Source organism: Haliotis asinina, chromosome 13, assembly GCF_037392515.1.
Source record: "Haliotis asinina isolate JCU_RB_2024 chromosome 13, JCU_Hal_asi_v2, whole genome shotgun sequence".
NCBI lineage: Eukaryota > Metazoa > Mollusca > Gastropoda > Lepetellida > Haliotidae > Haliotis > Haliotis asinina.
The window spans coordinates 20,433,012-20,505,100 of record NC_090292.1 but is presented as its reverse complement, the minus strand read 5'-3'; the positions used below and the strand labels follow the sequence as shown (position 1 = coordinate 20,505,100).

At 39.8% G+C, this 72,089-nt stretch overlaps 3 protein-coding genes across 3 annotated transcripts; 1 reads left to right on the top strand and 2 right to left on the bottom strand.

The window, feature by feature from the left end:
* Window positions 1-10,045: 10,045 nt before the first annotated feature.
* On the top strand, window positions 10,046-15,623 carry LOC137259403 (A disintegrin and metalloproteinase with thrombospondin motifs 9-like). Its single transcript, XM_067797068.1, has 4 exons — window positions 10,046-10,352; window positions 11,883-12,166; window positions 14,876-15,040; window positions 15,465-15,623. The coding sequence occupies exons 1-4, from the start codon at window positions 10,046-10,048 to the stop codon at window positions 15,621-15,623; spliced, it is 915 nt and encodes a 304-aa protein (XP_067653169.1).
* A 32,126-nt stretch (window positions 15,624-47,749) lies between these two features.
* On the bottom strand, window positions 47,750-48,313 carry LOC137259402 (serine/threonine-protein phosphatase 6 regulatory ankyrin repeat subunit C-like). The gene has a single exon (XM_067797067.1). It carries the CDS (start codon window positions 48,311-48,313, stop codon window positions 47,750-47,752), a length of 564 nt encoding a protein of 187 aa, XP_067653168.1.
* An 8,436-nt stretch (window positions 48,314-56,749) lies between these two features.
* Window positions 56,750-58,081, bottom strand: LOC137259400 (putative ankyrin repeat protein RF_0381). The gene has a single exon (XM_067797066.1). It carries the CDS (start codon window positions 58,079-58,081, stop codon window positions 56,750-56,752), a length of 1,332 nt encoding a protein of 443 aa, XP_067653167.1.
* Window positions 58,082-72,089: the final 14,008 nt, after the last annotated feature.

The following is a 72,089-nucleotide window of genomic DNA, read 5'->3' as shown; positions in this document are numbered from 1 at the left end:
AAATCGTAGCATTTCAAGACAGAATGGGTCAACTTGAGAGGATGGGCACTGTGCTTGTCATAGATATTGATAGCAGATTTGATTTAAACTAGATGTGTTAATGTCTATATTGCTACACTATGCAAATAAATCACGAATTTATTGGAATTTGAATGAAAGGAAGCAAATATACTGAGAATGACTTTACAACCGTCGAAGAGCAAAATCGTAGCATTTCAAGACAGAATGGGTCAACTAGAGAGGATGGGCACTGTGCTTGTCATATATATTGATAGCAGATTTGATTTAAACTAGATGTGTTAATGTCTATATTGCTACACTATGCAAATAAATCACGAATTTATTGGAATTTGAATGAAAGGAAGCAAATATACTGAGAATGACTTTACAACCGTCGAAGACCAAAATCGTAGCATTTCAAGACAGAATGGGTCAACTTGAGAGGATGGGCACTGTGCTTGTCATAGATATTGATAGCAGATTTGATTTAAACTAGATGTGTTAATGTCTATATTGCTACACTATGCAAATAAATCACGAATTTATTGGAATTTGAATGAAAGGAAGCAAATATACTGAGAATGACTTTACAACCGTCGAAGAGCAAAATCGTAGCATTTCAAGACAGAATGGGTCAACTAGAGAGGATGGGCACTGTGCTTGTCATAGATATTCATAGCAGAATTCGTTGAATTTAGATGGTTTAATGTCTCTATTGCTACACTATGTAGATAAATTCCAAATTTATTGCAATTTGAATCAAAGGAAGCAAATATACTGGGAATACTTTTTCAACAATTGAAGACAAAAGTCGTTGCATTTCAACACATAATTCGTGAACTTGCGAGGCCGGGCACTGTCCCTGTCATAGATCTTCATATGAGAATTCGTTGAATTTAGATGATTTACTCTCTATATTGCTACACTATGCAAACAAATTCCAAATTTATTTTATTTTGAATGAAAGGAAGCAAATATACTGAGAGTGACTTTTCAACCGTCGAAGACCAAAATCGTAGCATTTCAAGACAGAATGGGTCAACTTGCGAGGCTGGGCACTGTGCTTGTCATAGATATTCATAGCAGATTTGATTCAAATTAGATGTGTTAATGTCTATATTCTTACACTATGCAAATAAAGCACGAATTTATTGGAATTTGAATGAAAGGAATCAAATATACTGAGAATGACTTTACAACCGTCGAAGAGCAAAATCGTAGCAGTTCAAGACAGAATGGGTCAACTTGAGAGGATGGGCACTGTGCTTGTCATAGATATTCATAGCAGAATTCACTGAATTTAGATGGATTACTCTCTATATTGCTACACTATGCAAATAAATCACGAATTTATTGGAATTTGAATTAAAGGAATCAAATATACTGAGAGTGACTTTACAAACGTCGAAGAGCAAAATCGTAGCATTTCAAGACAGAATAGGTCAACAAGAGAGGATGGGCACTGTGCTTGTCATAGATATTGATAGCAGATTTGATTTAAATTAGATGTGTTAATGTCTATATTGCTACACTATGCAAATAAATCACGAATTTATTGGAATTTGAGTGAAAGGAAGCAAATATACTGAGAGTGACTTTTCAACCGTCGAAGAGCAAAATCGTAGCATTTTTAAACAAGAATGGGTCAACTTGAGAGACTGGTCACTGTGCTTGTCATAGATATTGATAGGAGATTTGATTCAAATTAGATGTGTTAATGTCTATATTGCTACACTATGCAAATAAAGTATAAAAGAATTGGAATTTAAGTGAAAGGAAGCAAATCTACTGAGAGTGTCTTTTCAACTGGCAAACACCAACATCGTAGCATTTCAAGACAGAATAGGTCAACTTGCGAGGCCGGGCACTGTGCTTGTCATAGATGTTCATAGCAGAATTCACTGAATTTAGATGGTTTACTGTCTATTCTGCTACACTATGCAAATGAAAAATGATTTTTTAAAAATTTGAATTAAAGGAAGGAAATATACTGAGAGTGACTTTTCAACCGTCGAAGACCAAAATCGTAGCCTTTCAAGACAGAATAGGTCAACTTGCGAGGATGGGCACTTTGCTTGTCATAGATATTCATAGCAGAATCCACTGAATTTAGATGGTTTACTGTCTATATTGCTACACTATGCAAATAAATCATGAATTTATTGGCATTTGAATGAAAGGAAGCAAATATACTGAGAGTGACTTTACAACCGTCGAAGACCAAAATCGTAGCATTTTTAAACAAGAATGGGTCAACTTGAGACGATGGGCACTGTGCTTGTCATAGATATTCATAGCAGATTTGTTTTAAATTAGATGTGTTAATGTCTATATTGCTACACTATGCAAATAAATCACGAATTTATTGGAATTTGAATGAAAGGAAGCAAATATACTGAGAATGACTTTACAACCGTCGAAGACCAAAATCGTAGCATTTCAAGACAGAATGGGTCAACTTGAGAGGATGGGCACTGTGCTTGTCATAGATATTGATAGCAGATTTGATTTAAATTAGATGTGTTAATGTCTATATTGCTACACTATGCAAATAAATCACGAATTTATTGGAATTTGAATGAAAGGAAGCAAATATACTGAGAATGACTTTACAACCGTCGAAGAGCAAAATCGTAGCATTTCAAGACAGAATGGGTCAACTTGAGAGGATGGGCACTGTGCTTGTCATAGATATTCATAGCAGAATTCACTGAATTTAGATGGATTACTGTCTATATTGCTACACTATGCAAATAAATCACGAATTTATTGGAATTTGAATTAAAGGAAGGAAATATACTGAGACTGACTTTTCAACCGTCGAAGACCAAAATCGTAGCATTTCAAGACAGAATAGGTCAACAAGAGAGGATGGGCACTGTGCTTGTCATAGATATTGATAGCAGATTTCATTTAAATTAGATGTGTTAATGTCTATATTGCTACACTATGCAAATAAATCACGAATTTATTGGAATTTGAGTGAAAGGAAGCAAATATACTGAGAGTGACTTTTCAACCGTCGAAGAGCAAAATCGTAGCATTTTTAAACAAGAATGGGTCAACTTGAGAGACTGGTCACTGTGCTTGTCATAGATATTGATAGGAGATTTGATTCAAATTAGATGTGTTAATGTCTATATTCTTACACTATGCAAATAAAGTATAAAAGAATTGGAATTTAAGTGAAAGGAAGCAAATCTACTGAGAGTGTCTTTTCAACTGGCAAACACCAACATCGTAGCATTTCAAGACAGAATAGGTCAACTTGCGAGGCCGGGCACTGTGCTTGTCATAGATGTTCATAGCAGAATTCACTGAATTTAGATGGTTTACTGTCTATTCTGCTACACTATGCAAATGAAAAATGATTTTTTTAAAATTTGAATTAAAGGAAGGAAATATACTGAGAGTGACTTTTCAACCGTCGAAGACCAAAATCGTAGCCTTTCAAGACAGAATAGGTCAACTTGCGAGTCTGGGCACTGTGCTTGTCATAGACATTCATACTTAAACGCACAAAATTTAGATGAATTATTGTCTATATTCCTACAGTATCCAAATAAATTATAAATTTAGTGGAATTTAAATGAAAGGAAGGAAATATACTGAGAGTGACTTTTCAACAGTCGAAGACCAAAATCGTAGCCTTTCAAGACAGAATAGGTCAACTTGCGAGGATGGGCACTTTGCTTGTCATAGATATTCATAGCAGAATCCACTGAATTTAGATGGTTTACTGTCTATATTGCTACACTATGCAAATAAATCATGAATTTATTGGCATTTGAATGAAAGGAAGCAAATATACTGAGAGTGACTTTACAACCGTCGAAGACCAAAATCGTAGCATTTTTAAACAAGAATGGGTCAACTTGAGACGATGGGCACTGTGCTTGTCATAGATATTCATAGCAGATTTGTTTTAAATTAGATGTGTTAATGTCTATATTGCTACACTATGCAAATAAATCACGAATTTATTGGAATTTGAATGAAAGGAAGCAAATATACTGAGAATGACTTTACAACCGTCGAAGACCAAAATCGTAGCATTTCAAGACAGAATGGGTCAACTTGAGAGGATGGGCACTGTGCTTGTCATAGATATTGATAGCAGATTTGATTTAAATTAGATGTGTTAATGTCTATATTGCTACACTATGCAAATAAATCACGAATTTATTGGAATTTGAATGAAAGGAAGCAAATATACTGAGAATGACTTTACAACCGTCGAAGAGCAAAATCGTAGCAGTTCAAGACAGAATGGGTCAACTTGAGAGGATGGGCACTGTGCTTGTCATAGATATTCATAGCAGAATTCACTGAATTTAGATGGATTACTCTCTATATTGCTACACTATGCAAATAAATCACGAATTTATTGGAATTTGAATTAAAGGAAGGAAATATACTGAGAGTGACTTTTCAACCGTCGAAGACCAAAATCGTAGCATTTCAAGACAGAATAGGTCAACTTGAGAGGATGGGCACTGTGCTTGTCATAGATATTGATAGGAGATTTGATTCAAATTAGATGTGTTAATGTCTATATTCTTACACTATGCAAATTAAATATAAAAGAATTGGAATTTAAGTGAAAGGAAGCAAATCTACTGAGAGTGTCTTTTCAACTGGCAAACACCAACATCGTAGCATTTCAAGACAGAATAGGTCAACTTGCGAGGCCGGGCACTGTGCTTGTCATAGATGTTCATAGCAGAATTCACTGAATTTAGATGGATTACTGTCTATATTGCTACACTATGCAAATAAATCATGAATTTATTGGAATTTGAATTAAAGGAAGGAAATATACTGAGAGTGACTTTACAACCGTCGAAGACCAAAATCGTAGCATTTGAAGACACAATAGGTCAACTTGAGAGGATGGGCACTGTGCTTGTCATAGATATTCATAGCAGATTTGATTTAAATTAGATGTGTTAATGTCTATATTGCTACACTATCCAAATAAATCATTAGTTTATTGGAATTTGAGTGAAAGGAAGCAAATATAATGAGAGTGACTTTTCAACCGTCGAAGAGCAAAATCGTAGCATTTCAAGACAGAATGGGTCAACTAGAGAGGCTGGGCACTGTGCTTGTCATATATATTCATAGCAGAATTCGTTGAATTTAGATGGTTTACTGTCTCTATTGCTACACTATGTAAATAAATTCCAAATTTATTGGAATTTGAATGAAAGGAAGCAAATATACTGGGAGTACTTTTTCAACAGTTGAAGACCAAAATCGTAGCATTTCAAGACATAATGGGTCAACTAGAGAGGATGGGCACTGTGCTTTTCATATATATTCCTAGCAGAATTCACTGAATTTAGATGGTTTACTGTCTCTATTGCTGCACTATGCAAATAAATTCCAAATTTATTGGAATTTGAATGAAAGGAAGCAAATATACTGAGAGTGACTTTTCAACCGTCAAAGACCAAAATCTTTGCATTTTTAGACAGGAATGGGTCAACTTGAGAGGCCGGGCACAAATTGAGACAACACCAGAAGTACAAGGAGATAGATATTATATTCCAAGCAGGACATCTGTCGCATCAGAGTGACAGCATCAGCATTGGCCCAGAGTGACGTTAGGACCAGGTCAGAGTCCAAGCTGCCTGGGATGTGTACTGGACTGCTGCCGAGACTTTCTCTGTTCCACTGGTAGGAATGTCTCCATCTACCTCTGACCTTCTGCCTTCCCCCTCGGCCTCCACTCTTTTAGAGTCCCAGGTTGGTATGTGCTTCATGTCCCTTGACCGGTCAACCACGAGTCAAGCACAAGTCATCATTTCTCCTCTGTTATCGTGTGGCCTCTTGATGGGTAAACATCATATACCTTTGACCGGTCAACCAGGGGTCAGATATTTCCAAACATGGTTGTTAAATTTGGATGCCAGGATATTCCGTCTTTAAGAACTCCTTTGATCACTGCCCATCACATTATCAACAAGACGCCATGGAAGATTCGGGATAGCACTGACCTTCAGCAACCTGTCCAAAGAGGCATCTATGGGCATCGGGTGGTTAGGCACGCTGGTTGACACATGTAATTATCTTACCTCACACATGAATATCGCTTTCCGATTGGCTAAGCGCTATTCTACAATTTTCAATGTACCCCGCTTACAGGCGATGTATTACTGTCAGTGTACACCGCGGGGAATTCCGAACTCTTCTGGTGCTTCATGGTAGTACTTCTTTTTCTCGAATGACATTGAATCACGCATCAAGCACGGAAATTACCAATGTTTTGAATTCAACAGAAGTGTTTCAAACAGTTCAAAATTAAAATTCAGGTGTGCGGGAAGATAAATACGTTGTCACTGGTCCCTCGGGGTCCATGGGCTCATGTACCCTTGGGGTTTGTTTAACATAAACACACCTCGAGGGTACATGAGCCCCCTCGCGACCAGTCAACAACCTATATTGTATCTCAGTTGCTTAGGTTGATACTTGTGATGGCGATCACTGGAGTATTGGGTCCAAATGTGATCCTTTGGATCCGGTCCATTACAAACCGCTGTCATATAACTGAAATGTTGCTCAGTTGGAAACTAGCAAGATGCTACTCTATCTCCGGGTTAAGCCGAAACGGTACTTCATCTAAACATCAATTAGCGAAAACGCGCTAATGCGGTCCAAAACAGGACCTTATCTTTTCAACTTTGTTTTTGTAAACAAGTTCAAATATATGCCCCATTGTGAAATGCTTGTAGCTTAAATGTTAAACTCACTCATCTGAAGCAAAATATGAAATAATATCATCACTGGATCACAGAAATAAAAGGAAACTGTTTTGCATGTTCTATTTCAAATCTGTAGATATCTCTAGCCTGACGAGCAAAAACCTAATCATAGAACAAATAAAAAGATGAAATAAGACCAATTGTTTTAGAACCAATCGGTTTCTTAAAATATTTACCTTCCCCATGTATGGTATATCGTAAAGGTCTTCTTAACTGACGCTAGCATAGTCATCACATCAAACGTGGACAATCAACAGCATACGCGAGGCAGTGTCAGAGAGCAACTCCCCTTCTTTTAGTCTTTTTTTCTCTAAGATGTTGATGAAATCCTTTCTGTTTTCTTTCTTTCATGTCCATTCTCTATCTTCGAGGTAAACAGCTACCAAAACTAGTGGAGTCAAGTGCATGCATGTATTCTCTCTATCGACTGAAGTCTAAATGACGTAGCTAACTGTTTAGGGACCCTTGTTGCCCACACATACCTCTAGGTTGTTTATCCCAAGGTCAGCTAGGGTCTTTGTCCTCTGTCATCTAGGTGTTTAACTGGGTCACCAACAAAGTATTCTCCATTCCTACAATTTCTTGGGTCCACCATAACTACAAGGATGTTCTGGGTCGTGATAGATCCTAATCATGTATTCTTCCCAAGGTACCATCTCAAACACGACTGAACGTGACTCACGTGCATCATGTTATTTAAACAAAACCCAAGACAAAACTACAATGCAAAAATGTTATTTATATTTATATCAATGACTCTATTTACAGAAACAACTTTTCACGAACATGCATTAACGTTTTTCCCAACAGGTTTCCCCCCGGCCATTTCCAGGGTTTGTCAACATCAAGATGAGAAACATCAGTTCCTATTCCCCATGCATCTTTTATTAAATGGGCTAGCTTCAGCTAACTGCTTACGGCAGGATTGAATTAATTTTGTTTCAAGTCATTGCTCTGGAAAAGCCATTAGCCATTAACGCCTTCGTCATAACACCAAGACTGGCAAAAACCTTTTTTTCAGATGACCCAGACGTTGATTAAAGCTTTTCACACATGGCCCCAGACGTGTTTGCTTAGGTGGAACAGTCTTTTGGAGAATACATGTCCCAGTCTCCAAAGTAGACCCCTTTAGAGAACATGTAACACAGTTCAACACAATTAAATCTAACACCAATCTAAACACAGCTGGATGAAAGCTGCTGAACGTTGACTTGGTTCCATAAAAAAATAGTCAGTTATTTCAAAATGTATGGTCATCAGGATTACAGAAGGAACACTAGAGGTACCCATATGGATTTGATGATCTTGCTGAAGGACATAGGGAACCATGTCTTTGTGCTCGGGCACAGAATTTGTCATCGCATCGCATCGCAACAGTCTCTCAGTTTCTGCCATTGTTCTTTGGACAAGATATTTGGACAAGAAAGCCTTAGCTGTAGGTAGCACTCTTCCCAGTTCTTCTTGTTTCTCCCACTGTCTGAGATCTACACCACCATTTGGATTCAGAATAACATACATATTGGCTCCCACTTCAGCATAATCATGGATCCTTCCTTGATCGAGGGCCTCCTGAAGCTTGGAGTGGACACGAAGTTCCAGCCAATGTTTCAGTGTAAGCACGATGCAGAGACGAGTAGGGTAGGACTTTCCACTTGGATATACATTGTACTTTCTTACGTGTAGGCCAATATGTTTAGCATTTACCAAGGAGCTGCATCTTGAAATACTGGTAGCAGATTTGGCAGGTTGATATTCAACGAGCATGATACTAAATTACTTGGTACAAAGCAAGTGCATACTTCACCATGACTGTCTGTACTATATGTTACAGGATTTATATGAAACATCCCACGCCCAGCAGTATTAAGCATTTGTTACAACACACATTGTGGTGTTTCTCTTTTGCCCTGATATTATATTATTACATACTACACATCAAAATTTAGACTCACTAGTGTAAATGTAGCCGCATACTTCAGTCAACTGTTCTAAAGTAGATTTTGCAAAATATGCCATACTGTTTAGAGGTACTTACGGGCGCTGTTTACACATGTACTGATGAATAGGAAAACACATTCGTAACGTTGACAAGATTGTTGTCATGCGGTCAACAAATGACGAAACACGGTGACAAATGGCAAAAAGTTATCAAAACTTTAGACCAAAACGCAGCACTTCAAATACATTTCAGCCATCATCCTCGTGCAATTAATCTGCATACGGTTGGCTGTTGGTGGAGAAATTCACCTTCGTTGTAACCATGTATACATACATAACATATAGTGAGTGTTTTAAGTGAGTCTAGATTTTTGATGGGTAGTATATTTATGTATATATCAGCAAGTATAACTTGTATTTTAATCACTAAATCCAGTCCAAGGTAAAACACTCAGTCTAACCTGCTTCAACTTCACAATAGCACAATTACCCTTGGGTTTAAGTTGTCTGCTGCTTCTATTTTCCTCAGCCCCTAGCCCCTTATATTCAATGGCAGGGTGTTTTGGAGCCAGCTTCCATTTTCCCTTTATTCTGTCTGACCACTGGTCATCCATTACAGCAGCTTTCATCAGGTGTGGCAAATATATTTCCTGTAGTTTGCCAAGTTGAAGGGCACAGGGCATACCCTTGGGACGTCTTCTATAACATCACCAATGAAACTGACATCTCGTGGAACATACTCGCCTTTGTGATGTATACAAACCAGTATATTGGTATGCACCTGTCTGTAGGAGTATATTGGTACGAACGTGTCTGAAGGATCTTTGGAACAAGCAAAGCAGCAAGACATGATAAAAACGACATAGGCTGTCGCTTTTGGAAGTTTGTTACAATTACATATATCAATATGTTCATCCAGACATTTTCATACCTATTCGGAGAGTTAATAATACATACTGATTATTGTCAGTGTATGTGACAGTTAGACAGGATTGGGATCTATGTGTCGCTTGGGTTTACCCCGTGGGTTAATTTGACGGTATGACATTGTGTGTGCTTTGTCATTACTTAACTGTCATGAGAAAAATCATGAAAAATGCAGACAACAATGTAATGCCAGTCCACAAGAAATCAATTCTATAACAAAGCGAGTGACGTGGCATAATCTAATTGAACCCGACACCAGTGATGACTTCACTAAATCTTATGTCATGTGATCGTGCCGTTTCAGTGTGAATCGTATTTGCATTCTTCACATATAGTGATTCGTTCTGTGGCGATAAGATCTGTTTTACCCCACCTTTCAGTTTGTCAAGATCTTACCTGGAACGTCTTTCAAGATGGAGGCAGTTATAACCTTCCAGAGATGCTTTTTCTTGGTTATCTGTATTTCAATAACGTCCAGTTTGGAGGAGACCCATTATAAAAAGTGGCAGAGTGGAGCTCCCGCCGAGTTAGGAAACCCTCAACATCTTCAGATCCAGCAAGTGTTTACACGAACAATCTGTGCCGCCCTGTGCTCCTACACGTCATGTCAAGAGTTCCAGCATTCAGACACGAGCCGCTTGTGCATCACACGACACACAGATCCAGTATCTGGTGGCGTCATTAACCCAGGAATTGGTTTGTTTGACACCTACAAACAAGGTACCGTATTCGATAGATTCTTTAACGTGAAAATATTGCAAAGTCCGTGCATTAGGTTCCTATATTCTTGGAACTGCAAGCATGAGTATTCATCGAATTAACGTTTAAGATCATAACAGAAGGAATGTTTACCATTTATGCACGAGGATGATTCATTGAGTACATGTCCACAGTCCGTTCCTTGGTGATCGCCATCTCCTTTTTGCAGTATGCTGATTCATATTGTGTTGTTTCTTTGTTGTTAGGTCAGTTGAATAGGAGAATGGCATGAAATATTAAAAGGGGTAACGCGTTACTGAACTGACAATTAACTCTGAATTCACAATCACTGAAAACGAGAATTTATGAGACTCTTTCTTTGTTGTGTTTTCGGTAAGGCAAATGGCAAGTCTTATCCTGTGTATTCCCTAAATTGAAATAATACGTTAAAATATGTATGCAAAATATCAGTGTGAAACCAAAAAAACAACGGAGGAATTTTACACAAAACACAACTGTATCAAAAGACGTGTTCAGAGTACTACTCGTAAAAGTCCGGGTTAGAATATTGGTCTTCAGTAACCCAAGCTTGTGGTTTAAGGTGACTAACAGGATCAGGCTCGTGGTCAGGCTCACTGAGCTGGTTGACACACTTGTCATCGTTTCCCCAATGTGCAGATCGATGCTCATGCTGTTGATCACTGGATTGTCTGGTTCAGATTCGATATTTTATAGACTGCAGCCATATAACTGGACGTAAAAACTCAGCTATTGTTAACAATCTGGATAACATAACACAGCTACTGTTAACAACCTGGAAAACATAACTCAGCTAGTGATAACCTGGACAACATAACTCAGCTAGTAATAACCTGGACAAGATAACTCAGCTACTGTTAACAATCTGGACAACATAACTGAGCTACTGTCAACAACCTGGACAACATAACGCACCTATTGTTAACAACCTGGACAGCATAACAGCTAATGTTAACAACATGGACAACATAACTCAGCTACTGTTAACAATCTGAAAACATAACTCACCTACTGTTAACAACATGGACAACTTAAGTCAGCTACTGCTAACACTGTTTCACGAGCTGCCAATGTTGGTAACCGTATTGTAGGCCTTTTGGCCGATAGTACGAATAGAACTTCTGTCTGTCTACCAAAGGAACCATTCACAATCCTTGAAGGGGTAGGATACAACTGATCTTTACAAATAAGTCAGGGGCCAGGGAATGTAGCATCGTTTGATGACCCGTTACCATAGGACCATGTTTCCTCCTCCCTTCACTAATGCATCATTTCCAGCCGTGGTTAGATATGACAGAGATAATACGAAATGTCATAGGAATGGAGTATCGTGTTTGTGATGCTATTACCGACCTCTGAAAGAAGCACATCTCTTAAAGACAGAGGTATGTTAATCGTAATGTTCTTGAAATCGGGGCCTAATCATCTCACGTGCTTCTCATTAAAGTTCACATTCAGGTGTCTCCAACGTTGCCTTTTAAAATGATTTTCTTGTCCTTACTATATTAACAGATCCTACGACATGTGCTGAGTTGAGGACCGCCAACCCAACTGCTCACAGTGGAGAGTATACCATCATGCCTTCAGCTCCTCAGTTCAGGGGAATACCAGTGAAGGTGTTCTGCCTGATGAATGACACACACCAGCTGGAGTATGTCACACTGCCAAATGAAAACATTGGAAACTTTCCTAAGAGGTCGAACAATAACTGTAGAAAAGAACAGTCACATCTAGTAGGTGATGGTGTTGGCTTGGATGGAGTAACAGTGTATCAGAAGATCAGAATTATACCATCGGTAGGTGCACATTTCGACTTAGATTTCTGTGATGTGATTGTGAAGGTTTACTTCTTGTAGATGTCACCAACTGCACCAAATGTGAGTCACATTGCCATGTGAGAACTTTGGAAACTAACCTGAAAAGGTAGACCACTAACTGCTGAAATGATTTGCAACATGAGAAAGATGGCATGGGTGGAGCAACAGTTTATCAGAAAATCAGAAATATGCAGATGCCCTTAGTAAGTGACAATGAGGAGTAAGTACACACACACGCACGCACGCACGCACACAAACATTATCTGAAGCCCTCTAATAGGAGGTGTAAGTACATCCCACCCCTAAAGTTATCTGGAGCCCTGCAGTGAATACTTTATTTCTGATTCTTGCGTTGTGAGTATGTCAAGAAAAGTGATGGGAGAACAGATTTGTTTTACATCTACATTGTCCATGATAAATGGAACTGGTGTTATGAAAGACAAGTGACACACAGTAAAACAGTTTTCACGGTCACACTCTATCTACAATTAAACTCAGTCAAAGTGAAAACGTCACACCCGTTTGACCGTTAGAACATAAGACCAAACGGTGCAAAAGGTGTTAATCATTCGTAAGCACCACTATGACAAAGGTCCCTAGATATCAGGTCCATGGTCTGACCATTCCGACCAGAGCTGGCACCCAAACGTCTAAGAGTGAAACTGATAACACACAACTTACATACTGTTCCCAAAGCAGGATGTCAATAACATGTATCCCACCACGTGTGTTCATAACTGCGATGCATCGCCTCCTCATGGAATGACTGATGCACCGAACCACACCATCGGGAATACGGCGCCATAACTGCACCAACATGGCACCAACTTCCTGTAAAGTTTATATGGGTTTGGTACTTAGCGATGACTCTGTCACAACCTATGTCCAATAATCAAGTCCACCTGGAGCGAAAGCCAGAAGGCACATCAAAAATCTACAGTATGCTCTGATTGTGTGTCAAGGGTCTTCAACCTTATACTCGTTTCACAAAAATCGCAATATGTAGGACTGCATTATTTTGTACTGTCCTCCTTGTGTAAGCGGCATCGTTTCACAGTTTTTAGTACGCTCCGTTATACATATTCTTAATTATAGTATATTAGACTCCGTCTGTCCGTAGGTCCGCACGCACGAACTGAAATATTTTAAAAACTGTTGATATTTCTAATATTGGTACCTAGGTTCATTACTGTAAAAGAAAGGATACTCTTAGATTTGGTGACCTTGACCTTCATTTCAAGGTCACAATGGAACTTTAAAGTTTTACTCTTGTCAGCGAGAGTCAGTGGGTTTAGTTTAGCAATATTCCAGCTATATGGTGGCGGTTTGTAAATAATCGAGTCTGGACCAGACAATCCAGTTACCAACAAAATGAGATTGTCAGCGAGAGATCTCAAGAGTGAGTGAGTTAATATTTAAGATCACATCGGCAATATTGCAGCCATATCGTGAAGCGAACCATTAATATCATACATAATAGAGAATAGTAAAAAATATGTCAACGAAGGACAGAAAAACAAGTAGATTTTCACAGATAGATATTTAAAACTAGTAATTAAATCTAAAACAATTTAACTGTAGAGGACGATACAATATAAAAACGGGCTATAGACCGCCGACAACTGAAGGTAGATAACCATACCAGGGTCCATGGGGTCCATGCGGACTTACAGTACGTTTGCTACCTGCATGGACATTAGCTGCCCATTGTACGATGGTTTAGCCGAATTTTAGTAGAACAAGTATACTTTGTTTAAAATGGGGTAAGCAAAAAATACACTATGAAAGTTTTGGGACTTAAGTACCCTCTCAGGAGGACAATGATTTTACGATACTTTAACCCTCTTAGAGGATACAACCACTAACAATACCAGTTGCCAATTTATACTACCAATCATTAAAATACATCTGTCTACAGCACATATTAATCAAAATGCAATCATGAAATCAATTTCTTTTAAAAGACAATAATTAAATGAGAACCAACAGTGGTAAAAGTGATCTTTAACAGTTTTGGCATTGAAATATTTATCCCTTGTCGTGGAGAATTCAACACAGTCAAGCAGGATATGCTTGACCGTGACTCTCTCATCACAAGGGATACGAAACGGAGGATCCTCACCTTTTAACAGGTATGTGTATATCTTTGTGACAAATACGGCATCGTCGCAAAAGAGGAGAAGACGGGGGGAAGGAGATATACCTCCAGCTCAATGCCGACAGAAGAAATAAATGGTTTAATTCTGTGTCTTAGAGGCGGAACTAGAGACGACTTCTTGTTGTACAAATCCTGAAAAAGAGGACGGCAGAGTGTATTCAGCATAGGTTAGTAAATGTACATATATAAACACTACCTTTTGACAAATTCGCATTTAAATCCGCATAAAAGTATTTAATCAATCAGCGTGTTATCGGTTAATCCTTTGATCGATCTGGACACAAGAAATGCCAAATGGGGACCTTTGTGGGGTAATGTAAGAGGCGTTACAACTAATTATACCTGTTATAAATTCATTAACTGAGCATCAAGTGAATGATGACAAATAAGGTCGATTTAAGGTAATTAACGATCGAAATGAATAATTTTAATGACGGGGTTTCATTTATGATGATCCCAATGAGAGATTTGTGTATTTTCACCCCCTAGAGTGTATGTGATCTTTAAAATAATACAGTTGTATGCTTTAGACAATGACTGTTGTGAGAACGGACACCACCTTCACCAGCGGGACCAAGACGAAGCCACATACATATGGCAGAGCAGAAGACTGTTACTCATACACAGGAACATGCAAGCGAATCGGAACCTTTCACATCAACACCCTGGGTACAGGGATGAAGTTCGCCACTGACGTAAGTGATACATTTCTGGTAGTATCAGCAATACTAAAATATAATAAAATGGGTTATAGTAAATATGAGGGATTTTTTTTCAAATATATTCTTTTGTTTTAATATTTGAATTAGGGGAATAGGGGAAGAAAATATATCTAAATGTTTGCCAAGTCTTTGAAATATCAAACACAAGCAGGATAAAATGATTTTATGTGCGTAAACAGAACTTATAGTTCAAGAACATTTAAAAGACCTCAATTTATGAAGATATGCAGAAACTGTAGTTAATCCTGTTGTTATCCTGTTGTAAGTCAAATTGAAAACCATGAATAGTCTATTAATATCACATGATTATGTCCATATCATCACCTTGCTTCCTTGATCAGAGCAAAATCAGGACTTGTTATGACAAACGCATTTTAGCAGATCTTCTCACATGCAGCTACAGTGGACTGCCTTTGGAACAAAGCCCAAAGTGCACAGTATTACCCGGACACACGATGGCGCCGTCATTGATCTGGTGTGTGGAGGCTGGTGTGGAAGATGTGATCCTGTTGGAGACATGATCCTCTACCCAAACAGTCTGGATGCTCAGCTATAGACATGCATGGACACACCCATATATGTATCGTATGATGGCACTTTGACACTGATGGACACGCCCATATATGTATCGTATGATGGCACTTTGACATTGATGGACACGCCCCTATATGTATTGGCTGATGGCACTTTGACATGCATGGACACGCCCCTTTCTGTTTCGTATTATGGCACTTTGACATGCGTGGACACGCCCCTGTATGTATCGTGTCATGGCACTTTGACATGCTTGGACACGCCCCTATATGTGTAGTACGGTGGTTGTTTGACATGCATGGACACGCCCCTATATGTATTGTATAATGGCACTTTGACATGCATGGACACGCCCCAATATCTATCGTATGGTGGTTCTTGACATGATGATTTCGTTGGTTCTTTAACAACCACGAAGACAACTTATCTGCATGAGATATTGACACTTTGTGTTCCACGTTCACGTACCCAGTTGCCTGAGACTGCCAGCTTTACTTTAGCATCTGTGATACAACACATGAATGGGAAGTATAGAAATAGTTATACGTGAATTTAAGCAAAGATATCAAGATACCGGCATTCAATATTGGCATTCCAGTGTAACATCATCTATTTTCCTTTTCCACACTTGAACCTGCAAAATACATATTGGAACTCTATTATAACAAGGACCTTATACGTATTGTAGGCAAATTACTCTGTTTAAGCCATAAGCTGAATGTTCAACAGCGTTATAATAACAATCAAAATGTGACAAATGTGATTTTCATGTTACAAAACATATATTTATTATTTTACCTGTATGTACATTCTATTCTGTACATAAAATCTGTATTTACCGACTTATTAGCATAAGTTTCCATTAAGATGAAAATTTAATCACTAATAAAAGATATCAAATGCACATCTATTGAAGTCTAGAGCAATTTTTCGAAGCATAAGCTGCTTGTATGAAAATGAACTCATTACTTTATCTGATATGTCCATCCGCAAAATATTGTTTTCAATGTTTGTACTCTTGGTCATGTGACCACAAATAAAGAAATAAACTTCTTCTTTGGTATGCTACTAGTGTTACTGTTCTTGAAAATGTTCTGCTTAATTCAAAATGTGATGCATAATTCCATTCCATCCATTGACATAATGCAATGGAATGTTATTGTACAGCCATCGGAAGGTACACGATATTTTAGATGACTTAAAGGTTGCAATTAATCTCTTTTGCCTGAAGGTAGTCAGTAGTCATAGAAGTGGATCCATGCTTAGTTCACTTGTTCTAGACAATTAAACCTGGTGAAAACTACTACTTCACAAAGTATTGGTTTCCTATTTATGAACAATCCTTACAGCATTAAGAAGTTTCTTGTGACCAAAGGAAGAAATGAACGGATTGTGATTCTGAATAGGACTGTGTCATCCCATGGGGTTCTCACTCATGCTCGGCCAAAAGTATACTGGTATTCTAGCCAACTGGCTGATGGTGGATCAATACAAAGCGATTGCCGTGTGAAATCCATTCGTTTTGCGTAACAACAACAAGAAAACTATCGTGTCATTATGTATGAACTGCCATCTGATGTGACGGTGGAAGGTACAGAGGAAGATTTCAAACAGACGCTTATGTTTTACTAATGCAACCCGACGCATAGAGAGGTTACAAAGATTATTATTATGTATTACAGATTACAGACAATATTGAGAAGACTCACAGGCAGGATATAATGATTATTATTACGTATCACAGATTACAGACAATATTGAGCAGACTCACAGGCAGGATATAATGATTATTATTACGTATTACAGATTACAGACAATATTGAGCAGACTCACAGGCGGGATATAATGATTATTATTATGTGTTACAGATTAAAGACAATATTGAGCAGACTCACAGGCAGGATATAATGATTATTATTATGTGTTACAGATTAAAGATATATGCAGCAGAGAGGGTTCGGGTGGTCCTGGGCTGGTAATGCTCATCATCAGCTCAGGGCCCTCGTCCCCTCTAAACGCAGCCCAGACAGCAAACGGGACTTCTCCCAGGAAACGCTGCCCAGTCGAACCAACCAAGAACATGAAGGTTTCCCAACACTGCACCCTTCTGCATTACCCAGAGAGTCAGAAGCGTTGTGTTCCCATTTGAGAACCCGGGCACTCTCCCGATCTGAGACAAGAGATCAGGAGGTAAACATAAAGGGCTCTCAGGACAGTGCTGAGCCTGACGACAGTGCACGAGGGATGCAAGCGAGACATTTCAAAGGCGATGTCCACATATTCATCATGGTTTTAACTCTAACTCACTCTCACTCTTCATAAAATACTGATTGCCAGCTTGATGAAGCCCAGAGATGAAGCCTAGATCTGGAGTTCTGGAACATGCTACGTTGGTACCAATGCCTTTACTGTTTTCAACACCAGCATGGTGACCATCCTTCATTTGTTGGTGATCTACAGACCGTTATATATATTGTAGTGTTGTCTCCAGTGAGTTATGCTTTAGGTGTTTTTCTATGATAGCGTTTTAGTTTTAAAGATTACGTATATCCTAAAGGGGTACAAATACATCAATAATTTATTGACATCGCTGTAAATGAAACACCGTCAATAAAAGTACTCATTTCGACATTTTGTTATCTTGAATCGACCCTTTTGACAACAGTGTATAATTCTCTCCCGCGAACGAAATTTCAACCAGAGGGATGTGCCTCAATGACGTAAAGTGAGGTATGCTTATATGGTTTGTTTTAGTATTCATCTACATTTCAGGGGATGGATTATCTTGTTTACAGGTTTGTGTAAACCTGCAATCGAGACGATTGTTTTGAAAAAGGAAAGCTTTGTGTTTTCACAATCTCCTGCCATTTAACTTTGTCGCCCGTATTGCTTATTTTCCGAAATGGTTTCATAGACGATTCTATCAAAATCGCTTGTTGTTATATGGATATAAATCGTTCTGTTACAAGTTTTGTCATGCAGAATCTTTTTGGTCTCTTTGATTCAAAACCATGTAACTACGTGCAGGAAGTAGCTATGATCATTTAGATGGATGAAAACAAAACATATTCTACTCCATTTTCAAACTGACATTGGACCGTGATGCCACGTTCTCTGTCGCGAACATTCGCCAGTTTTCACCGACTTACAAAATATAAACTAGTTTCTCCTGGTAGCAAATATGTATTTGATTGATAGACAATATGATTTTGCATGACATTGCATATAACATCAGGATTTTACTTTTGGGAGTGAGGTGGGTGTCAATATTATACTACTTAAAACTAATTACTGTCACTTCGACCGAAACCCTGACTGCTTCCGAGAAAGAAACCGTCATGTTACTAGCTGTGTCATGCAAAACCCTTTTAGTTATCAGTCATTTACTATTAAGTAGTTTTGATTTTTTTAACTAGATGGAAACAAATCTAAATAGCATATTCTGTTCTATCTTGGAAGCGAAGTAGGTGTCCAACCATCCGACGTAATACGTACAGGGTTCAACAACGCTCGCTTTGCACTCACAAACAACATATTTATCACAAACTGAGGGATCCGTGGAAATTTTGCACGGTGACACCATCACCAAACACCTGGGGACATTTGACGACAACCATGAGAAATCAGCAAATTGCCGAGTTTGTTATGCAAAGCAGCTTTCTGGCGACTTTCAATCGCTCGGTGTCAATTAACCACGCGTTTTAAAGAAAACAATGGTGTTTCGCGTACGACTAACCACAATTCTTTCATATTTAATGGCGAAAAGAGTGAAAACAAATGTGAGTTTATTCGTTCTTTAACCCCCTGGATGCCGAGTTTTTTTTCAGGCGCACATTTTCATAAAGTTTGAAAAGTGAACGTTGTGCGAGATTTGCGCTCGCGTGGTCCTGGATCTGCGTACGGCTATGAAATTGCACAGACATGTAGAATATTTGATTTCCTATCCGTTGGTATAAATATAATTGCGGCTACCTAAGGGGTTGGAGAAATAGACACTGCTAAAAGTTGTCCAAAACTTTTATGTGTGTTCAAAAACAGTAAATTTCTCAGTTTTTTATCGTGCACCAATAAAAGCACTCTGCTACGATTTTTTTAATTTGGCATCTTTACGGAAAGTGTGAGCGAAGAAAATACAGCTTGATATCTGAACGACATAAGTGTATATGAAATGGATGTATGTGCTAATGCATAACGTCATACTCACAAAATCAAAAATGACCTGCAATAAATGTCAAAAATCGATTTTCTACTATGACGTCAAACGTCGACAGAGAGGTCATGCACGTATAAAGATAAGGGGGCATAACTCAGCTATGGTTTACATTAGTTCAATGTAACTCCGATCACATGGAGAGAATTTGCTGTGGATATGGACAGTATATTTTCGTGATGTTTTGTTCACAGTGAACCAAACTATTCCAATACAAATTTCCCCAATGTGAGAGGATACCTTTTGGTAGTTTCACAATTTGTAAGAAAAGATGCAAGTGTACTACATCAAAAATCAGGCAATAGCGATTTGGATGTCCCTATCCGATACATATTTTAGTTCTTAGATTCCCATATTCTCCTGTTTGTGTATATGTATTTTTATTAATTTTCCGTCATTATATACCGGAGTAACAGCCACATTTTCAAACGTAGTGAAATAACTGAAAATAATGCGACATTTTAGTTGACGTCACGGCATGTTTGGTGCATTTTGTGACGTCGGAAAAAGACTACTCTGGTTGCTGATTAGTATATATCTAACCTAATTTCCACTCAATGTGTAACAGATCTCGGCTTCTGTGTCAGAATTCAACACGTTTTAGCCAAAATATAATGATTGGTTTTATCACTGAAATAGTTTCCTGAACTTATCAACAATTACACGGTTTTACTACATATCTTATTGTGAGCAACACGCGCACCTGCCTAGCATCAATTTAGCATAAATGAAAATTTCACAACACCTGAATATTCATTGAGTATTCATTTAGGAAAAAGACTTTTCTTCTCATGATTATGAAATCAATTCCCTTCATAAGTATGCACCGAAAGGTACAAAGAGATCGCTTTTTCAGTAAAGAAGTATTAGAAAATGGACGTAATGCTTGTCCAAATTAAGACTTGACCTGATGTATATATTTTTAACAATTTCCGTATGAATATTGTTTGAGTTAGACATTCTGCCATCAGATATATTTTAATCGCATTTGAATTGACTTTATTATCGAAAAACAATGGTAATGAATCATGAAACGTTTTTGACAAAATCGCACTTGGCAATCAATATTCATAATAGTTTTGTCTATAAAAATGACACAAACCAATACAATGAACAAGACAATTCCTTTAAAGAGTAGTATGTGTGCCCCTACATTTGATAAAATGTACAAATCATTTTCATTAATATTATCCGTTCTACTTATAAGTTGGAATTAAATCGCTGTTTATGAACCTGTTCGTATGAAACTGCAATATTTGTCCCAACGTATTGAACATTGTATATCACAGTTAACTAAAGCACATGTTGCAGTAATGGCTACGTGTGATCTTCCAACACTTGTGTAGAGGCTTAAAATGTGGTATAATACACTTACTGAGTCAATGTCCCATGTAAATATTATTCAAACAATCAAAAGCTTTCAAAGAATATAAACGGATACCTCATATCCACACATGCTATGGTGTTGAACATGGATATATGTAGATACTGAAATCAATTTCATGAAAAAATACCCGAACGATGCCCAAAATATACACCACAATACTAAAAGTGCAATCGGACTGGTATGGGCATTGTGTTTGCTCTTGTTCAACCGACCCTCACCTCAAAGAAATTGCCTAATATGTGCAACAATGTTGACGTGTGACATCACTACCGATGACCGATTTCTTTCAAAATGGCGGCTTCGCTGAGAAGGGTGCACAGGATTTTGCGACGACTTTTTGCTTGATTCAGGGATCTTTTGTATATAAATGTGAGATGTAAGTAATCAGAATTATTCTGACTGTCTGTGTATTGTGATATGTTCTTATCGTTTACATTGTAAGTGACGGAAGAAGCCAGAAATGCCGATAAGTACCGTTGTCGTTCTGCGTGATTTTGAGTCAGTCATGGCGTCACGCTGCACTAAAAGTTTGACAGTTTCTTATGAATTACCAAATTATTTCATTGTATCTATTTTCAATTTGCTATTTTTTGCCACGATACTCTTCCCCTGAACATACTAAGCGTATTGAGCCATTGTAAGCAATGATTAGAGTGCTGGATGTTGGAAAATTTCCGAAAATGCTACGCAGTGTAAAATTGGAATTTTTCTTTGTTTACATTTCAGTCAAGCGCTGTCTTTCGAGCACAGCGTTCGTTTTCATACAAAATATATTTCGTTTCGTTTTGTCTAGACAGTTGGTATTGGTGACAAAGACCATTTGTAATTTGATTCTAAGATGCTTGGGGAATTCAATGATGCATTTGTCGCAGCTAACAATGAAGTATACATGATGTAATAGGCTTCTCAATCCCGGCCTTCTCGAAACGTGATTTTGTAAACACTATCCAATATGGCGGAAAGCGCACTTCGGCGTTCGTGTAAGTGTATTTTCGAAAACATCCCAACCGATTCTAGGTACATCGGTGACGTTTCAGAATTATCATTCCTGGTTACATGAAAACTTGATATCAGTGATCATTAATATGCTATTTTTGAAATTCATTACTCCCAGTACTTATCCGATTTTCACATTTCAAAACATACTGCAAATAATGCTGTGAATCTCGATTTTGTACAGTTTGAAAAATGGCGACATTTACGATGAAGCCTATTTTGAAAGGCGATTTTAAGCACTTTAACTTGGTCTAAGATAATAGTGGATGGTATCAAGAAACTGGGAATTTTCCGCAGAATTCAAAACTGTGAAGTATTTATATATGCGTGGTATATTTAGAATTTTATTGGACTTCCAAGTGAGGTATGTAGAGGAAGGACATATATGTCCCTGTGGCATCCAGGGGGTTAAAGTAAGAGCTGCGATAGTCCAGTATTTTTACTGTCCTTCGATGACAGCTTTCTACAGAAGCGTATTAGGGCCACGGTTAATATCTCCTACGTAGGACTTACTATCTCCTACGTAGGACTTAATATAACGTTCAGTATTACCGAAGCATTACTAACGTATCATTAAAGTAGTGTGTTATAATCTGATCATACAGGATTCTCCATATGGGAACAACATATGTCTAGAGGTCGACTGTCCTCACAAGCCATTCATAATCAGTTACGGGCTGCCAGTCTCCATTCTCGACGTCCATATCGTGGGCCAATATTGACGCCGTTTCATCAACGTCACCTCTAATGGACTCAGAGAGACTGGAATGAAGTCATCTTTAGCGATGGATCCAGGTTTACCGTCAGATTCGCGGACGGCAGGCATAGAGTCTGGAGACGACGTCTTGAACGATAAGCCCAATGTTGTGTACAGGAAGTCGACAGATTCTGGGACGGAAGTTGCATGGTGTGGGAACAATCGTTCCCGACTTCTGGTCATCCGTGGAAACCTCACAGCTACTGCATACCGTGACCAGGTGTTCACCCCTGAACTCGTTCCTTTCATGGCGGTTCATGGCCCAGGTCTATAGTTCCAGCATGATAATGCTCGGCCGCATACCGCGATGTTGACACGAAATTTCCTTCAAAACACTGGAATCAACATCATGGACTGGTCATCGAGGTCTCCTGACCTTAATCCTATAGAGCATGTGTGGTCTGCACTTGGGAGAAGGCTTTCTGGTCTTAGGAACCAACCTCAAAATATGCAGGAACTTGGCGCTGCCTTGCAAGAGCAATGGCGCGGAATCACCAACCACGCCTTCATAAGCATCAGGCAATGGATGAGGAGATGATGTTTGGCATTGGTGAATGCGCGGGGCAGCCACACACAATATTGAACAGAGAAATTTCGAATTTATGTTCTTGTGACTAGACATTCTGTATACCCATGTTTTGGAACGGCGGTGTAGCCTAATGGAACTAATTGTGGCACTGTCGGTGTATCGAGTACATCACACAGATCTCGGCAATGAAATAATAACAATTTAACCAACTGTGCCATCTCTTGCTCTTTTATAGTGCTCCAAAGAAAGAATGTGAAGTTTCTTTTTTGACTTGTTTTCGAAGTGTCTCAAGAGACTTTTATTCCTGAATATGTGGATTTGAAAGCGCATAGATAATGACGGTATTACACTGTAGTCAATATGAATAATTCCTGTCAATAGTACGGTTTAAGCATCGGTTGATAGATTGCATGTTCTGTTTCTGAATAAGTCAGACATCGTTTTCTGTTTTTAAAGTGACTCAAGAGATTTCGCTTCCAGGAGGTACACTCGTAAAGGTGCTTAGGTAATGATGCTGTTGCACAGTATAATATATGAATTATTTCTATCAATGGTGTGGTGTAAGGTTTAGTTGCCAGATAGATTTTACTCAGTAATATTGGCCCTGAAAAATATACAGTATGTAGTATTTTGAGCACTTGTACATTTGTATGTATTTTACGGACACTGAATACATTTCTCAGACAAACAGCTGTTGGTGTTACTTCATGTACGTTGTCTTAATACAGAGGTTTGACAATGTGTGTTCATTTATTACAATTTTGGACAGACGTGACAAATACAGTGGAAGCTGTGTAAATCGGCAGCTGTCAAATTCGGCAAGTTATCATCACCAGCAGTGGCGAGAGTGCGATCGTCAATAATGACAATGTGGAAGAGTTTAAGGCACGCCTACCAACATTGATTGATGGTTATTCTGCAGATGACATTTTCAATTGTGCCGAAACTGGCCTGTTCTTTCGCACACTACCAGACAAGACTCTTGCTAAAAGGTGTGAATGTGCCAAAGGTGGTTTAGTGACTCCGGACTCCAACACAAATATACCAGTACAGATAAAAGCTCCTCACAACACGACGGAACACACGGGTGGCAGGTACGAGACAGCTTATTACCGAAACTGTACTAACACGCATACGACTGCTGATTTTGTCACCAGTGACATGGCCATCCCTACAGAAAACCGCGACACACAGGAAGATCAACTGTTGACGGCAATAACCAGGGAAGAAGACAAAATGATATCTTCCTCCGACAAAGAGACAGAGGTTCCAGTTGAGCAGTCCTCGATGACAATGAGAGACTTTATTGTACGGTAATGAAGCACTTTGCTTTGTCAAGCGAGACGCGCTTGCTGCCTGACATTGAAATTTAGAAAGTGTTGCCGAGATAATCGTTCTCGAATCATCAGTTGTGAATAGACAAACCAATATGTCTGAATGTGTTTCAAATGTGTTGAAAATGTGTGAATGAAAGTGAATATGAGCTGAAATATTTGTCCTGTGTATAGCATTGTCAATTGGTACAGTAAGTGAAGGTAATTGATATAACAATGTTCAGTTCTAATCGTACGTAACCATGTCAGCTCTAAAATTCGTCATGTTGTTCAAACCGGATAATTTCATCAGTTCCAAAGGGATCCGATTTAGACAGCTTCCACTGCAGTACATGTCGAGTCCATGGTATTGATAACATATTCAGGACTTGTTCAAATTGGTTCCATAGCTTTAGCAACATGTTCATGACCTGTATCGGTTCCATGATATTAAAAATTGCTACGGTTAATAATTTGCAGTGACAAAAGGTATACGAAATCTCCTCACAACCAACAAAATATAACAGAGACAAATCTAAAATAACAAATAATAATATGTACATATGTCGAATGATGACACAAGCCCATTATTACTCTGTGTTTAAGTGAGTGTGTGTGTGTGTATGTGTGTGTGCGTGTTTGTTTGTGTGCTTGTGTGAACACAACAACCAGCCATATATATACAGTCACCGATTCTTGAGCATTCCAGCGAAGCATGGAACCTTCGCGACCTGTCGTGTGTTTACCTACAGTCCAATCACACCAAAGGGAGGTAACTCTAAAGGGCTACCTTAAGGGCGTGCCGCTAACACACTGTGACCGATAATATGAAATGTGTCCCCATAATAACTATCACTCAAACCTCTAAATATTGTGGTCCAATAATAATAGCTTTATCAATAATAATACAAACTACAGACAATACACTCTCGTAAAACAACATATTCAAGACGTGCACCTGTCGGTTCCATGGTATTAATAACATATTCATAGGGGCAGTAAGCGTAACGTCAGTGTGTAATGAGTCATCCCGGACAATATGCATCAACTGTTAATGTTATGTTATCGTAAAGACTCACCCGTTGTTAGCTCTGCCTCCTATAATATATACACGATATTATATGAGTGCTCATGTGACAGTATGCCTAAATTTTGTTATTTTCCGAGCACGAGCGAGGGAAGGGGATATTTTGGCACGAGAGTTTCACGGCATACTCCGTAATATTCCAACTATATGTAACTAATCATGTCTGGACCAGATATCCAGAGATCAACATCATGAGCATCGACATTCAAAACTGTGAACCGATGACATGTGTCAACCAAGTCAGTGATTCTATAACCCTTTTGTTGTGGCCTTTACGGCGGTTGAATTACGGTACGATTACTTAACCCCCTTTAGCGTGCTGTATTACCATTATTTCAAAGAATATTATTCCTACCACACTCTTAATTGTTGGCTAATTTGCGTACACTAGCAGCTGTTGGGAGGGTGGAACCGTGCAGGAAGCAGAGCTGTTGTAAGTCCTCACAGTTCCTGGGTATGGTGCCTAACCTTAGTCGCTAGTGATCTATAGTCAAAGGCGAGCCACCTCCTCGTGGTGGGTGCTGGGTAACACTAAGAGCTCACCGACACCCCCGTAGTGGACCCGGGGGATATTTGGTCCACCAACCCGTTTGCCGTGGGTTGCGGCCGTGTCGGTGGAGGACGAGAGTCTTGGGGTTGAGGGCACTGGGAGCCTGTGACCGTGTTCCCTTTGCTCAACACACTCCTTCGACCCTTACTTCACCAAGACGGGAGGTTGAATGGGCCCGGTTCAACCAATTGGCTGGTCAAGATCTGAGTGTTACATTAGGTAATGTTAAAAAATTTAAAATTATATTCTTGTAAGTCTTTAACTTTAATTTTTCTGCTGGAGTATATCATCCGGGTATCCTTGGTGCTGCAAGCTGGAGACCCGCTTGCTTTAGCATTGTCCTTGTGATACTCCGTGGGAGGAGCTCGGATGATGAACCATATTAAACTAACTATGGCGTATGAAATCCCAACAAAAAAACCCAAAATGTCCACTTGATATTGACCCTGTTGATACTGACCATAGACCGTCTGCATCGATTGAGTATTGGCCGCGTTTCATTGTGATTGAGACTCCTGACATGACACCGTTGAAGCTCTTTGCTGTATCCAAGGGTATTCAAGGTATTGGTGGAGATGTGAAGAACATAAGACGTTTACGTTCGGGTACCCTGCTAGTTGAGTGCGGGAAAAAGCGGCATGCAACCAACTTGATGAACATGAAATCTTTCGTGGGCATTCCGGTCACGGTCTCTGCTCTCAAGACCTTAAAAACTAGTAATGGTATCATCAGAGATCGTGATCGATTGTTTGCTGATATGTCCGAAATTGACATAGCATCAGAAATGGAAGATCAAGGTGTGCTGTATGTCAAGCGCCTTTCAACCCGAAAAAAACAATGAAATATTCCAAACTAATACCTATCTGTTTACTTTCTCATGTCCAAATGCTCCTAAATCAGTGAAGGCAGGCCATTGTAACATCCAAGTTGACACCTACATCCCCAACCCGCTCAGGTGTTTTAAATGCCAGAAATATGGACACGGTGTAAATACTTGAACGCTGTCTGTTGTGTGGGCTCACGGTGGTGAGAAAACACGCACAACAGAAGATTGTGACTGTGATTTTAAAAAAATACACCAGCTGCTCAGGCGACCATTCCTCATTTTCTAAACAGTGTCCTATTTGGAAAGAACAAATGGAGATCAACAAAATCAATTTTACTCAAAATATCTCTTTTTCTGAGGCCAAAAACTGGTAAAGAAATCTGCTCACTGTGATGAGAAAACACACACAACAGAAAATTGTGACAGCTTTGTGGAAGTATGTACGGATCGACACCTACCTCGCTTCCAAGACAGAAGATTCTATTTAGATTTGCTTTCAAGTTACAAAAATCAAAACTACTTACTAGTTGAAGTATATGATTGATGACCAAAAAGATTTTGCAGGACACACTTGCAACATAAGGATTTCTTCCTCGGAAGCGATCGAGGCTGTGGTCGAAGTGACAATAATACTGTAAGCAGTAATACAATGACACCCACCTCGTTTTCAAGAGTGAAGTTTTTTTGCTATAAGCAATGTCATGAAAAATCCTATTGTGTTTCAATCAAATGCATTATTTTACCACCAGCGGAAAGTAGTTTCGATTTTGTAACTCGGTGAAAACAATCCTAAATAGCATTTTATTTTCTGTTCTCCACAGGGCGCGGCCATATTTTGAAAACATGGGGTCACAGTCTAAAGTCACTTTGAGAAACAATTAGATTATGGTGTGTTTTCATCAAGTTAAAAGATCAAACCTACTTCCTGTTCGTGGTTAAATAGTTTTGTAATCACGACCAAAAAGATTTTGCATGGCAGAACGATTTATAAACATTAGGACAACAAGCGATTTTGACAGAATCGGCTATGCAAACAAGTTTTATCTCGGGAAATATGCAAAGCAGGTGACAATATTATAAATGGCAGTAGATTGTGAAAACATGAAGCTTTCATTTTTCAAAACAATTGTTACGATTGCAGCTTTAGGCAAACATATAAACAAGGTCATCTACATTATGTACATGAATTCTACAGCAACCCACATTGGTAAACTACACATTACGTCACGGAGGCGTGCCCCTCTGAAAGGTTTAAGTGAAAAGCATAGTTATTATTACCTTGCCAAGCTCTGTCCTGTTTCAACGCTGTGTAACCAGAACGCTGCGGTCACTACCTCAGGAGCCAAATTCCGCCATCCCAGTTCTTTGTAGTATTTTCTTATAGACGTATACAGAAAATAGATTTTTTACAGGTGTGGAGTAGGGGAAAGAGTCAGTAGAGATTATCCTTCAAAACGTCATATATACATCTAACAATCTTTTATCATTGAGTGCAACCAAAACGTTACAAAAGGCCATAATTTCTAGACGGAATTACATCACCTTTGTCCGGAGTTCCAAATATCTGACACCGAAAGCCAGTCAGTTTAAACTCAAAGGAAATAACCCTTGTGTTTTACCATGATGCATGATGTAACATATTCGCATGTTCAGGGTCTGTTAACATCTGTCCTAGTGACGAGAACAAGTCTGAATTCATAAACACTTTAAGTGCAAAGTTCAAATGTGTTTTATTTTAATAACACATATATTTGTTTCAGAATTATGTAAAAAATCACAAATGGCAGGCAGACCCAACACGCCTATGGTATGCGCCGTTGCCTGTGCTGTCGCTTCACGATAGAAAATATTTTTCATTTCACGTCTCACAAAATATATACTTTGATATGGCACTGTTCGTCATCGTATACCTTTTCTTTAGTGAAACAAATGTGGACAACTTTAAAGTTTATGTACGGCCTTATGAATAGTACTGGCAGAGCGGATGGAGAAATAACCTGGCTCAGGCAGTTTGAGTCTATGAAGAAAGGTTACATGCAGTGCAGTAATATTCCAATTATGTAATGTCAAAAACTGTTACAGTAGTCATGGGCGATGTGAACAGACTTAAGAAATAACGATTTGGTTCGTGTGGTGTATTTGGTTGTGGTCCAATTACCTGACAATCCGGTGATGATATACATGAACGAGGTGTGTACTATGAGTATATGAGTAGATTTGTAAGAAATATATGTCCTAAATTAAGCGACGCAATGATCCAAGATGAGATGATGTCATGCAGTTTGACCGGGGTTGCTGCATCGGATGGCCACGAGTGACAACTCATACGCAAGACTGGTTCATCCGGGTCACTCATCTAAGGAACCAAGCTCAAACAGCAACAGTAATAGCAGCCTTAGTTCATGCATCAAGGCAAGCAGTGTCCAGCGACACCATTATTTGGCGTCGTCTTCTCACTGCTGCCATCAGTTGCAGGCGTCCATATGTGAGGGCAATATTAACACGTCAACAACAAACTTTGGTGGATTTGGTATTTGGTTCAGAACAACATTAACGTTCTTCCATGGCCGTCACTAAACATTCAGGGACGAAATCAGACGAAGGATTGCTGCAGGTAGAAACCCTCTTACTCTGTTGGAACAGAGATTGGTGTTTAAGTGGAACCATTCACTTGTCTCGGCATTCTTGTGGACTTTACCACACGGTACCACAGTCGGACACGTGTCGTCTACGTTTTATAGGGAAACGCCTGTCTTCTTTGTTTGACAGCGAAGTATCTGTGTCTTCTTTCTTTGACATTGAAACGCCTGACTGTGTCTTCTCTGATAGCGAAACGTTTGTGTCTTCTTTGTTTGACATCGAAACACCCGTGTCTTCTTTATTTGACAGCAGAACAGCTGTATCTTCTTTGTTTGACAGCGAAACACCTAGCTCTGTCTTCTTTGTTTGACAACAAAACACCTGTGTCTTCTTTGTTTGACATCACAAAATACCATAATCGGACATGTGTCGTCTATGCTTTATAGCAAAACGCCTGTCTTCTTTGTTTGAAAACAAAACAGCTGTGTCTTCTTTGACATCAAACATCTGGCTTTGTCTTCTTTGACAGCAAAACATCTGTGTCTTCTTTGTTTGATAGCAAAACATCTGTGTCTCCTTTGTTTGAAAGCAAAACAGCTATGTCTTCTTGTTTGACAGCAAAACAGCTGTGTCTTCTTTGTTTGACATCGAAACTGTTGTGTCTTCTTTGTTTGACAGCGATTCATAATGAATCGACAATGCTTGCAGAAGATATGTCTGATGAATATGAACAATTGCAGCTACTTTTGTGTCATGATTCGATGATTTGAGGAGTATATTTATTATTTTTTTAAAATGAGGGGTAATGGCACAGTGGTTGCTATCCACATGTACACGCGCAAAATGAAAGTCATATTACGCTTTAATACTCACAAACACACACAAACGTTCCAAACAAGCTTTCCGTTTAGCATTCTAATCTGCAACTTTACGTTTCAGATAGCCTACGTTGGACTGAATCCCGATGGCGAAGAAAAGCGGCGTCCAAAAGCGTGATAGAAGTAAGTGTAGTTGCGTGATATGCTATCAAGTTAGACAACCCACGATCAGCTTAATGTTAACATCATTACTAACGCAAGTTTTGCGCCAACGTGCAAACATAATCCTCAGCTGGTGCCTTAGAAGTGGTCGTAAAGAAGCTCTCAGCTATGGTGCCACTTGGTACCAGCTCAGCTATTTAACCAGCTACTCGTATGGTCTCCTGGAATGTGAACTAGCAAAACAGAACTAGGAAAATCTATGGAAACCTATGGAACTCAAATTGTCATATAAATCGTGTATGGTAAGGTAGGTCAGGTATAGCACCAGGTCCCTCAGTGGGTATGGTAAGTCATAGTTGTCAGTGTTGAGTGTTCAGTCTACTTTTAAATCGAGGAGTATTTCGATAGCAACAAACATGTCACTTCACTGTTATATTTCAGACTATGCTGTCTCTAGTACAGCTGGTAAACCGGAGCATCTCAAACAAGAATGTTTTAAAGATTTGATTAACTCCAAAACCTGAAAGTTTGATTTAAAACCTGACACTTTGGTTTAATTTGAATCACAACAATAATAATAATTTTTGGCTCTAAGAATCCAACACGATGCTGCTCTCTGGCGTTACATCATTGCCCTGAAGGAATTACACTTTCAAAGCTGCTACTAAGTGCTACGCGCGACCGTATCAATCAGTATATCCGCTTCTCGGGTGTCTGTTTTAAACAGCCAAGTGGACTGGTCACTTATGTTTGAACATATCTGGTGGATGTTGAACGAAAACATTAATACCTTTCATGAAATGTTAAATATTAATGTCATTTTAAGGCCATTCACTCCCAGCATGAATTGTTTCATTTGCAAAGTTGTGTATCAAAGTCGGGCACAGGGAACGTAGCAATAGATGTCTGTGTTTCTATATTTCGCCTGGATATAGCTGAATGTGGACAATGTGATGATAGATGAACACATTCGTGCTTCAGGATTCTTCATCGGCATTTCCATGACACTGTGCGTCGCCCTGATAATCACCGGTAAGTTTTTGGTTGTTGATTCAGTATCAGACTAGCCCTTCCATCTCGGGAAATAATTTACACTCGGTCAGAATAAATCTCACTGTGAACACCGGTGTTTTAAATCTAAAACATTTGAGTATCAGTTATCAGGTTCCTGCATCATGATCTTATCCAGCCAAAACATATGCTGAAATGGATTTTAGTCTCGATTGTATTCAAATGTGAACCAGACAAAGTGCACTTTCACGGACTTTTACTTCATACCTTTATGTGTAAGTTCATTTTGTGGCAACATAAGGTTATTTGGACGTTTCTTGGTGTTTAAACGAACATCTCGCTCGTCCATTCAAATAGTTTCTGATTTGGATATATTGTACGTGGTGAATCATCTTGATTACAGAAGACTGTAATAAAACTAGCAAAGCGTTTCATTCACTATTTTAATTAGTTAATTAATTAATATAATTTAGCATATATGTGTATATATTACAGGAGCACTGTACTTACGCGGCTAAATAGGCAGCAACATACTATACGTATATCTGATTGTGCTCGGTGTCCTCCAAATCATCATCTTCGTAGTGTTGTGCAGCGAGCTCCTGTTACGTTCTTCCATGTGGATGGCACTCGTCGCAGTACTTTTGTGCACTGGCTGTTTAATCGCAGGTTAGTCAAAGGGTTTTTATGGTTTCACATCATAGAAAGTCATGATTATAGAACCAAGGATTTAACAACACGCTGCAAAACCTTTGTGGCATTTACAAACATTTTTTTCTTCCAGGAAGACGTTTTCTCGACGTTGCTGAATAGAAGTCCTTCCACCATATAGAGCATCTCCCAGGGGTTCATTGTTGCCACCTGACTATTTAATGGTTCATCGTAATCGTCACTGAAGTTTCGTCGTAATACTGTGACATCCCGTTTGGGTTTAAATTTATGTGATGCATATGTGCAAGATGACTCAATATTATCCTTGAAGCACCAAAGCGCACCACGTCAACTTATTGCTGCCGGAGAGGACAAACTTAAGTTGAGGTGTTGTGTATGTCCAATATCAAAGGTTAAGAGATAAGTAATTGCTGCATTATTTTGGCAGCTTAGTGGAGCTTATTTGGAGAACATTTCGGGTACATCGTTGTAAGTTTCAGGTCAAAATTTACAAGGAAATAATTTACCGGGACATTGCAAGTTCATTGCTCCTTTATCACAATTCAATAAAGACACCAAGATTAGCAAAACTCACCATTTGATCATCACCTTAAGGTCAGCACGGTTGAATCTGTTTTTCATTGTAAATCCAGTATTGGTTAATGGTTAAATTAGAGATATGAAACTACAGCAGTTCTAATAGTTACAGCCATTTGACATTCTCCTCCTTTTACCTGTGAGTAAATAAAGTCTTATAAGTACAAATGTTTGCTTTCCTGTGAAAATACGTGTTCATTGTACCCGCGTTGTACCTCAGGAACAGATCCTGCCAGTCGGATGGTACCGCTGGAACAACTAAGTGAACTAACGTGAACATCCGAAGTTTCTTTCGACCCGTGCAGATCCGGGGTGGAATAGGTGTTCAGCGACCCATGCTTGACACAAAAAGCAACGGGGGATCGGGTGACCAGTTTCGTTGACTTGGTTGATACCAGTCATCGGTTTCCAGTTGCGCAGGTCATTTTCTTTATCACTGGATTGTCTGATCCAAACTCGATTATTTACAGACAGCCACCATATAGATGGAACGTTGCCGAAAGAGTGTCCCTACCATCGTCGTGTAAATGGCTCACTCTCTGTCTTCTGCACTTAAACGTGAGATCGCTCTGATGGTTTTGGGTGATTTGACCTTTTTGATTGAGAGAATTTGAATAATGGTATTAGCATGGAGATTCCACGGAAAAGAGAAAAACGATTTTTGTTTGTTTTGGTTTTCGGTAGTTTTATGGCGATGTCGTATTGACCACAGTCGGTTTACCCATGACTATCTGCTGAAAACGGATGTAGATGGACCTCTCTCTTGCCGTGAAGTGTTCACCATCAAGCATATACTGTTTGACTGTGTTACATTCCGACTGCAAGGGACTCGCAATAAGAAACGACAAATCTGAAAAAAAAACTGTTTTCCAGCTTGAGTTTTTATTTCTTTTATACAATGGACAAAAATCGTCTTACTAACCCTTTGTAGTTTCCTTCCGATGAAGGATGGCGTTCCCCAGTGCTGTGAAGGGTGCATTTTGGTGTTTTAGACAGTTTACGTTGGCAGATAAGTTGATGAAATGTCATATAAATGCAAGAGACGTCACCATCAAAGAGCACACAAAAACAACTATACTCTGTTTTTAAAATTACCTAATTTCATGTGCAGTGACCTGTGGGTCATACGACAAATGTCTCCATTTTTGTGTACAACACCCACAACACGCTATCCCAAGTTTTCTTACTGTTTACGAGTAAGTTACACACTTGGCAGGCAACGGATTCAACGCAGGGATTCAACAGAGTATCCTCACCTTTCAATAGGTATTCATGTGTATATCTGGTGTGGCCAGTACAACATCGCATGATGATCTCTTCAAATCTGGTCTAAGTAGGTATGACCGATATGAGGCTTTTTAATTTGTTGATACCTATTTGGGTGTCCTACTTCTTTTGCATTAGATCTCATCTCTAATATATGGGGCACCCGTGAACGGCCACCTCCTCGTGGTGGGTGCTGGGTAACGCCAAGAACCGTTCACTCCCGTCGTGGACCCGGCGGCATGTTTGGTGTCCACCAACCCGTTTGCCGTGGGTTGCGGCCCTGCGTCGGTGGAGGAGGGGATCCTGGTGGTTGAGGGCATGGGAGCAGGATAAGTGTTCCTAATGTTCAACACACCACTTCGGCCCTAACTTCACCTAGACGGGTGGTTGAATGGGCCCGGTTCTATCAATCGGCTGGTCACGCCAAGCCCTGAGCGTTACTTTATGTAATGTTGTACGAAATTTTCAGAATTGTTATTTGTGTAGTATTAGGTCTTGGTATATTTTTGGACCTTCGGAATTTCAATTTTACAAATTTATGTTTTTGCCTAGAGTCCTATGCCAGAGGACAGTGGCTCATGGGCCAATCTGGTGGAATTATTAATATTTTAATTCTTCTGCTTGAGTATATCATCCGGGTATCCTTGGTCCTGCAAGCTGGAGGTCCGCTTGCTTTAGCATTGTCCTTGTGATACGCCGTGGTCGGTGGGGAACTCGGATGATGAACGATATGACACCAACCATGGCTTGTGAAATACCCCCCAAAAAAACAAAACGTCCACTTGATATTGACTCTGTTGAGACTTCTCATAGCCCGCCTCTATCGATTGAGTATTGGCCACGTTTCCTTGTTATTGAGACGCCGGACAAGACCCCATTAAAGCTGAACCCTTTCGCAGTATCTAAGGGTATTCAAGGTATTGCTGGGGAAGTTAAGAACATTAGACGCTTACGTTCGGGTGCACTAAATCAGTGAAGGCAGGTTACTGCAACATCCAAGCTGAAACCTACATCCCCAACCCACTCAGGTGTTTTAATTGCCAAAAATATTTACCCAAAACATATCTTTTTCCGAGGCAAAAAAACTGGTGAAGAGATCTGACCTTACAGAAAGTTATGCTACAGTCGCAAACACATCATCTGTGCGCAGCTCTAAAATAACAAAATCATCTACAAGCTGCCAAACTACCTTGACTTGGGTCAATTGCGACTCTCCACAGCTTCTATACCCAGCTATGTCATCACAGACTGAGGAATCACTTCCTGGAACATCAAAGTCTTCTTCTGATCATAAATCATCTTTGCAGTCACGCACTGAGTCTCAATCAAAAGCTGATAGTCAACAAACTGTGAAAAGTAAATCGAAGCCTAAGCCTGATGCTTCAAAACAACAAAGTGGCACAGCTCCTAAAGGGTCACAAAATAAAATTCAATTGCTCAATAAATACAGGTCTCTTGAAGACATGGACGTTTCTGAAAATGTTCATTCTAGGGCACGTAACTTGTCGCCCTCCAAAAGAGTGCGGGGTAGATCCCAATAAATCCCCCCAAAGGATTTGGTCCACCAACCTGTTGGCCGTGGGTTGTGGCCCTGTGTCGGTGGATGAAGGGGTCCTGGTCGTTGAGGGCAGTAGGGGCTTTGAACCATCTTCCTGTCACTCAACAAACCACTTAGACGGATGGTAGAACCGGCCCGGTTCCATCAATCTGCTGGTCACGCCAAGCCCTGTGCATAGTGACTATGTTTGCACAATACATTATCAATGTATCTTGGTTATTTTGATGTGCAGTGTACTAATATTTGATTACTTTAACTTGCCTAGAATCCTATGCCAGAAGGCGGTGGCTCATGGGCCAATCTGGTGATATGAGACCTCTGAAATGTGTGATTCTTGGGGATGATGGCATGGGCCGAACCAGCCAGACATTTATGCTTTTATTTTTTATAGCTTTTCATGTCTTTATCTCTGGAGTTTAACACCCCTGTATCGCTGGTGTCAGGATCTTGGAGATCCGGTGCTATTTGACACTGTCCACGTTGACACTCCGTGGTGGGTGGGGAGCAGGGGTGTCGAATTCATTTACACTTATCATGGATCCCACTCCATCTGGTTCATTGCGAAATGAAAAGAAGTGACGTCATGAAAATGTTGAGGATTCTTTCAACACTGTTTCTTTGAATTCTGATTCATGGGCTCGTTTCCTTGTGAGTGAGTGAGTGAGTTTAGTTTTACGCCGCACTCAGCAGTAATCCAGCTATATGGCGGCGGTCTGTAAATAATCGAGTCTGGACCAGACAATCCAGTGACTGACGGCATGAGTTTGAAAATGTTGACATTCAGGTCTGTGTCTGGAAATGCAGGACTTCACTGTTATTGTCAATTCAGAATCATCCCTTTATTGTTCAATCCCTCTAACCCTGATTTCATCAAACGTGTTTCAAGTTCAAGTGACAGTCTTTCATGATTGCTATTTACGTCCGTCGATGGCTTTGTTTCCTACACATGTACAAGCTAGAATAATATAATGTTGGAGATCTATAGCCTGTTTTCATATTATTTTGTCCAGATAGTGATATTAGTTTTAACTTTCCACACTAGTTTTAAATTGTAACTGTGATATTCTAGTTGTTTTACTGTCCTTCGACGACAGACTTATTTATGAAATACATATCTTCCATTTCAGAATTAAATGTTCTCGTTACGATATGGCTGAAATATTGCCGATGTGACGTTAAATATGAACTCACTCACTCACTATAATAATATAGTCTTACATTTTTCTGTTTGTTGTTACACTCCAGAATATTCTATATATGTAAGAGATATTTATGAATAAAAGAGACTTGACAAGACCTTAAATGAGTGAAGTTTTAACGATGTCCAAGACTTCATTTCATCCATATAGCCATAGAAAAGGACCAGACAGGCAAACCTCTCATTTGAGCACAGAGGTATGGCATTGGAAGAGTAATCATGTCAGTCTAATAGCAGATCCATAACGTGCCCTTCAGGAATTAGTCGTGAAGACTATAAGAAAGTGTAAGAAAAGTCGTACCATGCATATGGCATCGTTCAACCAATGCTGGGAGATGGCTGGTGTGACGATAATTAGGACAGCATATTTCATTTGGTCCAAAATGAAACGTTAGCCGAGATCAAAACCGAAATCGAGAAACTATAACATTTATACCCTTACAAATTTGAGCTGTTTCCTACAATTGTGCAGAAGGTTGTATTGGATTGTGTTTGCATTTTGTATCATCACATGCAGGTCACAACTGGCATTTAGTGGCTAAAATGATGACATGCTGGCATATGATGGCTTGGGTTGCCAAGGCAAATCTTGTGTCCTTATCAAACCTACAATGTATCTGTCAGTAGTTTGAGAAGAACCCTCCTCTGTCCAGTTACTAGAGTAACACAGCTGACGACACTGAATGATTGAGTGAGTATAGTTTCACCCCGCACCTAGCAACATCCCAGCTATATAGCAGCGGTGAGTATAATGGATCCTGGACTAGACAGTCAAATGACCAACAGCTAGAGCAAAGCTGAAAGCAAATGAGACACGATGAAATGAATCAACCAAGCAGGCAAGCATGACTACTCGATCATATTAGTCGTTTGTTACGTTAAGCGTGGGTTGCTGAAGATCAATTCAAACGCGGATCTTCACGGATCAACAGGTGTGATCAGTCAGTGACACCATAGGCTTCAACTGTTGGCGTCTTCTTCTGTTACTGCCAGAACAGGTACGTTCGATCTAACCGTGGTTTACCGTATTTCAAAGTACTCTGGAGATGTTCATGTACATAAAACACGATTTAAAATGACTATAATTAGGTCACGCCAGTGTCATTCTACGCTGGGCCGTTGTCAACCTGGAGTCTAATTTAGGGGAAGGGAGCTAGTCACCCAAACCAGTCATTAAATGTATATTGAACAAAAGAAACGCAACTCTGGCTTTCTGTTAACTTTTTAAATAGATGACTTAAACATGAACGCTTAATCTTATGTGATTTCATTTCTTCAAAACCTGTGTTTCTTTTGTTGTTTAGTATACGTGTTCTTTTGTCACATATGATGGATACTTTGACAACGAGTGTGTGTGTCCGGTTCATCAGCGTGTTGAGGGATCGCTTTAACCCCCAGGGTACCCCACTGACTCCACTGTAAATCTTCTGGCAGGCGATCTCACGACTATCAAATGACATTTACCGATAACAACGTATTAATATTGCAGGCGGAGGCCAAGCTCTCCAATATCGTGCCCACCAATCTTTAACGTTTAAACTTTATGTTTGATTTGGTAGACCTAGGGAAATCTTATTCTTTCTCCTCACAGCGTTCGACAACGTGTGGCCAAGAAGCAGAGCAACGTGATGATCAAGGCATTAACAGAAATGCTTGCGCATATTGTAAGGTAATGTAAACAGACATTTCCGACAGTTTGATTGTCCGACGGGACAGGTCTAGACCTTCAACCGAGAATGTACCATATATCTTCATTTGGGGACAGGTCTGGAGACTAAGAGAGCCAGTCAAATGGCTGTATGCCCTCTCGTTATAAGCTGTGAATGTTTAGGCCCTATGTGGTCTGGCATTATCATCTTGGAATTCAAACTTCCTGCCAATGATTCGAGTCAGTGGTGTCACGACAGGACGCAACATTTTGTCAACGTATCGGTGACCAGTCAAGGATCCATTAACGATGACCGGATCTGTGGTGTGCAACCACACCCCACACCATGACACTACACCCATGTCGCTCATGGCCAATATTTTTAGCCAATGGCATACCGCTCACTGATATGGCGCCAACAACGCATTCGGCCATCTGTGAATCTGAGCAAAGCCTTGAGTCAACTGAGATCATAATGTAACAACCATGGCGCAAAGCCCGTTCCTGACGCTGCCTTGCTGATGCCAAACTTTGGCGCCTATGGTGAGCTGTAAGAGTAATACACTTGAAAGGCCACCTTGCTTTTAGACGTGCATGAAGAGCCGAGTTTTAACGGCTGAGTGTCGCCCAGTGAGTACACACAATTCCCTATTGATGGCAGGTGCTCATTTGAACCAGTGGCGTAGGGCGATTAATGTATTGAGACGACCCTGTCGTGATGTCGTTGATTTTGCTATACCACGCCCAGGCCTCATTGCAACCCTACCTGTTTGACGGCACTTGTCCCACAGGCGTGAAATTATTTTTTATGATTTACCCAACATACGGGCAACTTGACACAATGATGTACCCCCTCCATCACCCCACAATTCTCCATTTTGTTTGTTCATTGAGATACTGCTTAGGAGGTATTTTTCAGCATGTGTTCAACTCTTTTGCATTAGTGATTGCGAGTTCTCCAGTAGGTTTACAGAGGGTTACATGTGCACCTGCATCACGTGTTGGTAATGCATCATGTGGAATTTCATTGTCACTGGGTGTTGCATTCGCGTACAATGCTACGGTAACGCAGCCTTTCACCTTAACGTGTTGCATTCAGTTTCTTAATTCCATTATTTTCGGACGATAGTGTGTTTGTGTGTGTGTGTGTGTGTGTGTGTGTGTGTGTGTGTTGTTACGGTTAAGAATTTACCGTGACAAAAGATGTAAGAAATCTCCTTGTGAACCAGCAAAACAGAACAAAGGCAAGTCATAAACATTCAAATTCTATTATTATGCAATGAGAGCAAGGTATACAAGGTCCAAGTCAATAGTCACAATACAAAGCTGATTATAAATACAATTCAAGGGAGACAAAATTTAAGCCAATGGGTCACAAGATATAATATTGCAACTCACCAAAGTTTCAGTACGAGAGGAAATCAACCATGCAGAATGTTAACACAGCGATCGGTCTGACAGCAGATAATGTAGGTCAGGCGTTGACGGGTTTTGATGATCAAGCGTGGCAGTGATGTAACTCCGGCAAATATGAATGAGTGTGTGTCCTCCACAGGGTGTGTGTCCTACACGAAAGCAAATGTCATAAGTATGAAAGTGTCCATTGTGAAGTGCTCAGGCAAATCTATGTTTACCTTTTTGTAGACTTCTGAGATAACATGACTTGAAACAAACACTAGCTAGAGATATAAACTGAAACAGTTAAAGTTAAAGTTAAAATACGTTTCTAAAATATTTACAAAAAGATAGCAAAATCAACTTTGCCGCTATTAGGCATTCGTTTATTTATCTTGAGCAATGTCTTCCTTGCAGGTTAATACTCCTTCTGGAGTTTATCCCGGTCTGTTGTGTTGATATGAGCATCTTCGCGGCCACCTACAGTCGTTGCAACAGACTACGTGGCAACGTGTCATCGACGATGATGACGTGCGGCGTGCCACATACACTCTACTGTGAAAGAGTGTGTACAATGACTTCGGGGTGCAAGTCATTCTTCTACAGTCCTCGTACGAGCACCTGTCGGTTCCATGACGATGTTGTCAGCGTCCAAAATAATGAAACTGACCCAACTACGGCCACATCTGAAGACCAGTACTACTACAGAGAAGAAGGTGAAGACTTAACTGTAGAAAGAAATAGGAAGAAAGAAACAAGTACTAACGATATTGTACTCTTCAACCAGATGACTTCACATGTGTAATGAAATGTATCTCAGCCCAACAAATTGCAGAGCCAAGAAAATTGCAATCAATATTTCGACAAACGAAACACCTATTGATGTATTTAATAAACTGTACTATTTTTGTATAAATATTTCATTGTGGGATATCGTCTTCAAGGAAGTGGCCTGGTATCATTAAATTTAATACTGAGTATGGTTTTGCTCCGCATTTAGCAACTGCAACACCGTGGCTGATGACGTCAGGTTTCACACACTATACCCATGTAGAGAGTCAAACCCAGCAGCAACGGTGTGAAGAGCGAACGTTTGAACAAACAGGCTACACCACCATCCCTTAATTTAAGAGATGTCCATTGTATGTTGTATTCTGGTTAGGTGATACATATTGTTTAATATATTGTAAAGAAACGTACGACAAAGGTGGAATCTCTCAGAGCTGTCAATATTGACTTTCATTGGTTGGATATATTGTTTTCCATGAAGTTCAAAATGTAATTCTTGCGTGTATTAAAACCTGGGACAAATGTGCTACCACAAAACTAAACTTAGATATCTGACTGGCAAGGTCAGTCAGTGAATCAACCAAGCAACCAACTAATCAATCGATGAAGTTGAGTGGATTGAAGGATCCATGTTGTAAGCTCATTTGGTGACTGTAATACTGAGACATTTGTTGTCTTTATTATTATCCATTCTATGTCTTTGAGTGCGACCTGGGATATTTTTAAATGGTTTAAAATAATGTTAACACCAACTTTGCTTTATGTTTTACACAGTTAAAACAGGAGTTGTGTGTCAATGCTTGACATATAGTACACATCCCTACGGCCACCATAAAATTCTACCCGTGAACATCGGGGCTAGACTTGAAATTCACCCAGGTTTGTCGTAAGAGGCGACTGACGAGAACGGGTGGTCAGACTCGCTGACTTGCTCTACACGCCATCGTATCCCTGTGACATAGTTCTATGCTCATCCTATCTCTGGGTTGTCCGGACCAGACTCGATTCTTTACAGCCCACCAGGACATAGCTGGAGTATTGATGAGTGTGGCATATCACACTCGTTTAATATACACTCACTCGTTTCACCCATAAAATTGATTTCTTTCTTGTCTCAACAGGTGGTCCGAATAATGGAAATCCGGTGCATTTTACACGTGTTGTCTATGGTCCTGTTATCAGCAAAGGGAAGTATCTCTTTAAGCAATGGAACATAATGAGTCGTCAGATGACAGTATATTCCCATCTTCCAACCCAATTCTTCAGCATCACTTCCATGGCATACCTCTCGAGATCAAGAATATTGCTGGTTTCATCAAGGAAGCCCGAAGCGATCTGGAGGGCACCAGTTGATGGTTCAAATAACTGGACTATTGTTACTGATGCTGCTGCTACCAACATGGGTTTTGATGAAAGCAGACAGCTTTTGATTTTGACTGGAATTCATAAAGGCATTGGTTATCTTGGAAAGTTGCACTTACCTTGCAATCATCTTGAAAAACTCGTTGAAAATACCTGGTTTAAGAGCCTGGCAGTATTGCCAGCACACCAGCTGATATGTGTTGTCCAAAAATATACAATAATGTTTCTGAACTATAATGGCAAGGTGATGAAGAGACTGAAGACTAGGCGTGACATACGCGTGGCCTCAAACCTGTTTCCTGGTACAGACCATGTCTTCTACTGCAAATATAAACATGTCATACAAATGTCTTTGTCTAAGAATGCCACGGCCAAGGTTGTATCTTTGAGAAAGAGTCCCTCTGCTATGTTATATGATGGCAACAATACACTCTATGTGGCTATTTATGGATACATTTTTACTGCTGATGTACGGAACAGGAAATTGCATAGGTTTGTAGCAACAGGAAATCTAGCCATTCGAATATTTGTACTTCTGTAGTGCCCTTAGAGCTTGTGTATATTTCCCATTTGGACTCAAAAACAAACCTTGGAAAAAATGAGTGTCTCCGTGTCAAAGGCAGTGTTTAAAAAGTTTCGATCTTTGAGCTTTAGATCTATGTACGGATGACTGAGGAAAGTTACCAAAGTCCCCCAAAACTGATAAAAGGTAGTGTGACAGTTCGTGTGTACGTGGATTAGGTCAGCCTTTTGTTTAAATGTGGCTATTGTCACCTTGTATTCTATTATCACCCTTCAGTAAAACGCTGTTTTCATTTGTAATTGTGTATGAAATAAATGCCTGAAAAGCCATGAAATCAGAGTTCAAGCGATTCACTAATTTCACCCCAACGGAAAAAGTGCGCATGCGCAGTGATTAGGTTTGCTTTTTGTGATAGGTTCAGTCTTTTGTCATAATGTAACTATTGTCACCTATTCCACTGTCACATTTTGCAGTAAAACATGGACTTAATTTGTAATGTTTTAGGAAACAAAGGCACAAAATAAACATTTTGTCTCTTTGTTCTTTAAACTGTTTACTGGAGGACAGAAGTCATGTTTTTGAGAAGTACAATCTGCTTCAAGTGGACGATACTTTTATGTGATGTTTAAGGTTACTTTTAGCAATATTCCATTATGGCGATGATCTGTAAATAATTAATTTGGATCAGACTATGATTAACATGAACATCGATCTACGCAATTGGGATACGATGACATGTGATCAGTCCGCAATATCATTAGTCAACTCTTTCGTCAAGCAGGGTTGCTGAAGATCAGTTCTAACCTGTATCTTCAGGGGTTTGATTATTGAAGAGTTTTTTTCAGCTTTACCGTACAGTGATTACAAGCCAACAAAGTTCTGATAAATATCGCATAAAAAGAGTGTGACGCACCCAGGTAGGAATCAATATCTTTTATGACTCTAAACAATTCCTCGTAGTTAACTGATTCTCAGACCAGGCATGAGGTCATTTTGCGAGAACGTCATTTTTACGGATGAATGTCGTATAGAAACAGATGGGGACAAACACTTTTATTGTTCTCAGCACAGGCATGCATATACCTCATAGGTAGTTCCTACAATTACAGTGTGTGAGTTTAGGTTTCACTCAGCATTGTTCCAGCTATATGGCAGCGGTCTGTAGTTACTCGAGTCTAGACGAAACAGTCCAGAAATCAACATCCTGAACATCATTCTACGCAACTACGATGACGTGTCAACCAAGTTTACAAACCTGACAATCTGATGCCGTTAGCTGCATCTTACATCAAGCATGGGTTATTGAAGATCAATTCTAACCCGTATCGTCATGTGTTCCTATTGTTACAGGGCCATGGAGATATTGATGGAATATTACTAACGCTTGCAGAAGTCCCACTTCATGCACATTATGTTTCATTGTCCGTGATTTTAATTGTAGTATACATGTTACAAGCGTCTTCTTGAATGATGTGAATCCAGCTAGCGTCCAGGCAGGCACATGTATCAAAAGTACTGTATATCCCTATGGTCTGTTGCTGGTGATCTTCAGCAAATATTTTCATTAATGTGTTCGCGTAATTCTAAAGATACATGCTAGTTTTAAATCTCTATGTAGTTATGATGATCTAGTTATTTTGGATCAGATAGACAGATTGATGACATAATGTTGCGATTATCATGAATTTATAACTCACGGTATAGCTGAAATGGTGTCAATGTGACTCACGATATGAACTCACGCACGCAAACTATCAAACGCCACTGCACATAATAAAACCGATAACATCGAAGTTAGATACTAATGTTTTTCTTTCAAGGTTATGTCTGTAAGATCTTTGATAACAATGACCAAATTATTCAACGTACTGGCAAAAGAATTTTGTTATTTGTCTTAATGGGAATTGTCTTAATGGTTATTTGTCTTAATGGGAATTTGCAGGATTTAGAAATCACATGTGGCCGAGATTCCATTGATGTTGCAACCCAGGGCAACAACTGAGAGCCAGAACTCGTAGCCATTGGGGATGATATTGGTGGGGCTAATGTCAAAGCCCGCATCCGTGGAGCGAAGTTCATAGGTGTAGGTGTATTGTGCTCCTTCCTCAAGAATGACTCAGTCGTCGCTAGCCCCGGACACGGGATCTGCAAATGATGATCATTACTGAAAGAAATTATGGCTTCTTGTTGAACGCCACACTCGGCCATTTTCAGGTACACAAATAATGAAATTGGGACCAAAGAATTTATTGTTTTCATCGTGAACATGGATCTACATACTTGGGATCTACACAACATGGCAGCGGTCCGTAAATAATCGAGTCTGGACCAGACAATCCAGTGATCGAGATCACTGGGTTCGTTTTACGCAGCTGCGTTATGATAACTTGTGTCACAAGAAAAGCATGAGGTACTAAAGATCAATTCTAACTTTTATAATAGTAGAACAGGATTATCTGAATCGAAAACTACATTACATATCAAATCGAAAAAATATTTTAGACAATACAATGATATTTGTAGGGCATGTAATAACCATATTGAATGCGTGAGTTCACATGAATGAATATGCTAAACCTTGAAATTATGCTATTGTGGTCTGGGCACCTGTGGCGAGCCACCTCCTCGTTGTGGGTGCTGGGTAACGCTAAGAGCTCGCCAACACCCCTGTAGTGGACCCGGGGGGATATTTGGTTCACCAACCCGTTTGCCCTTTATCAAAGGTTTTAACCAATTCAGCTGATGGATCATTATTTGTGGATGATTTTAATGTATACCTTGTCATGGGAAAAACATGCATACTATTGAGCGGCAACTGCAGTTATGTTTAAACAAAATAGATAAATGGTGTTTTGAAAACGGCTTCAAACTTTCTAAGTCAAAAACTAATTGCATACATTTTTTTGCCGTAAATATAAACCACATAAGGACCCAGAACTGTTTTTAAATGGCACTCCTATCAAAGTTGTCAAGGGCAAGTTCGTATGTCTGATTTTCGACTCACATTTAACTTTTCTGCCACATATCAAATCCCTAAGAACGAAATGCCTCAAGGCACTTGATTTATTAAAAGTAGTGTCTAATTCAAAGTGGGGAGGTGATCAAGCTACCCTTCTACACCTATCTATATAGATCACTTGTCCGTTCGAAGCTTGTCTATGGTGGAGCGTGCAAAAGCAACTTAAAACTATTAGATTCTGTCCATCATCCAGGGTTAAGACTTTGTCTTGGGTCCTTTCAAACTTCACCTGTTGACAGCCTGTACGTTGAGGCTGATGAGCCATTTCTTGAGCAGCGACGCATAAAATTAGCTTTACAGTATGGAACAACACTGTATTCCAATTAATCAAACCCTGCATATAAGTGTGTTTTCAATCCTCTGTGTGAGGATTTATACAATAAGAAATCATCTCCTGTTCCGCTTCTTGGTTTAAGAATAAAACCACTTATTTCTGCTGCCAGCATCGAGCTGGAAAATATAACCCCTTCCCGTCTTCTTTCTTCTCCTCCTTGGCAATTGGTTAAGATCCACGTGGACCTAACATTGACCACATTTAAAAAAAAACCCCGGAAACTAATGAATTACAATACAATCAAGAATTTTATCAATTAAAACATAAATATAGCAATTATAAATCCGTATTTACAAATGCCTCCAAGGACGGTGGCGCAATGGCTTGTGCCACTGTCATTGGATCGAGAACAATATCTTCTAGATTACCTGATAATAGCTCTATTTTCACTGCTGAAGCAAACGCCATATTAACAGTTCTTAAATATATTCAAAAACACCCTAAACATAAACAGAATATAATCTTTTCAGACTCTCTTTCTTGCTTTCAGACTTCTTATTCCTTACAGCGATTATAAAACCACCATTAGATCTTATATCCGTGCTCGGATGCAAAAGAAGTGCGACTCCCAAGTAGGTATATATAAATTACATGAAATAAAACCCTACATTGGTTACACCTACTTGGGTTATCAGTCCAGGCTTGAAGAGGTCATTATGCGACAGTATACGCATAAATATTTGCTTAAAGGTGAGGATCCTCCGGTTTCTATCCCTTATGATGAAAGAATCACAGTCAAGCATGTCCTGCTTGACTGTGTTGAGCATTCCATCACAAGATATCAGTACTTTAATTCACGAACTATAAAGGATCTTTTTAAAAATACAAGTTCTCATTTAATCATTACATTTTTAAAAGAATTAGATTTGTTAACTGAATTGTAAATAGATAAATATTTTATTATTGGAAGTTTAAATTCATAACTGTGCTTGTTAGTGGCTGTGTCCTCAAACGGGATTGAAGCACTGTAAAACTATTGTCCTCCTGAGAGGATACATAAGTCCACAAACATTCAAAGTAAATTCAAACTTTCCACGTTTTTAATCGTAGAATAAGTGTCTTTTTATTCTGTATGACTAGATTTCCCAAATTGCTGGCGGCTGAGGGGATGATGTAAATCCAACTAGGGACCATGCAGGTAGCAAAAGCTCTGTAAGTTCCCATGGTCCCTAGTATGGTGATCTACCTTCAGTTGTTAGCAATCTATAGCCCATTTTTATATTGTATTGTCCTCTATAGATAAGCTGTTTTAGGTATATTTACTAGTTTCACATTCTTTTCTGTGATATTCTAGTTGTTAAACTGCCCTTCGTCGACAGGGTTTTATAATACACATATATTCCATTTCAGTGTTATGTTCTCGTCACGATATTGCTGAAATATTGTCGATGTGACGTTAAATTTTAACTCACTCACTCACTCACTTAACACGACAATGTCTGTGACGACACAGTGTGTCTGTACCAATGGAAATTTGTACACAAGAGGGGAGCACAAGAATTCAGATCTCTCGATCACCGTAGTGTCGCTATCCAATGGGAGGTTCTTCTGACTACCTCCCAACTGACAATCAAAGGGTTTGTTACTGTATGTTGTCCTGGGACGACCTGTCAGCTCCATTTCTCACCAGTAACGCCACCACTTGCACGTGTCCCCTTTTTTCTGCTATCATTACTGGTGTCATGTCTTTCCTGTTTCTACTGTTGATGTCCACCATGTTCTGTGAAAGGATGTACTTCACCACCTCCACATATCCCCCACGACAGGCTAGGTGGAGAATGTTGTTAGCCTTTTTATCCCGAAGTGACACTTTGGCGCCTTCATTTACAAGTAACTGAACCACCTCCTCATGCCCCTCCATTGCCGCTATCAGAATCGGTGTCATCTGTTTCTTGTCTCTGCTGTTGATGTCTGCCATGTTCTTTGAGAGGATATACTTCACCAACTCCACATTTTCCGCACGACAGGCAAGGTGAAGGATGTTTTCACCAGCACGACTTGAGGCGTCAATATTCGCCCCTTTACTGACGAGAAACTCCACAACTTCTTTACGCCCTTTTCCTGCTGCCACCATCACGGGTGTGAAAGTCTTCCAGCCTCTACTATTGATGTCAGCCATGGACTGTGAAAGGACGTACTTCACCATTTCCACATGTCCCCCATGACAGGCAATATGAAGGATGTTGTTACCTCTATTATCATGGAGTGACACACTGGCCCCTTGGCCTACGAGTAACTTCACCACTTCTTGATGCCCCTTTCCAACTGCCATCATCACGGGTGTCATATCCTTCCGGCCTCTGCTATTGATGTCCACCACAGACAGTGACAGTATATACTGCACCACATCCACATGTCCCGCACGAGATGCATAGTGAAGGATAGTATTTCCATAAAGACCCTTTAGTGACATGTTGGCCAAGTTCCTAAAGAGTAACTCCACAACATCCTTGTGTCCATTCTCTGCTGCCATCATGGCGGATGTCATATCCTTCCAGCCTCTGCTGTTGATGTCCACCACGGGCAGTGATAGGACGTACTTCACGACATCCACATGTCCAGCACGACTGGCAAAGCGAAGGAGTTTGTTTTTACTGTTATCCTGGAGTGACACATTGGCCCCTTGACCCACGAGAAACTCCACCAAGTGCCTATGTCCATTCTCCGCAGCTAGCATAACCGATGTTGCCCCGCATAATACCTGTCCATTGATGTCATGTTTATCGAGGGACAAGATATATTTCACCAGCCCAACATCTCCTCCCTGGGAGGCAGAGTGAAAGATGTTGACACCGAAGTCATCTACAACTGACACATTAGCTCCTTTACTCACGAGTAGGTGAACCACGTCCCCATGTCTTTCACCAGCTGCCAAAATTGCTGGTGTCTTGCTATTCCACTCTTTACAGTTCATGTCTGCCCGTCCTTGAGATAACATGACCTTTACATTTGCCAGGTCACCGGTCTTTGAGGCGGTATGGAGGTCACAAAACAAAGGTTCTGGAACATTGAAACAGTTGCACAGATCAATGCTCATGCAATCACTGGATTGTCTGGTTCAGACTCGATTATTTACAGACTGCCACCAATTAGCTGACATATTGCTAGTCCGTTGTAAAACTAAACTCACTCATTCACTCCTTGAGTTTAAGGCACTAAACATTGTCAAAACAAGGAAAAACAAGGGTGGTTCAAAGTCTAAACACAAGAGCCTAGTGCATGTGCAAGACAGACGTCCCATGTACGTCACTGCGTTCACCTATCGTGTGATGATACGCACCAACACATACAGTATACAACGCCTACAAATACAGTACACCACACCCACACATTCAGTATGCCACGCCCACACAAACAGAAAGGCATGCCATCTATTCACACATCGTTTGTAGTACAGGAAACTGCACACCACTATTCAGAGCGCTCGGACTCCGTACATGTAGCCTTTCTGGACAGTTCTAAGGCTTTTGACACTGTGTACCAGCCTGGTCTCCTGCTGAAGCTCCATCGGATGAACGTACCTCATCACTTATGGTCAGTACTAGATCACTTCTACCAGACCATGAAGAGTTGTGTCCTATCACACAACGAGAAATCTGACTGGTTCCAGCTTCACAGAGGAGTCCGCCAAGGAAGCGTTTTATCTGCCAAATTGTATCTACTGTATATAGATGAACTTCTGAGAAACCTCCACAAGAGCGGAAAAGGATCAATCATAATGGACATCAGTGTAACAGCTCCAACCCAGGCAGATGATATAACCCTGATATCACCAACCAAATCCCATCTACAAGACATGGTATCTACAGTAGACAGTGGCGATTTACATTTTCTCCATCAAAAAGCAGAGTTCTAACTTTTGGACCAGTCAGCCATTCTAACCTGGACATTAAGTTATATGGTCAAAAAATCCCAATTACCATAGAAACAAAACACGTTGGAAAAACTCTTTCAGCAGAATACAACTCCTGGAATAGAACCATCGATGCCTGCTCGAAGATGAGATCAACAACAATGTCACTGTTAAAAACAGGGCTACACGTCAGAGGATTAAATCCTTTAGTCAGCTCTAAAATCATTAAATCTATCTGTGTCCCAAGATCCCTTTTTGGGTGTGAACTGTGGAACAACTTAAGCAAAGCACAAGTGTTGGCGCTGGAACGCTCCCAGAGAGCAGCTCTCAAGATAGCACAAGGCCTACCTCGTTCTACGAGAACAGATATCTGCAACGCACTGCTCGGCTGGACATCACTGGAGTCTGAAATAGACAAGCGAAAGCTGCTGTTCCTTGGAAACCTGTGTAAAGGCAAAACAGACTTCCTCCCCAGGCGTATCTTGTCAACAAGATTGGTTCTGTCTAAGTACAAGTATTCAAAAAATCCTCTTGGCTTTGTCCCGGACATCAAACGGATTGCAGAGAAATACAACCTCACAAGTTTCCTTAACGCCTTCAGTAGCCATGGAACATTCCCTAATAGACTTACCTGGTAGAGGATTGTAAAAGATGCTATTAAAGGGAGAGAGCTCGACACATGGAAAAAACGAATAGAAACCAACCCAGACCTGAGACACCTCCTACAGATTCATCCAGTTATCTCCCCCCACAAAGCGTGGGTAACGGCGAAGAGAGTTCCAGGTATGAAGGAAGCTGCAGTCTTTGTGATCCAGATGTGCGCCATGTGGAGGCCAGGAAACCTCCAGGGTGTGTGCAGGAACGGTCACTCAGACTTACTGGTACACATTGTGTGCATGTGTCATGAAACAGAAAAACAGAGAGACAGCCTCTGGTGCAACATAGTGGACAGGTGTTCTGTGGAGGTCAGTGCAGCTCTACATCAGAAGCCTGATGTGGAATTAGTATGCTGTTTACTGTCCTGCCATTCTCCTGTGCCAAATCCGGACATTGAACACACATTCTCTGAAGTAGTAATGAAAGGCTTACTCGAGTTTAAAAAAATAACTGTCCTCGAAAAGGAGTATTATAATCACCGCTTTTAAATCTACAAGTTACTAAAATTTCAGATGCCGATATAATGTAAAGCTGTTATAGCTTACTTCCCTTGTAACTCTCCTCTGGAGGAATAAAGAATATATATATATATACGCACCAACACATACAGTATACAACGCCTACAAATACAGTACACCACACCCACACATTCAGTATGCTACGCCCACACAAACAGTACACTCGCGCACACACACATACAGTACACCCACGCACTCACACACATACAGTACACCCACGCACTCACACACAGTACACTACGCCCACACAAACAGTACACTCGCGCACACACATGCAGTACACCACACCAACACCTACAGTACGCCACGCCCACACCTACAGTACACCACGCCCACACATACAGAATAGTACACCACGCCCAATACAACTTGCCCGCAAACAGTAAACCACACCTGCATATACAGTACACCACATCCACACATTGAGCACACCACACAAACAAATAATGTACGATACACACAAAAGCATGTAAATCACACCCACCCCCATCACTGATTGAGCGTCTCATAAGCCCCCACTGTATGATCTTAGCAATCACTGTACAATCTCATAAGCCACCACTGTATGATCTTAGGAATCACTGTATAATCTCATAAACCACCACTGTATGATCTTAGCAATAGGTGAATGATTTCCCTTAGCATCTGCTCTCTCATCGCGATTTCCTAGGGATCTGTGAGGGAACTTGGTGTCATGTCTGCATCTACTGTATAATGTCCTTAAACTACTGTTTCATCTCAGCAGTCTCTATATGATTTCCTCAGCAACTACTGTATGATCTCAGCAACTACTGTATATACTCTTATTTTGATAGACAACAGACTTATTCAGTAAAGAGGCCTTGGGCCCATGATACATACTTTGCTAGTGATATCATAGTGGTGAGAAAGTAGCTGCTGAACAGGTACAGGTGTGAGGCTTTGTAATAAATATTATATGGACAACAGTATGCATTTATAAATCTTTGGTTTTTTAATGCTGACCCTTACTGTGTACCGGTGATAACTGAAGGGCTCAGTGCTTTGGGTTAGTAGTGATGGGTCACAGTTCCGTACTTTATATAAATACAGACATTGCCTGTCCAGGGCAAAGACATTACTATGGTGGAATCTGTCTAAAATTTGCCACTAATACCAACTTCGGCAAGACTGTTCAGAAGTACATCATGTCTTATTGAATCAAACGCTTTGGAAAAAGGAACAAAAAGACAATAAAACCTACCACCTTTCCTTGATGAATATTTCTGACATATTGACCGATGGGAAAAATGTTGAATAATTCTCCCTAAATGCCCCTTGCACTTTACCTATACAGTTGTGGCCATCACCTCACTGTTTACGTCTGGAATTCATTACTGAACAGAACATTGTACACAATACACCTATTAAGGATATGCCTCGGTAGTTATTTGGTTATCTTTGTCACCAGATTTATGCATTGGAGAAATAATACTTTTCCCCGACTCTGATGGAAAATCCCCAGTATCAAAGATCTTATGAAACAGCTTAACCAATCCTGGTAAGATTGGGCTCTTGCTGGCTTGTAAGACCTCTGCAGCTAAACCATCTGGTCCTGGTGATTTATTTTTCCCAAGTTTGTCAATATGGGAGTTATATAACTCTGTTATAGGTGCATCTAAAATGGACCATACATCTACAGAGTTGTTGCTTAGATCAGAAATATTACAGTCATCTGAAGCTAAGGAACTTGACCCATCCAATATCAGAAGAAACGAAAAGTGATTTACCCACTCTTCATTCCTTATTTTATTGGATACAGCTGAAGACCTTTGTCCAGTTTTAAGTGCTTTTAAAATAATTTAGCATTCAATCTTGATTCCATGAGTTTGTTTCTGCAGTTCGTTTAATACACGTGTTTCTCTTTAGCAAAACTAATTTTAAAGACGATCTCAGAGTTTTGAACATGTTTATATCTACACCATGATCTCTGTTAGCCCTCGGTGCTTTATCTTCTTGACGTTCATGATTTTCAAGGTCACTATTCCACCAGGTTTTTGTGTTGATATAATTGATACAATTCTAAAGATACATGCTAGTTTTAAATCTCTATGTAGTTATGATGATCTAGTTATTTTGGATCAGATAGACAGATTAATGACATAATGTTGCGATTATCATGAATTTATAACTCACGGTATAGCTGAAATGGTGTCAATGTGACTCACGATATGAACTCACGCACGCAAACTATCAAACGCCACTGCACATAATAAAACCGATAACATCGAGGTTAGATGCTAATGTTTTTCTTTCAAGGTTATGTCTGTAAGATCTTTGATAACAATGACCAAATTATTCAACGTACTGGCAAAAGAATTTTGTTATTTTCTTAATGGGAATTTGCAGGATTTAGAAATCACATGTGGCCGAGATTCCATTGATGTTGCAACCCCGGGCAACAACTGAGAGCCAGAACTCGTAGCCATTGGGGATGATATTGGTGGGGCTAATGTCAAAGCCCGCATCCGTGGAGCGAAGTTCATAGGTGTAGGTGTCTCGTGCTCCTTCCCCAAGCATGACTCAGTCGTCGCTAGCCCCGGACACGGGATCTGCAAATGATGATCATTACTGAAAGAAATTATGGCTTCTTGTTGAACGCCACACTCGGCCATTTTCAGGTACACAAATAATGAAATTGGGACCAAAGAATTTATTGTTTTCATCGTGAACATGGATCTACATACTTGGGATCTACACAACATGGCAGCGGTCCGTAAATAATCGAGTCTGGACCAGACAATCCAGTGATCGAGATCACTGGGTTCGTTTTACGCAGCTGCGTTATGATAACTTGTGTCACAAGAAAAGCATGAGGTACTAAAGATCAATTCTAACTTTTATAATAGTAGAACAGGATTTTCTGAATCGAAAACTACATTACATATCAAATCGAAAAAATATTTTAGACAATACAATGATATTTGTAGGGCATGTAATAACCATATTGAATGCGTGAGTTCACATGAATGAATATGCTAAACCTTGAAATTATGCTATTGTGGTCTGGGCACCTGTGGCGAGCCACCTCCTCGTTGTGGGTGCTGGGTAACGCTAAGAGCTCGCCAACACCCCTGTAGTGGACCCGGGGGGATATTTGGTTCACCAACCCGTTTGCCCTTTATCAAAGGTTTTAACCAATTCAGCTGATGGATCATTATTTGTGGATGATTTTAATGTATAACTTGTCATGGGAAAACATGCATACTATTGAGCGGCAACTGCAGTTATGTTTAAACAAAATAGATAAATGGTGTCTTGAAAACGGCTTCAAATTTTCTAAGTCAAAAACTAATTGCATACATTTTTTGCCATAAATGAAAACCACGTAAGGACCCAGAACTGTTTTTAAATGGCACTGCCATCAAAGTTAGCATGGCCATCAACGAGGCCAAGTTCGTATGTCTGATTTTCGACTCACATTTAACTTTTCTGCCACATATCAAATCCCTAAGAACGAAATGCCTCAAGGCACTTGATTTATTAAAAGTCGTGTCTAATTCAAAGTGGGGAGGTGATCAAGCTACCCTTCTACACCTATCTATATAGATCACTTGTCCGTTCGAAGCTTGACTATGGCTCCGTCGTCTATGGTGGAGCGTGCAAAAACAACTTAAAACTATTAGATTCTGTCCATCATCCTAGGGTTAAGACTTTGTCTTGGTTCCTTTCGAACTTCACCTGTTGACAGCCTGTACGTTTAGGCTGATGAGCCATCTCTTGAGCAGTGACGCATAAAATTAGCTTTACAGTATGTAACAACACTGTATTCCAATTAATCAAACCCTGCATATAAGTGTGTTTTCAATCCTCTGTATGAGGATTTATACAATAAGAAATCATCTCTTGTTCCGCCTCTTGGTTTAAGAATAAAACCACTTATTTCTGCTGCCAGCATTGAGCTGGAAAATATAACCCCTTCCCGTCTTCTTCCTTCTCCTCCTTGGCAATTGGTTAAGATCCACGTGGACCTAACATTGACCACATTAAAAACAAAACAACAGAAACTAATGAATTACGATATAAACAAGCACATAATGAGTTAAACATAAATATAGCAATTATAAATCCATATTTACAGGTGGCTCCAAGGACGGTGGCGCAATGGCTTGTGCCACTGTCATTGGATCGAGAACAATATCTTCTAGATTACCGGATGATAGCTCTATTTTCACTGCTGAAGCAAACGCCATATTAACAGTTCTTAAATATATTCAAAAACACCATAAACATAAACAGTATATAATCTTTTCAGACTCCTTTTTTTGCCTTCAGGCTATTAAAAATATTTCTTGCAAACATCCACTTTTAATAGAAGTTATTGAATTATATGATGATCTTCCTACTGGTCAATACTACATCGTCTTTTGTTGGTTACCCAGCCATGTGGGAATCTTTTGTAGCACATGGGTTGACCTTGCTCCTAAAGCAGCACTCAACAAATGTGTGACGCCACTTCTTATTCCTTACAGCGATTATAAAGTTTACATTAGAACGTATATCCGTGATCTGATGCAAAAGAAGTGGGACTCCCCAAGTAGGTATCAATAAATTACATAAAACAAAACCCTACACTGGTTACACTTACTTGGGTTGTCAGTCCATGTTTGAAGAGGTCATTATGCAACGATGTCGTATTGGCCACACAAAGTATAAATATTTGCTTAAAGGTGAGGATCCTCCTTTTTATATCCCTTGTGATGAAAGAATCATAGTCATGCGTATCCTGCTTGACTGTGTTGAGTATTCCATCACAAGAGATCAGTACTTTAATTCACGAACTATGAAGGATCTTTTTAATAACACATGTTCTCATTTAATTATTACATTTTAAAAAGGAATTACATTTATGGAATGAATTGTAAATAGATAAACATTTTATTGTTGGAAGTTTAAAATCATAACTATGCTTGTTAGTGGTTGTATTCTCAAAGGGGATTGAAGCACTGTAAAACTATTGTCCTCCTGAGGGGATACGTAAGTCCACAAACATTCAAAGTAAATTCAAACTTTCCATGTTTTTAATCGTAGAATAAGCGTCATTTTATTGTATGGCTAGATTTCCCAAATTGCTGACGGCTGAGGGGATGATGTAAATCCAACTAGGGTTCCTAGTATGGTGATCTACTTTCACTTGTTAGCAATCTATATCCCATTTTCATATTGTATTGTCCTCTATAGATAAACTGTTTTAGGTATAATTACTAGTTTTACATTTTTTTCGGTGATATTCTGGTTGTTTTGCTGTCCTTTGTCGACAGGTTTTTATAATACACATATATTCCATTTCAGTGTTATGTTCCCGTCACGATATGGCTGAATATTGTCGATGTGACGTTAAATTTTAACTCACTCACTCACTTAACAGGACAATGAATGTGACGACACAGTGTGTCTGTACCAATGGAAATGTGTACACAGCATGTGCCATGTCACAAGAGGGGAGCACAAGAATTCAGATATCTCGGTCACCGTAGTGTTGCTATCCAATGGGAGGTTCTTCTGACCACCTCCCAACTGACAATCAAAGGGTTTGTTACTGTATGTTGTCCTGGGACGACCTGTCAGCTCCATTTCTCACCAGTAACGCCACCACTTGCACGTGTCCCCTGCTTTCTGCTATCATTACTGGTGTCATCTCTTTCCTGTTTCTACTGTTGATGTCCACCATGTTCTGTGAAAGGATGTACTTCACCACCTCCACATGCCCCCCACGACATGCAAGGTGGAGAATGTTGTTAGCCTTTTTATCCCGAAGTGACACTTTGGCGCCTTCATTTACAAGTAACTGAACCACTTCCTCATGCCCCTCCATTGCCGCTATCAGAATCGGTGTCATCTGTTTCTTGTCTCTGCTGTTGATGTCTGCCATGTTCTTTGAGAGGATATACTTCACCAACTCCACATTTTCCGCACGACAGGCAAGGTGAAGGATGTTTTTACCAGCACGATTTGAGGTGTTAATATCCGCCCCTTTACTGACGAGAAACTCCACAACTTCTTTACGCCCTTTTCCTGCTGCCACCATCACGGGTGTGAAAGTCTTCCAGCCTCTACTATTGATGTCAGCCATGGACTGTGAAAGGACGTACTTCACCATCTCCACATGTCCCCCACGACAGGCAATATGAAGGATGTTGTTACCTCTATTATCCTGGAGTGACACACTGGCCCCTTGGCCTACGAGTAACTTCACCACTTCTTGATGCCCCTTTCCAACTGCCATCATCACGGGTGTCATATCCTTCCGGCCTCTGCTGTTGATGTCCACCACAGACAGTGACAGTATGTACTGCACCACATCCACATGTCCCGCACGAGATGCATAGTGAAGGATAGTATTTCCATAAAGACCCTTTAGTGACATATTGGCCAAGTTCCTAAAGAGTAACTCCACAACATCCTTGTGTCCATTCTCTGCTGCCATCATGGCGGATGTCATATCCTTCCAGCCTCTGCTGTTGATGTCCACCACGGGCAGTGATAGGACGTACTTCACGACATCCACATGTCCAGCACGACTGGCAAAGTGAAGGATTTTGTTTTTACTGTTATCCTGGAGTGACACATTGGCCCCTTGACCCACGAGAAACTCCACCACGTGTCTATGTCCATTCTCCGCAGCTAGCATAACTGATGTTGCCCCGCATAATACCTGTCCATTGATGTCATGTTTATCGAGGGACAAGATATATTTCACCAGCCCAACATCTCCTCCCTGGCAGGCAGAGTGAAAGATGTTGACACCGAAGTCATCTACAACTGACACATTAGCTCCTTTACTCACGAGTAGGTGAACCACGTCCCCATGTCTTTCACCAGCTGCCAAAATTGCTGGTGTCCTGCTATTCCACTCTATACAGTTCATGTCTGCCCGTCCTTGAGATAAGATGACCTCTACCTTTGCCAGGTCACCGGTTTTTGAGGCGGTATGGAGGTCACAGAACAAAGGTTCTGGAACATTGAAACAGTTGCACACATCAATCACTGGATTGTTTGGTCCAGACTCGATTATTTACAGACTGCCACCAATTAGCTGACATATTGCTAGTCCGTTGTAAAACTAAACTCACTCATTCACTCCTTGAGTTTAAGTGCACTGAAAAATTGTCAAAACAAGGAAAAACAAGGGTGGTTCAAAGTCCAAACACAAGAGCCTAGTGCATGTGCAAGACAGACGTCCCATGTACGTCACTGCGTTCACCTATCGTGTGATGATACACACCAACACATATAGTATACAACGCTTACAAATACAGTACACCACACCCACACATACAGTATGCCACGCCCACACAAACAGTACACTCGCACACACACACATACACTACACCCACGCACTCACACATATACAGTACACCTACGCACTCACATACAGTACACTACGCCCACACAAACAGTACACTCGCGCACACACATGCAGTACACCACATCCACACATACAGTACACTACGCCCACACAAACAGTACACTCGCGCACACATACAGTACATCACGTGCACACATACAGTACACCACGCCCAATACAACTTGCCCGCAAACAGTAAACCACACCCGCATATACAATACACCACATCCACACATTGAACACACACAAAAACATGTAAATCACACCCACTACCATCGCTGATTGAGCGTCTCATAAGCCCCCACTGTATGATCTTAGCAATCACTGAATAATCTCATAAGCCACCACAGTATGATCTTAGCAATCACTGTATAATCTCATAAGCCACCACTGTATGATCTTAGCAATCACTGTATAATCTCATAAGCCTCCACTGTATGATCTTAGCAATAGGTGAATAGATGTGCTCTCTCATCGCGATTTCCTAGGGATCTGTGAGGGAACTTGGTGTCATGTCTGCATCTACTGTATAATCTCCTTAAACTACTGTTTCATTTCAGCAATAACTGTATGATTTCAGCAATCGCTGTATGATCCCGTCAGCGACTTATATAACTCTGTTATAGGTGCATCTAAAATGGACCATACATCTACAGAGTTGTTGCTTAGATCAGAAATATTACAGTCATCTGAAGCTAAGGAACTTGACCCATCCAATATCAGAAGAAACGAAAAGTGATTTACCCACTCTTCATTCCTTATTTTATTGGATACAGCTGAAGACCTTTGTCCAGTTTTAAGTGCTTTTAAATAATAATTTAGCATTCAATCTTGATTCCATGAGTTTGTTTCTGCAGTTCGTTTAATACACGTGTTTCTCATTAGTAAAACTAATTTTAAAGATGATCTCAGAGTTTTGAACATGTTTATATCTACACCATGATCTCTGTGAGCCCTCGGTGCTTTATCTTCTTGACGTTCATGATTTTCAAGGTCATTATTCCACCAGGTTTTTGTGTTGAGGCAAAACTTGGACTTCTACAGATTACTTTAGCATGGTCGGCAGCTGACTGTTACAGGTTAGGTATACTAGATACTGCCTCTTATCTGCAATAATAGTACAAAGTGTATCATGAGCATGTGAAAGACACGGGACAAATTTCTGTTCCCTATTGTCTTTATTCCACCTATACTTAACCCATTAATTGGCCATATTTTGTTCCTTCTAGTTTTGGTACCCAGGGTAAAAGGTTATTGGCAGGCCTTGTTGACTTTGGAATAGGTCCTGATGCAGGCACAGTTAGTGAGCAATACAATGGTTTCGTTCATCCTTCATAGAAACTCCAAAATCTTAGACAGTGAAGAAATATCAGTAGATGCAGTCAAATAGTCTGTGACAATTTGACCATTATGTGTGAAACGTGAATTGTCTCTGTTTGTCTTTAGCAACCTGCCATTTACAAAATGAAATCTAAGTGAACGACAAATATCAACTAATTACTTACCATGATAATTATAGACTTTATCTTTAGTATTTCGAGGCGAGCTAAACAAACCAGTAGGATAATCCTCAGTTTCTCTAATAAAGGTTCAATTATCATCAGGAATTGCACTGCGATCTCCAGCAAGAAATATTCTCTGATCTGGATAGTTACTATTGTTACTGAAATCTGTTCCAGATCTGTCATACCATCTTTATCAGATCCAACGTTTATAGACGGAGTTTCTGGTGACAAATACGTGAATATCATCGTCAGATCAAAGTCGTATGACAACTGCCAGGTAGCGAGTAGAACAGCAACGGTATTTTGGAAGTGTTCGTAAATTCTTTTAGCAAAACCAGCGGTAACAAGCTATTTATCTATCTTATTTTCCAACACAGTATGTTTATCTCCTAATCCGGTGTGTGCATATGTATCAAGTAGTCAAGTTTCCAACAGATGCGGCCACGACTACCTGGCAACGCATCATGCATGTTGTTACCTGTCAATATGCAATCACGCATATAAGGTTACAAACAGTAAGTGAATTATTTATTGAGGTATGTGCGGTAAAGGCTTGAAGTGAGCGATTACGTGTAACTTCGCCCGATGAAAGGTACGGAGCAGCTTGACAGACAGGCACACGGATCTCTTTCACTACGTCAATTTCTGTTATTCGAACGTGTATTCGGTCTATTTTAATAACTGAACAGTGCTTGCATGCTGGTCACATCAGAATGAAACACGTGTGGAAGTGATTTCTTCTCGAACATCCACGAGAACATTGTGAATCGACTCCTTTACGTCAATATATGTCATCATTGGCACCCTCGAACACAGTGTGGATGCAGCACGTAAGGTCAAAGACATTCACCAGCACAATGTAAATTCCGAATGTATCCTCAATGACTGTCTAGCTTCATGAACAAATACGGGCACATTGTGAACACGGGCCTTAACGTCAATAGATATTGTCATGAACCACCATAAGCACATTTTCAGTCCAGTCCTTAACGTCAACAGATACTGCCATGAACATCCACAAGCAGAGGTCCTTAACGTCAATACATGTTGTCATGAACCACCACGAGCATACTTTCAGTTGTTACGAGAGTGTATTTTCCGTGATTTGAGTTGTTATTAATTATTTTTGCGGTAGTTGTAATTGGGTCACAATATTTAAGGTTTTAGTGTTACTTATTATGAGTCACATTTCCTACAGAGAATTATTCAAGCGGCACGCCTCTATGGCAGTACTTTAGAGTAACCTCCCTTTGATAGACATAAACACGAGGCTACGACTTTTCTAGAGCTCTCCACATTAGTGGCGATGGTCGTAAGTGCTCAAAGGTTCTTGACACTATGACAGTATATATAAAGGCTAGTTGCCGTGTTGGACGGACACACAGAGTTTAACTGGACGTATACATTATCAACATCCGTCAGCGCCTGATTTTCATTAACCGCTACCTGACCACGCACTTGGTTATATTCTGCATAACTGTTTCTCTCTCGCACTAAGACTTTGGTGAGGTAGCTATATACTTTGCGACCCATTGCCTTAGATTTTGTCTCATTTGTAATGCATTTGAAATAGGTATTGTGAAATTGACTTGTGACTTCGTATAACCTGTTCTCTTTGCTTAATAATACAATATGTGGCTGTTTTAGACTTGTTTTTGTTCTGTTTTGCTGGTTCACAGGGGATTTCTTACATCTTTAATTTTGTCACGGCAAATTTTAACCGTAACACAGTCCAGTCCTTAACGTCAATAAATATTGTCATGAACAATCACGAGCACATTGTCAGGCAACACCTTAACGTCAACTGATATTGCCATGAACATCCTCAAACACAGTTTCAATCCAGTCCTTAACGTCAATAGTTATTGTCCTGAACACCCATAAACACATCTCATCAAGCCGTCTGTACTCTTTTGTCATGCCATTCCAGTCTCCAGTATACCCACGGAGCTGAGTCGCTGATTTTCTGTAAGCCGTGATATGAACTGCGCGCTGATTTGGTTAAAATTCAGATACCAGAGAATAACCAAGGGTTCTCCTTCAGTTTACAATATCAAGCGTGTGAACTTCAGATGTCAAAAAGCATGCAAGAAGTAAGTTCATTGTCCACAAACTGCACGCACAAGAAGTGACGCCAAATTGTATTTGGATAATGTTATTTCATCAAATATTTTCGGAGTAGGAAGCTAAAATGGACCATATCATTGAAATTTAGGTCTAATCCTATACTGATTAAACATTTGACACCAAGGGAATTGTTTGGTTCTTATATCAGTACAAATTTAGTGAGTGAGTGAGTGAGTGAGTTTAGTTTTACGCCGCACTCAGCAATATTACAGCTATATGGCGGCGGTCTGTAAATAATCGAGTCTGGACCAGACAATCCAGTGATCAACAACATGAGCATCGATCTGCACAATTGGGAACCGATGACATCTGTCAACCAAGTCAGCGAGCCTGACCACCCGATCCCGTTAGTCGCCTCTTACGACAAGCTGAGTCGCCTTTTATGGCAAGCATGGGTTGCTGAAGGCCTATTCTACTCCGGGACCTTCACGGGTCACAAATTTAGTGCTCTGCTCTGCATGTGTAGTTAAACTTCATCTTGGCGACCATTTTGAATTCTAGGTAATATGAAAAAAATCCTAATAACATGCCGTCACCCTAGAAGTAAAGAGGAAACGAAGACAATTGTTAAATTTTCTATTAAATATATCACCGTCACATATTTCCATGAAAAGTCAGAGAATCGCTACAATACCTCTGTCTCAAAGAATAAGTTGTAAAACATTGTATTACCATCATATGACCATACTTGTTTTGTGCCAAAGCCATCACTCTAGGAGAGACAGGTGTCACAGAAGCATAAATAAAATATCGACTCTTTGACTTTTGTGGAGTAGGCTACTCACGACAAAGCAAGATGTCAGCTAAAGTGGCGGCCATTTTGATTTTTTTCTCAAAAACAAATATGTGTTAACTAATTTCTACATCCTTTATCAATACACAGAGGTCAAAATGAAAGTGACTAGGCTGAGGATAGTTAAACTATTCATGAGTAAATTTGAAGTATTGTCGGGCAGCAAACCAAATGTGACGAAAATGCTCGCAGGCCCTTGCTACATATAATGGCCTGTAAAAAACTCATACCACAATCCGAGAGTATTACAGACCTTTTCATGAGCCCAAAACATCATACTATCTGAAAACAATGTCAAAGAAATAGGACTGGGAAGGCTACGAAATCCTATTTTAGATCCTCCTCCTGGACTGCTGGAACTAAATGTCTGGCAGAAGGTGGACACTTACCTTGCACACACACATATGAACATCCCTTTCCTAGACAGACGGAAGTCGTGTTGCAGACAATGGGCCCACAGACTGGTTTCAGGACCTAAAGACAACAACGAAATAAGACTGTTGTGAAGGGTATATCTGTGGTGTTGTTCCGTGTGGAGTATATATCTGTCGATATATCTTTATATGTAAGAATATTGTTGTGTAAAGTCGCAATCAAAATGGTCTTATATGCTCATCTTACTTCATAAAGGGTAAGGACCTACTTTGAAACGTCGCACGCTCTGTACTAAAGATGAGATCTATCGATATATTGTTAGCTACCTACATTAAAAATTTGTACAAAGCCAGCCTTGAGCCTGTGAACATCGTTTGATTACTAGAAAATGCTACTGATTATAACTAACATGCATAAATTAATATCAAACAGCCACATGTTTACAAAGAGCGTCCTGCACAGATTTTCTTGCATAATTAAAGGCTGGTATCTTTCTGTCTCATGACGTCATATTACACTGAAACACGTGTTTACAAAAAACGTCCTCCTGGGATAGGATAACACCTTCATTTTGCATAATTAAAGGCTGGTATGTTATAGCCTGGTGACGTCACAGCATATTTACATTTATCATCCCCAAGTCGATTGTTCTGCTGTATCCTTTTCATTTACAGACCTCTATGACGTCACAGTCAAGTGGCTATCACTCTTTTCCTGTGTGTGTATTTTATTATTGTCAACAACGTCATAAATTCACTGCCACTATTTGCCTTCCTGATCTGTTTGAAGATTTTGTTATTTTCAAAATATAATTATATGTTTAAAGTCAGACATTTATTTACCAATCTGTGCATGCAAAGTACCAGTTCAATAACGTCTTTTATCTGTCCACTAAACGGCAATAGTAATGCATAGTGAATGAGTGAGTGAGTTAATGTTTAACGTCACATCGGCAATATTTCAGTCATATCGTGGCATGAAAAGGACCATATGTACATTATAAAACCTGTCAACGAAGGACAGTAAAACAACTGGAATATCACAATTATTAGCGTGGAAAGTTAAAATTAATATCACTATCTGAACAAAACAATGTAAAAACAGGTTATAGATCTCCAACAACCGAAGGTAGATCACCATTCTAGGGACCATGGGGACTTAAGTACCTTTGCTACCTGCATGGACCCTAGTTGGATTTACATCATCCCTTCAGCCGCTCGAGAGTGTATGAAATGCTAACCAAAATTAAAATAACATGAATACTACGTTTAAAAACCTGGTAGACTTAAATTTACATCAAATGTTTGGGGACTTACGTACCCTCTCAGGAGGACAATAATTTTACAGTGCTTCAACCCCCTTTGAGGGTACAGCCACAAACAATTCTAGTTACTAATCTAAACTACCAATCATCAAAGAAACATCTATCCACAGAAACATATTGTTCAAAATTCCACAATGCATATTAATGATGTATGAACATACGAATATCAATAGTTATTGTTGATATTGAAATTAAAAAGGAAGCTACAACAAAATACGACTGGAAAATGTACTTTATCAAAAGTAGAACGTCTACGAGGAGTTTCATTATCATTTAATCACTCCAATTGTCAAAGAACAAACACGTATCCGTTTACCAAATTGAATATAAACTCCTGGATATCCAAACTGTTCGCAACTTGCTTTGTTACTCATTCCTACAGGTACAGCGAGAAAAATGAATTGTTGAATATACTAAACGCCAAATTACATAATGTCATCTATACCTTGCCTACCATCTTACAATGTACGTTCATGACCTTTGACTGCGAAATTTGTCATATTTCGGTTCACTTCAGGTTTTACTGTCATTTATATACGTCAGTTTTATACACGTCAGCTGTGGAGGATTGTACAAATGACAAATCCCCCAAAACACGTACTTTATGATGTTTCTCGGGACTGCTTCCGCCTGGCATCACTGTCTGCTTTGAGTCACGTAACTTGAGACACCATGCCAAAATATAGGTATCTCCCACACAGTCAACGTGGCAATTTCTGCTGGCAATATTTCCAAGAATGACAGATCTGACCTTGGTTTTGTCTCCTAACTGAAGTTCACATTCCTTTGTGTTGCACGTGCTCATTACAACAATGATGGTAGCCGTTAAAACCATCTGCAGACTGCTATTTGAACACAACGACCCCATCATGAAGTGTTCACAGACAGGATCACGATCCACAATGATGGAGGACGGCCAGGGTCTGCATAACCAGGGACATGCGATCACCATCTTAGGTAACCGGACGCCAGGGTATTAACAGTTGCTGACAGACTGGGACAACAAACCGTTAAGTGATAGCTCCATTTGTTACTGGGACATGCAATTAGTATCCCAGCCACCCAGTGGTGAACGAAGTAACGATGCACAAAGATCACCTCCAGCATATCCATGTACTGTTTCATAATCATTATCAGAGAAGTACCGCCTGCTCTTCTTAGCACCCTGGCACTATCACCACCAGACATCTGACATATGTTTTATGCGACCGATGTTAGCAGAAACACTAACCTGACTGGGTGGTCGGTCTCGCGGATGATACCAGTGACGATACACAATGTCAGTCACTGGACTGACTGGTCCAAACTCAAGTATTTACCTACAGCCCTCGTACGCCTGGAACATATTTTAGAGCGGGGTATAAACAAGAAAAATATTTTGAGCCAGCAAACCCAACCTGAGCCATGTGACACGTGGTATATATCAAATACCGGAACTGGGCAGAAGAGTGAGTGAGTGAGGTTAGTTTTACGCCGCACTCAGCATTATTCCAGCTATAAGGAGGCTGTCTGTAAGTAATCGAGCCTGGACCAGACAATCCACTGATCAACAACATGAGCATCGATCTGCGCAATTGGGAACATATGTCAACCAAGTCAGTGAGCTGACCACCCGATCCCGTTAGTCACCTCTTACGACAAGCACAGTCGCCTTTTATGGTTAGCATGGGTTGCTGAAGGCCAAGTCTACCCTGGGACCTTCATGGGCCCCGGGCTCTATCATACATACATACATACATACATACATACATACATACATACATACATACATACATACATACATACATACATACATACATACATACATACATACATACATACATACATACACACATATACACATATACACACATACATACATACACACACACACACACACACACATACATACATACATACATACACACATACATACACACATACACACATACATACATACATACATACATACATACATACATACATACATACATACATACATACATACATACATACATACACACACACATACATACATACATACATACACTTCTTTGAATGTCATTTAGAAGTGAAAATACATAAGAATGAAGATTTTTATGGATATCAACTTCTTTATGAGAGAACACAACGTTTCGGAGTTAGTGCTTACTCCTTCATCAGGTGATTGATACACCTCTGTATCCCTTTCTCAATCACCTGATGAAGGAGTAAGCATTAACTCCGAAACGTTGTGTTCTCTCATAAAGAAGTTGATATCCATAAAAATCTTCATTCTTATACATACACTTATGTGCCTGCATAGGTTTGATGAGTTTAGATTTTATATTTTGTGTCCACAGTTTCTTTATGTGCCTGGTATATCTTCTTTATTTGCAGTTAGAATGATTTACTTCATGGGATGACAAGCTGAAACCATGCACAACCTGTGTTGCATAAATTAAAGTTACAAAAAAATGGACACAAAGACAGAAAAAAGATGGAAAAGCCGAAAACAACATTGGCATCATTTGCGCTGACATTAATCCTTTAAAACTAAGTACTAATGAAAAACACCACAAAGGGGTTTACCTGTCCTCTACATATTTTCGGGAAAGTTATTTATATGATGTTGATCACTGGATTGTTTGATCCAGATTCGATTATTTACACACCGCCACCATATAGTTGGAATATTTCTGAAAGCGGCGTAAAACTAAACTCTCTCACTCACATAGGTTCAACAACCGAGATATGTTTGCACTCGGTGCCACCTACTTATGAATCCTTTATTTAATGTCAAATTGTAGACATGTGAAATTAAAAAAAAACTTTCTGGAGTACCATTATCAAAGGTCATGGACCTTTAAGTCAAGAATCCGATGGGAACAGAACTAGAAACACATTACATCTTTTAATACGGTGGAACATGTAAAACCATGTCATAAAATCATGCGTCAGCTCTACTATCAAGGTTGTTGCGTCAAACGTGCACCTACCGCACCGCTATTAACAATCACAGAATCTGAAAGACCATAACGATAAAGCAAAGGTTGTGTACAGCTGACACGCCAGGGAAAACCTTGGAATGTCAATTTCCATTACACATTCAGATAAGATCTCTGAGCCATGGGGTTGAGTAAGTTCTAAAGTCAATATTCACGCTTCGTGTATGGTGACTATAAAACCGACATGGAAACGTCCTGCAATAGTACTCAAGACTGAAGCTGTGGTCAATCTATTCCTTGGAAGTCCAGTATGAGAACCGGCCAGCTACGAGTAAATGTGTACTTCGTGTGTTTACTGGGAATGTTGCATGTTGGATGGACGTCCGAACATTCATCAGGTAACTTGAGTCAGTCAATCAGTCAGTCAGCCAAAAGAAGGCGACCTCTTAAGCACTTCACGCAACAATAGCGCCCTCCACACTTACTTGCTAACAAATATAAAGACCCACAGCGAAACGTTTCAGTATGACAGAATTTATTTGTCATCCCTAAAATATCCTGCCTTTATTGTTGGGTTAAGTTTGTCATCTTGATGTTTTAGGTCACATTGGCTGCCTTCTAATTTATGAAATACGTCCTGCCATGGCAGAATTCTTGATTCGTCTTTTAGTTAGTTAGTTAATTAGTTAGTTATGTTATTGTTTTCTTTTTGTTTTGTTTGTTTGTGTGTGTGCGTTTGTGTGTGTGTGCGCGCGCGCGTGCGTGCGAGTGTGGTTTTACATTTCTTATATAACGATATGTAAGTGTACATTTTGGAAACAAATAAGTAAAGTAAGTCTAGGTAGAACGAACTCAAGGGGAACGTGAAGTTTAGTTTGTCACACCCAATGTTCGTCATGCCATTTTAACTATTCCCATATGCTAAGGGCAAACAAAAGCAAATGTCTTTATACACGTCAATTCGTTTTAAGTGTGTTTACTACGAAAAAAAAGTTTACTATGTCGTATTTTAATTTCTCGCATCAAGTTATTGTTGTCGTTGTCGGTGTCTTTGGAACCACGTGATATCATGGTTGTAGGAGAACTAGAGAAAATCTTGGATGGACTCAAGAAGAGGATAGAGGCACTAGAGCAGTACATACTCAGAACAGGTAGGGCATGCCTGAATGTCTGACTTAAATTCGTCACATGGATATGTGCCATAATGCATTTCATTGCCGGTGCCAACCCGTGAAGATCCGGGTTAGAATACTGACCTTCAGTAACCCTTGCTTGTATCTAAAAGGGTGAATGACCAACATCTCGTACGATTGTACATTCCCAAAGCGTGTTGACATAACCATCACTATCGCAGTATGATGCACTATCAACGCACGCCAGCTTTAAGTACAAAGTAACCGTGAAGATCCGGAGTAGAATAGGCCTTCAGCAACCCATATGCTGGCCACTCACTCACTCACTCTTAACATTATTGAGCATTGAAAACAATACTGATATTCTGATACTCTGGGCAAAGGTCATGGTGGAATGTCGTCACTCTCAACAGTGACGTCATCTGTATTGTGACGTTTCTATACTGTTAAAAAGTGTGTCAGTGACTTCCGTCGTTTGTTACTGGCAGTAAATGCTCCGATACCAATGTTTGTATTTATTCTATTAAACATTCTATCCATTTCAGATATTCTATAATAACGCTCTTTGTAACTGGCCTCCTTCTATGGACAGTTAATGTAAGACCTCGGGCTTCTGTAAATGATAAAATAGCGTTACTCCTATAGGAATATATCGCTTGACATAGGACGTCATAATGATTACAGCTATGACGTCACAATGCAAATAATGCCTCTTTCTCACCGGTAGTAGTCCTTGTTTCACTAGAGAAAATGGGCGATCTTTTTGTTGCGCGGGGTGATAACTCTCCTTTTAAAATGATAGAAGCGACGGTCCAGCTTCTCGCTTCCGGTCTGGTTCCCGATTGAACGTGCGCTGCGACAACTTGCTACATGTTAAGACAGAACCCAGCTTACGAGTTGCCGTGGTCACATTCGCTAACAAACCTATCATTTACAATGAGAAGCCAGTAACTGACACATTTGATTTTTAGTTTAGAAAGCATCGGTTGTTTAATTTCCAAGTGCAGTAGGAATTGACACGATAAAGATCAAGAGAGAAAACGGAATGAAAAATCGGTATTGTCACGGCCTTTCCAATGACAGAACACGAGGCAGTGCAAGTCTTGGGTGTCGTAGTATCAATGAAAATTCAGTCAGTGTTATCAACCCCTATGCTATTTTCATCGGTAATTTATTAATTATTGCCGCATTAAAATTCTACAAATAGTTCCCATACTACCACCGATCTCAATGTAAAAAATCGGAGATACACCTGCAACCAACGACTCTCCCCTGGAAGGTTCTTATCGCCAATTTGTGAGTGTTGCGCATCTCTGACAATTGAAGAAATTCCGTATAGAATGTGACAGTTAGTTAGAAATATATTAATTACGTTTTCAGCAGCAGTTCCTCACTCATCTGAATCCATTTTGGTTTTAAATTCTGACACTACTGTATATTTTCATGTATACTTATAAAACTGCTATACACCTATTATCCAAGCAGTTATTCAGTAGCATCAGAAACACCAGTCATTATAGGTTGCAATAAAATATTTATCCCTTGTAAAATATGTCCATCAGTCAGTGTTGTGAGTCATGTTATATATGTGAATGTATTGATTCATTCCTTGCAAAGATTTAACACAACTTGAAGCTCTTAATATAAATAGTCATTTGCAGAGATTTGGTTCAACAAACAATATATAATTCTGGCACATCATATTTTATCTAACTTTACCTTTGTGTTCTTATTTTCATTCAACAGTTCTTAAGAAAATTTTAGGTTATGTAGGTTTGTTAGGAATTAACAAAGAAAATGTGTTTAAAATCAAATATGATTTGATGACATAATTCGAGTTTAACCCCATATTATTCCATGAAGATATGTTTATGCATTTATTTATATTTTTACAAATTTAACAGATAAAGTCGTGCATGTGCAACTTTTCATTAAAGAACACACGCATCATCATACAAGTGAGTGAGTGAGTGAGTTTAGTTTTACTCCGCTTTTAGCAATATTCCAGCAATATCACGGTAGGGGACACCACAAAATGGGCTTCACACACTGTGCCCATGTGGGGAACCGAACCCGGGTCTTGGGCGTGACGAGCTTTAACCACTAGGTTACCCCACTGCCCCTTGTCATCATACAAAAGCTCACATAGAAATACAATATTGCACAGTGTAGCTTTAATGTAAAGTGGGAAAAGATTCTGACTTTTTCATATATCTGTATTAAAATTTGAAAAATCAATATATTGCAACAAAAGAAGATCTAGCTCTAATAAATACTCTATCAGCTTGTATGACTATTATAATAATCTGTTTATTATGAAGGCAGGCTTTATGTAGACACAACAGTAAAATGTAAACCTTTGTTGCTTACACTTAACAGTGCCATTTATTATACTAGAGACTGAAATTTATAATCAGTACCAATATATGTATTTTTCATTTATATCATAAAAGAATTTGGAAAGTGCCTTTGAATATGTACTTATCCTAGTAGTACTGTGTCTTCTGTGTCTGAAATATTATAAATAGACATTTTTATCTTATTCCCTTTTATTAAAACTTAAGTAAAAGCAAAACATTTTAATTCATACCCATAATTCGGAATAATTAAAATGCATTAGAAATCTGCAGTCTTTTTATGCATTATTTATCCATTTTGTGTTTAGTCCATACAATTATCCATCACACGCAAACCCAAGCTTTGGTGATTATTCGCCAAAACATGCACCTTGAAAAAATCCTCGTTTAATCTGCATGTAGAAAAATCTGAAAGCGTGATGCACGTGCAAATACGGGATGTGAATCTAGATACTGATGGATATAAAAAGCCAGCAGTCATGTTGCGACACATTCGCCGAAATTCTGTATATGCGACCCTCAAGATGCCACGACTAAACGAAGAATGCAGAAACAGAGCCATTGGACATTTGGAAGCTGGAGCAAGCCCGTCCCCAGTTGCCAGACATTTAAACATGAGTCAGAGTACGATTTCCCGTCTCTAGCAGCGCTACACGCTGCACAACTCGACCAGAGATCGTCCTAGGAGTGGGAGACTACGGGTGACATCTCCAGCGCAAGACCACTTCATCCGGGTGTTACATCTGCGAAATTGGACCATCACTGCAGCGTACACCGCCGACAATGTTCCTGAGCTGCGTCGAGTCTCTGCACAAACCATTAGGAATCGGCGAAGAGAGTACGAAATCGGTCCATATACAGGACCTGTTCTGCGACAACACCATCGCCGTGCACGACTCCGATAGGAACGTTTGGCCATGGACCCTCATGAACTGGAGGAGGATCTGGTTCAGCCACGAGTCGCGGTTTATGCTGTATCGAGATGGTGGCAGGATGCGGATTTACAGA

Bases quoted from the DNA above. Each gene is read 5' to 3' on its own strand.
- LOC137259400 (XM_067797066.1), bottom strand. From the start codon at position 58,081: ATGAACTGTATAGAGTGGAATAGCAGGACACCAGCAATTTTGGCAGCT.
- LOC137259403 (XM_067797068.1), top strand. From the start codon at position 10,046: ATGGAGGCAGTTATAACCTTCCAGAGATGCTTTTTCTTGGTTATCTGT. The intron at 10,353-11,882 runs GTACCGTATTCG...CTATATTAACAG, and splicing joins GTTTGACACCTACAAACAAG to ATCCTACGACATGTGCTGAG. The intron at 15,041-15,464 runs GTAAGTGATACA...TCTCACATGCAG, and splicing joins GGATGAAGTTCGCCACTGAC to CTACAGTGGACTGCCTTTGG.
- LOC137259402 (XM_067797067.1), bottom strand. From the start codon at position 48,313: ATGGTGAAGTACGTCCTTTCACAGTCCATGGCTGACATCAATAGTAGA.